This window comes from Pogoniulus pusillus, chromosome 25 (assembly GCF_015220805.1).
Source record: "Pogoniulus pusillus isolate bPogPus1 chromosome 25, bPogPus1.pri, whole genome shotgun sequence".
Taxonomy (NCBI): domain Eukaryota; kingdom Metazoa; phylum Chordata; class Aves; order Piciformes; family Lybiidae; genus Pogoniulus; species Pogoniulus pusillus.
In genome coordinates, this window is record NC_087288.1 from 5,989,830 (window position 1) to 6,050,777 (window position 60,948).

The 60,948-nt window shown below is 46.4% G+C and overlaps 1 long non-coding RNA gene across 1 annotated transcript; it reads right to left on the reverse strand.

Moving 5' to 3' along the window:
- Positions 1-27,172: 27,172 nt before the first annotated feature.
- Positions 27,173-52,354, reverse strand: LOC135186472 (uncharacterized). The gene is made up of 3 exons (XR_010306961.1): positions 52,187-52,354; positions 27,860-28,030; positions 27,173-27,760 (listed from the first exon to the last, which is right to left on the reverse strand). It is a non-coding gene; the product is annotated as an uncharacterized LOC135186472 (long non-coding RNA).
- Positions 52,355-60,948: the final 8,594 nt, after the last annotated feature.

Sequence of the window (60,948 nt, forward strand, 5' to 3'; positions counted from 1 at the left end):
TCTCACCAGAGCAGAGGGTCAAAATCCCCTCTCTGAGCTTGCTGGCCATGTTCCAGCCCTGAAAAACCTTTTTATCCCTGAGCTATTCAAGCCTTTTCCAAAAGCTATGCTTAAGATTTCTGAGGTTTTGAGTAGAAGCACTTGTGAGGGGGAAGAAGAAAGCCATGATTCATGCCTTATCAGGTTAGCTGTTCCTGCAAATAACAAATGGAGTGAGAAACCAGCTCCCACTGTCACCCAAACCCCACTGAATATGTGATGCATGACTCCATTATCTTCACCTCTTTCAGTCTCACAGTGGCATCCAGACATTCACCTTGATCACTGCCTGGCAGATTACACTCCTTAAATAATAAGGAAAAAAAAAAAAAAAAGGCAAGTTGATCTACAGAGCATTTTTAAAGCAGAAGCAGAGCCCAGAGTTTGGAAGCCTTTCAAGCAACACATTCTGTTGGTTTTTTTTATGATGGAGTTGTTGTTTTTTTTTTTCTTTGGATCACGTTTAATTTGCTTTACAAGTCAGGCATAACAGAGTGCTGGAGAGGAAACCAGATACATTTGTAATTTTCATTTTGGGAAACCCGAGGAAGAGATTAGGAAAAAAAAAAACCCAAACCAACAACAAAACAAACATCAGACTTAGCTCTGCCTCTGTAGAAATGTTACTAGAAGAAACAGCAGTAGTGCAGCTGGAGAAGAGAGAATGTGTTACTCCATCAGCCAGGAAAGGGTGTGGTAAAATACTGCTGTTCAAAAGAAAACAAAAGCAAACCAACAGCAAACTACCCCAAAGCCCCCAACTTCACTGAAACCCCCACAGCCAAAGGAGCAAAAGATGGAAGTTTGTATTTAACATGTTGCCATCAGGATTTTGGCCACTTGCTGTCTTCCATTTATCTTCTCCACGCTCAAATGCTGCTTTTGTTTTCACAGGCTATGTGAGGAGGCTTAGAGGAGAACTTCTGGCTCTCTACAACTCCCTGAAAAGAGGTTGGAGTGAGGAGGGGATCATGCAATAGTGTGACCAGCAGGACCAGGGAAGTAATTCTGCCCCTGTACTCAGCACTTGTTAGGCCATACCTTGAGTCTTGTGTCCAGTTGTGGACCCCTATATTTAAGAAGAATGTTGGGGTGCTTGAACATGTCCAGAGCAAGGCACCAAGGCTGGTGAGGGGGCTGAAGCACAGCCCTGTGAGGAGTGGCTGAGGGAGCTGGGGGTGTGCAGCTTGGAAAAGAGGAGGCTCAGGGGAGACCTGATTGCTATCTACAACTACCTAAAAGGAGGTAGTAACCGGTTGAAGTTGGTCTCTTCTCACAGGCACCCAGTGACAGAACAAGAGGACACAGCCTCAAGCTGTGCCAGGGCAGGTTTAGTCTGGGTTTTAGGAAGAAGTTTTTTATGGAAAGAGTGATTGGCATTGGAATGGGCTGCCCTAGGAGGTGGTGGAGTCACCATCCTTGGAGGTGTTTGAGAGGAGGCTGGATGAAGTACTTAGTACCATGGTTTAGTTAATTAGAAGGGTTGGGTGATAGGTTGGACTGGATGACCTGAGAGGTCTTTTCCAATTAGTTCTGTGATTCTGATTCTTTGATAGTATCATAGAATGGTTTGGCTTGAAAGGGACCTCCACAGCTCATCTAGTCCAACCCCCCTCTGTACTCAGCAGAGTACAGAGCCCTGCACCCCTGAGTTGCACAACATCCCTTTGAACTGCATCCTTGTGCACCCACAAAATCATTCTGCACAAAGCATAAGGCAAAGCCAGTGCAGCAATGCTCACTCTTCTTCCTCAGTGATGTGTTTTGCTATAGTGCCATAAAGAATTCCCAGAGGGGAAACCAAACTAAAATAATATCAGGACGATAATACTTTTCAACACAAAATTAAGGTCCATGTCAGCAGGCTTCAGAAGCTCCCAACCTTGAAAACTGTGGTGATATTTACACTGCTCCACTTAGATTTAGTTTGGATTGATAGGAGCTGTCTGATTCTTCCTCAGAAGCTAAAGAGTGTCTGTAAGCCCAAGTGAAAAGAAACATGAACTGGAAAAGAGCTGTTCTCTGGGTTCTCATCATTTCTGTTGCCATGGAAACAGCTTCCCCATCAATAGATGGCATGGGGTTGGACCAGCTGCTTCCTCCCAAGGCTAGCTCCCTGACATCACAAGGCTGCACTGAACAGATTAGGAGTAAAGCAGACTAAATGCACAACTCTCTCCAAAAGGCCAGCTGCAAGAATTCTCAGCAGCATTATGGATTTCCTAATTATGTCTTTGGAGCATGGCACCACAAGAACTGCCTCTTAGAGACGTCATAAATCCAAGATCCCGACAAAACAGGGTCATTAAGGATCCCACAACATCTTTTCCTGAGATTAAACACATTGTTAGTCTCACTGCCTTGGCTGTGCTCCAGGCTGAGTAATTGCTTTCTGCAGGAGACACCTAAATTCCCTGCCACTTCAACCTGACAAGGAAGTTTCCGTCGCTTCCTGGTGTAACACAGCAGGGCTGGTGCTGGTGCTGTTACAGTGGCTCTACACCACCAGCACGCCCAGGAGAAGGGATACACTCATTCCTAAAGTGACATAAACAAGCACATCTCTAATTCCACTCATAGTGTTAATGCAGGGTGCCATGCAATAGTCTCTGCCATACCTTCTGCTTACACACACCATGGCTTGCTCAAAGATGGAAATAACAAAGCTAGACACAGAATTGCAGATTGTTAGTGCTTGGAAGACACCTCTGGAGATCATCCAGTTCAACCCCCTTGCCAGAGCAGGTCACACAGGACACATCCAGGTGGGTTTTGAAGTCTCCAGAGTGCACAACCTCTCTGGGCAGCCTGCTCCAGGGCTCCAGCTCCCTCCGAGTGAAAATGTTTCTCCTCCTCTGCTCCAGCTTGCACCCATCCCTCCTTGTCCTGTCACTGGACTTCACTGAGCAGAGCCTGGCTCTGCTCTTCTGACACTGCCCTGCGCATCTTTATCAACACGAATGATGCCACCTCTCAGGCTCCTCTGCTCCAAGCTGGAGTCCCATCTCCCTCAGCCTTTCCTCAGAGGGACATGTTCCATTGCCTTCAGCATCTTTGTGGCTCTATGCTGGATTCTCTCAAGCAGTTTGCTACCTTCATCCCCCAAAGACCTCCTACCCTGCTGTCACTCATGCTGGGATAAGAAATGGCAGCAAAGTGGTCTAGGCTCAGACAGTTGCCAACAGGATCCCAATCTGTCCCTGGGTTTCTCTTCCTCTATTGTGGCACATTCTGTTCTCTAACTAGGCACATGATGAGATGTAATTTGAATTTACAGCCTGGAAAAGAATCCCTGAGCACATTACAAACTCATCTGCCAACTGCATGCCGTGATTGCTCCTCTCATCTCTGAAAGGCAGCCACTTCTGCTGCGAAGCACACTGACTTGTAATAGCATCACAACTGTTTAAGATGGAGAAGAAGACAGACACCGTACTCGGGGACAATATCCAAGAGGCTTTCAAGCTGATCCATGTTTCTTCAGTGCCTCTTGGAGCACTGCCCAAAGGCCTGTGGAAAGCATCCTGAATGTGTTGTGGTTTTAACCAGTATTCCCAGCTCATTTTGGCAACAGGGGATCACAGATTTTCTGTTTGACCACTCTGTGGAAAAGACACATCCAGCCAGAGGAGGGGAAAAGAAAAAACAAATGCAGGGGTTTTTTACTAGATGAGAAAGTATGAAAAGAGACAGGAAAATAGAATGTGTGAAGAATGATGATGAAAGGGCATCACAAGCTCTGGGATTATTGCTGTCTGCAAACTTTCTAGAGCACGTCTATTGAGCGTCCACAGAATCCTCTGGCATTTGTCCCCTCTTCAACAATTAACTGCAGGAAATATTTTTGAAGTCCCAGAGAAACCAATTAAAAGGTGTTACTGAACTGAGCCTTGAGTCACCATAAACTTTCCTAAGACTTTCTCATACACTCAACTGAGTTATTTTAAAGAGGAGAGTCACCAGAAACGACATTTTAGTCCTCTTTTGACAGCTGTGAATCACTCTGGCATATGAATGGACCCTGTGATCAGCAAGCACAGCAGACTGAAGAACCTGCTGGTGAGATTTGCAAGAATTTCCTCTGGTCAGAAAAGGCCTTTTGCAAACACCTCACAGTGCTTCCCTTGCTTTGGTGGCATGCTGAGAGAACTCAGCTGCAAAAAAGATAGGAGTTGGCAGGCAGACTTGCTGAGTCTGTCTAACAGAAATGCAAGGTATATAACTGTGCAGCATCTGATTTTTTCAGGGTACAGCAAACTGCAGAAGCAAAGCACCAAAAAAAGAAAAAGAGCTTCATGTCCTCCTTTCTCCAGAGAAGGATTTGAGTATGTGAAGATTAGCAATAAACTGAGGAAGAAGCAATGCAAGGAAGCTGCACATTGAAGAAAGAATCAGTCAGAAGAACAAATCCCCCTCTCAAAATCACAAACCCTACCACGTTTGGCAGGAAAGAGAAAATCAAGGACTACATAGAAGAAAATCTCTAACTGCCAGCACAGAGCAGCTAAAAAGCAGCATTTCCCCATCAGCAAGGACCAGAGGAAGCATCCCCGAGGAAAGCAGAGCCAGCAGCTTTCCATTACACTGAGTTATGGCATCACAGGGAAGCACTGAAGCAAAGCTAATCCCAGCTACTTGTAGGCCTGTGACTTAGCAATTGATGATTTTTGTGGCATGCCACTCCTCACCGAGCAGGAACAAAATCCCTCTAAGCTTGTGGCAAACCAGCTCAGCTTGTGGCCCCTGACAGCTGCTCCAGTTCCACCTCCGTCTGTGTTCACCTAAGAATGGGCACAAAAGGGCAAACAGGAACTGCTCCTCATAGCTGAATTCCTTGCCAAATCCAAGCCCCTGCTGCTGTTCTCAGATGTGCTTTTATCACTGCATCAGAAGTTTGACAATAGTGGCAGAAGGGTGACAAGATGGTAGGGTTCAGTCCTTTATTGCTGCTACCTCTGCCTTTGCTATTTAGGGGAGGTGGCTGCAGGTCTGGCTCTCAACCCATCAGTTTCTGTTTCATGAGCTCCTCATAAAAACAAAAGACAGACACAGATAGATTCTAGATTGTCCAAGGACTAAGAACAAAAGGTGCTATGAAGAAATTTACCCAGATGATCTCTAAGGGTTGGACTAGCTGGCCTTTGGAGGTGCCTTCCAACACACACCATTCTATGATTCTATGAGGACCAGTGCCTTTCCGGGGTGTATTAGAAGGCATGTGGCTAGTAGGTTGAGAGAGGTTCTCCTGTCCCTCTATCCTGCACTGGGGAGGCCACATCTGGAGTACTGAGTTCAGTTCTGGGCCCCCAAGTTCAAGAGGGACATAGAACTGCTCAAGAGAGTCCAGCACAGAGCAACAAAGATGATAGAAGGAGTGGAACATCTCAGTTAGGAGGAGAGCCTGAGGGAGCTGGGGCTCTGCTGCTTGGAGAGGAGGAGACTGAGAGGTGACCTCATCCATGTTTACAAATATTTAAAGGGTGACAGGATAATGGAACCAGGCTCTGCTCTGCGATGCCTGATGACAGGATAAGGGGCACTGGGTGGAAGCTGAGGCATAGGATGTTTTGTTTAAACATAAGGAAGAATTTTTTCCCTGTGAGGGTGATAGAGCACTGGAGCAGGCTGCCCAGGGGGGTTGTGGAGTCTCCCTCTCTGGAGATATTCAAACCCCTTCTGGTTATGTTGCTGTGTGATCTGGTCTAGGTGATCCTGCTCTGGCAGGGGGGTCAGACTGGATGAGCTTTCAAGGTCCCTTCCAGCCCCTACATTCTATGATTTGATGATTATATGTTCTCTAAAGTCCTTTCACATCAAGCCATTCTATAATTCTAAGATATCTGAAGCCTTTCCCTAGGCTGCCTATCGTGTAAAATAAATCACAGAATTCTCAAATCCTTGGACACAGGTTAGAAGAGACCTCAAGGATCATCTGGTCCAGCCCTTCTTGGGAAAATCACCACCATCATTTCACCCCAAATCTCTCTGTTCCCATTCACAGGGATGTTGTTTCCTACTGAAGGGGTTGGGAAAACTCAATGGAAGGATGAAACCAAAGGGCTGCCCACCTCCAATCCCCCATCCCAGCACTGCAGCAGGCCTTGGCTGCCTTTACCTCCTTCTTCCTGCTCACCTATGCAGCCAAAAAACACATGAGATGGGGACGTAGAAGATTGTCATGGAGAAGATAGTGCATGAGTAGGGAAAAACCAAACAAGCAATCCTGGAACTCAAAACCCTAAAGAAAGAAACAATTATAGCTCCAACTTCCACATCCTTGTGCACAAAGCAATAGTGGGTAATTTTCAACTTTAACCTCTCTATTGCAGCCCAGGACAGGCTGCCAAGAAGGGATCATGAGTATCCAGGCACTGGGGGTTAGCTGATGAAGTGTCATCCAGAGTCTTGCTCACACAGACACACCTTGAATGTTGTAACTACTGTTTTTTCTGTAGTCCCAGACTTCCAGTATGCAAAATAAAGTTGAAAAAAACCCACAAAAAGTTTGGCTTCAAACCCCCTCCCCTCAATCTCATCTTTCCTCCAAAGAGGAGAAAAGAGATGTCTGTCATTTTTAATCCAAATTGTGACATGAGTTGACATAGAACCTGCTTGTTAAAAATTACTGTGTCATCCACAGAAATGAAGTTTGCAGTCTTGGGCAAGCTTTCAGCCAGCCACAAAGAACATTTGAACAGCTTCAAGATCTCAGCCACTTCCTTTCTGCAATTTAGACAATTCTCATTCTTGCACTCCTAAGGTGAAGTATACTTCTCACTCTTACCCTCCTCAGTTGGGAAGGCAAATGATGAACAAAAAAACAATGACAATTTGTCACTTATTAATATATATATATTAAAAAAAAAAGATAGAATGCCTATTTCACTATTTATTTTCCTACAGCTAAGCACACTGCAACAAATATTAGTATAGTTTTCACTCATGCTCTGAATGGATCAACTGATAATCCTGTTGATATTACAGTTAAAACTTGCAGTACCCATGTAGTCATGACAGTAACACCATTAAATAAACAGTACTGATAGCACTGAAAAACAGCAATTGTGAAAGGCTACTGATAGGAAATGCCTTCATCTGTTCTTGGATCTTTACTACAAAAGCCAAGTAATGAATACCATGGAATCCTAGAATGGTTCAGGTTGAAAGGACCTCAGAGATCATCTGCACCAACCTCCCTGACATGGGAGAGACTTCTCTAAACTAGACTCAGCTACTCAAGGCCTCATGCAACCTGGCAGGAGGAAGCCACAGCCTCCAAGGATAACCTGTTTCAGTGTCTCACCACTCTCATACCAAAGAGCTGCTTCCTAAGGTCCAGTCTAACCCTGCTCTCCCTCACCTTTGAACCATTACCTTCTTTCTCCAGACGCCTTCATGAAAAGTCCCTCTGCAGCCTTCCTGTAGGATCCCTTCAGCTATTGGAAGGCAGCTCTAAGGTCCCACCAGAGTCTTCTCCAGGCTGCACACCCCCAGCTCCTTCAGCCTATCCTCACAGCAGAGGTGCTCCAGCCCTTGCATCATCTTTGTGGTCTCCTCTGGACTCACTCTAGCAGCTCTGTGTCCTTCTTATGCTGGGGACACCAGAACTGGATGCAGGCTTGGAGGGGTGGTCTCAGCAGAGCAGAGTCAAGGAGCAGAATCCCCTCTCTTGCTCTTCTGCCCACACTCCTCTGGCTGCAGTCCAGCACACAGCTGCCTCTGGGCTGCATGAGGGCACTGCTGGCTCCTGGGGAGCATTTCACCAACCAACACCTTCAAGTCTCTTTCTCCAGAGCTGTATTAATTTCTCTTCAAAGCCTAAAGCCTGGAGCAAAACAGTCAGGACTCTATTCTGACTTGCAGATGAATCCCCCTGGTACGAAGCCGCTGGAGCAAAACCCAGCCTTCCAACTTTCACTGTCTTACCTCTACTTTACTACCAGACACACATGAATCAGCTCTGACTTAATAAGAATGGTTCAAATATACCAAATTATCTGGAGATTAATCCCATACTGAATCCCTTCTGAGAGTCAAAATATTTTATTTCCACTTTATTTTCATTTTTCCCCTCATAGCTCTTCTCATTTTAGGCTTGCCCCCAAAGCTCTGTGTTGCTATAAATTACCCATTCTCAGAACACGTTCCACGCTAGAGAAAATTAAGAGGTCCCAGGAGAATTTCTGCTGAGAAATTTCCACATGAATTTTCTATAGCCTAGAGGTTTCATTAAGAGCTGAAACCACTCACTGCTAAATGGAAGAAGCTTCCATCTCCACATTGCAGATCTCAAAGAAAGGTCAACTATTGCTTGTCACCCAGGTGCTGCTTAGCAGTCTCCTTTGGCTCAGGAGCAGCAATTCCTCAGCACCAGGCAGCTGACTATGCAGCCTGGTGGTCAGTTTTCAACAGCAATAAACTCCAACTAAAGCTGAGGACAGAACCCAAAACAGGCTGCCCAGGGAGGTTGTGGAGCCTCCGTCTCTGGAGGCATTCCAAACCCATCTGGATGTGTTCCTGTGTGGTTAACTCTGTGCAATCCTTCTTTAGGAGAAGGGTTGGATCACTTAACGATCTTCAGAGGTCCCTTCCAACCCCTGCCACTCTATGAAATAGCTGCAGTTGAACAATAACATTAGTTGGTTGTTGCTCACCAACAGTCAGATTAGCAGGAGAAAGTTGAGAAATTAACCTGCACTAGCACAAACCACTAGAGTACATGGTCCTCATCATGGGGCAACACTGCATCCTTGTATCATCTCATCAGATTTGCTCCTTGGTTAATCCTTCACCTGTGCACCATGGCTAGTACTAGAGCTACCAAGCTAACTCTACACCTTCCCCTGTAAGCCTGATGGGAGTCTGCAATGAAGCCTTGATTCAATGCTCAGGCCTTTAAGGTCAGAGAGGTTTAGACAGGACTCCATCACAGTACAACACTCACCTAAGCCTGTACCAATGGCCTGGATACAGCTTGATTTCGTCTGCTGAAGCTTTATCTTCATTTCCTTCACTCACTGTTGGAGGTTTTCACCATGAAGGAGCAGTTGAAGCTGCCCACCTTTTCCCAGAGTCTCTATAGCACAGCTCAGTGCTGATGTACAGCACAGCAGTTAGTCCCCAGGGACTGTATCTCCATCTGCTTTCCTGTACCCTCACCTCATCTTCGTGCATCTTGCTACCATGGGGCTCATCCTTCATTTCTGCAAGCTTTATCAGCTCTTGCATGGATAGATGATAATTTTCCTCTTTAAAAATCATGATATTTTTTCCAATTTCTCCTTCTTTATCACTGAAATAGCACTTCTCAGAGGGCAAGAACCATATTAACCTCCTAAGGCACATTGTCTCTTAATTGTCAAGAGTTCTCCTTATGTTCCCTTACTTGAAAATCTGACTCAGTCGCCCAAGACCACACACCAGAGAGTTACTGTTAGGAATGAGGGCAATTCTGATCTCCCTCACTGTCATCCCCACACCCCAAACACACACACAGAACAGCCCATAATGTAGAAATACCAACCCTGGCTACAGGACAATGAAACAAAGCATGATCTGCAAGAACACCACCCCAGACTTTTCATGGTGTAAGTGAACACTCAGAGCTATGATATGAATTGATCCATTCCAGAACGAACATAGAAAAGACAGATGAAGAGAAAAAAAAAACCAAAGAACCCAACAAACTAAATAAGGGGCAGGATGTGACTCTGCTGCAAAGCAAACTTTCCTCCTAAACTTTATCAGACAGAGTCACCACAACTAAAGATTACGGAATAAGAAAACCATTGCTAGTTAAGATACATTTTTAGCTGTTTCAGAGAATTCTCATGCACCTGAAAAGGAGAGTCACCCACCTATCCTGCAGACAAAGACCTGCATCAGCATCCTGCCAGTTAAAACCCCCCTGCTTGTACTGTATCTCTAATGATTAATTTGCTTGATGTGACTAAGCCACCTTCAGGGAGTGGAGAGGAAGAAGCAGCAGCACCATCACTAGTGCAGTATTCCAGAGGCAGAGGAGCATTTTGATTTCCCCATCAGCTGCAGCAGAATCAAAAGCACCAATAATGAAGAGAAAGGGCACACTCCTGCAAGGCACTGAATGGTGTGGAGCATGAGGGGCACTGAGCAGTGCTGCTCAGTGCATGTGGCCATCTGCCTGCTTCTTTGTAAAGAGAGCACTGCACTCCTCATTCTGCACTGCAGGTGGACTGGCACTCATTTCCTTTCTCTTGCTTCCCTCAAAAATCTGTGAAATGGAGGGTGAGTTAAACTAGACAGTCAAAGGAGTGGTGTTGAAAGAGGAGGTGAGTCCACAGAATCACAGAACAGTAAGGGTTGAAGAGACCTCTAAAGATCACCCAGTCCAACCCCCCTGCTAGAGGAGGGTCACCCAGAGTAAATCACACACGAAAACGCCCAGGAGGGTTTGAATGCCTCAGAGATGGAGATTTCATCACCTCTCTGGGCAGCCTGCTCCAGCGCTCTGCCACTTTCAAAGGGAAGCTTTTTTTCCTTATCTTCAGATGGAAGCACCTCTGCTCCAGTTTGTGCTCATTGTCCCTTGTCCTGTCACTAGACACCACTGAGAAGAGTCTGACCCCATCCTCCCAACGGTCATCTTTTAGATATTGATCAATATGAATGAGATTCTCCCTCAGCCTCCTTTTCTCAGGCTCAAGATCCCCAGCTCACTCAGGCTCTCCCTGTAAGATAGATGTTCGTATCTCCTCAGCCTCTCGGGGGCTCTCTGATGGACTCTTTCAGCAGTTCCTTCTGGTGGTTCAGGGTACTGTGATTCCGAGCCCAAGTTGTGAGAAGCATCTTGCAGAGCAAGCACAACAATATAACCCTGTCCACACTGCAACACGTTGTCAGACCAGAGCTAGCTTTAAACTTGCTTTCTGGGTGCTGGAAACGATGTTGTCATGATGTTAAAGAGCTTTGGAACAGTACCTTAGCCATAACTCTCTAAACAGACAGAGCCCAAGACTTGCAAGGTAAGATCAAAAGGCTGCATCTCTGTTCAAATGTCAGCCAAGCAGGTCCCTTTTATCAGCAGGGAATCTATTAACATGCTTAAGACATGCAGCTGACAAATACATTGTTATTTGCTTTACAGTAGCATGTAGAGAGGCCTTCAGCTAAGGACTCCCAGCTGTGCTAAACACTGTGTAGACACAGGGAAATAGAGAGGCTCCATTCAGAGGAATTTACAGTGTACAATGCACAGTGCAACTGTTCAGCCACTTGTGCTTGTCAGCAGTGCAGCACCCTCAAGTCCTTTGTTTCACATCTGTGTCTTACAGCAATGACTGAAGCATTTCATGGCAAAACACTGGATTCCCAGCATGATGCTCCACCATACCTGCCAGACCTCTAGTAGCTGAATTTGAGGGTTTGTTAAACACAAGGCAACACTAGAACAAATAGGTTAAGTGCAAGGTCTAGGTCAGGGCAACCCTTGATATCAATCCAGGCTGGGGGATGGCCACAGGCAGGGAAGGTGCCTCACAAGGCAGCAGTGCAGGGGACATGCCACATGCTATCACACTGTTCTCAGCATCTCCTGCAGCTATCCCATCACAACCTATTTTCTGCCTGCCTTTTCCATCATTGTTTTATTCTGTCTCAGTCCATTGCCCCATCAACTCCGTCAGTACCTTTTTTCCTTCTACAAATTCCCTTGAATTTGGTTGGTATCTTCAAGCCCAAGGAAAAAAAATGTCCTACTACAAAGAGGCCACAGTTGCCCAGTGCTGCCTTCTAACAGCTTGTCTAGTCCATGAAAAAGATGTCAGTAACATACAGTCCCTGTGCTATTTCAGCATTCATAAAGGCAGCTTTAGAGGCTCCATTGGGCTCTCCTCTACTTTCAGTTATGTGGCAATTATTCTTGGCTTTATTGAGAGTCCCTGTAAGGTGTAACACAAGACTCTGCAAATAATTAGACAAAACCATAAAAGCAGAGCTTGGGGAATTCCAGATCTGGTTTATTCTGATTATTTCTCACAGCTGATCAAGCACAGGCTCATTTCTGCATCCTCCAGACACATAGAGGGGGCTCTTCACACATAGAATCACACAAAATGGTAGGGGTTGAAGTGACCTCTGAAGATCTAGTCCAACCCCCCTGCTAGAGCAAGATCACCCAGGAACACATCCAGGAGCGTTTGTAATGCCTCCAAAGAAGGAAACTTCACCTACTCTCTGGGCAGCCTGCCCCAGGGCTCTGGCACCCTCAAAGGGAGAAGTTTTTCCTTATGTTTTTATGGAACCTCCTGAGTTCCAGTTTGTGTCCGTTGCTTGTTGGAAGAATTGCAATGGGTATCACACTGAGGTCAGCAGTGCCCAAGCATGCCAACAGAGCATAGCTGTGAAGGGGACTGGAAACAGTGAGCACTGCCCAAAGCATGGGTTATAGACACAAGTGGTTGAAGATCTTCTCTGAAGACCTTCAAAACCTGCCTGGATGTGTTCCTGTGCAACCTACTCTAGGCCAACCTGCTTTAGCAGGGTGCTGGACTAGATGATCTCCAGATGTCCCTTCCAGCATCTACTATTGTATGATTCTATGCATCTTCTCATCACATCTCCACCGTGTATGAAGTCTAAGACTGCAAGAGTTAAAGGAGACTAATCATTGTTGTGAGAGTTAAGTGCTTCACTAAGGAATCAGATTTCAGATGTGCTTCTGCCAAAGCCTTTGTTACCAAGATCAAGCAAACCACTAAAAAGAAATCTTTTGCAAGAAGCCACTGGGATACACAAAATACTTAAAAGACCTCAGCCTGCAGTAGAGACGAGATATGGGAAGAATTTGAGGAACCTACATTTAACTCAGTGTGTCTGTTTTCTGAGTGGCCACCTGAAAATCATTGGATGCGGTCAGCAGAAATGCTGAGCACACACAGACCCAATGGTGGACCCATCAAAAACAGTATTTCACTTTAATAAACAGGTGATGTTGCAGACTGGTTGGATGAGTTGCCAACAACTGCTGGGCACTTATGGCCTTAAATGCTCAGCAGAGTTATTCTCAGCCTCTAAAACAGAACCTTTGCTATGTCTTTACCCCCAGATTCACCTGAAGATAAAATGAACCTCTACAAGGCATTCAGACGCTGCACTGAAGAGCATCATACAGAAACCCATGAGATTGTTAATAGTTTTTCCATCACAGTCCACGTGCTCATTAATAAATAACCTAGTAGTGCTCAAATTTTCTACCAGAAGAGAAAGACATCCCAGGAGAGGCTGAGTCCTCAGGCATACACATGAAGTCATGTTACAGTAGCCAGGGCAGTTTCTCCTCACAGTAAGTTGTAAAATGTGGATAAAATTACATAGAGACAAAATTAACTTTCAAAAAACCTCCCCATCTTCTACTCTGCAGCTCTTATTTCACTCTAATATGGGCCACCATGGTTGAAACTGGTACATCTAGATGCCCTCAGGGAACCTGCTGATGGCTTAGCTTGTTCTGAAGACATAAAAAACATGCATGCAGAATAGTAAAGCTCCTGCTCTGCAATTAAAAGCCTGCGCTAACTACTCCTTTTGGGTTTAGAGTTCTTTCAAAGGTGCTGCTCCATCAATGCTGCTGCAAGACAGAAAACAGACGTTCCACGAATTACCATGTCTGTTAAAATCTGCAAAAGTATTTGTTCTGCCTGTTGGCAGAGGACAAAGATAGCACACAGCCAAATGCCTCAAACAAAATCATTCACTGCTTATGAATGAAGGAACTTCTTTCAAACTTCTGCAGTTGCAACAGGTTTTGGGGGTGTGAAGGTATTTGTTTACCTTCTACAAATCTAATAATGTGGCAAAAGAAAAGGAGAAATTAAAAAAATCAATAAAAAATAAAATAAAATAAAATAAAAGTAAAATAAGATAAAATATAATAATGATAATAATAGAGCAACTCACAGCACAGAATCAGAGAATGGCTCAGGTTGGAAGGGACCTCAGAGATCATCTACGCCAACCTCCCTGCCATGGGCAGGGACACCTCTCAACTAGACTCAGCTACTCAAGGCCTCATTCAACCTGGCCCTGAATACAAACAGTCATCCACAACCTCCCTGGGTAACCCGTTCCAGAATCTCACCACCCTCATACTAAATAACTTCTTCCTAAGGTCCAGTCTAACCCTGCTCTCCCTCAGCCTCAAACCATTCCCCCTTCTCCTGTCTCTAGACACCCTGAAGAAAAGTCCCTCTGCAGCCTTCCTGTAGCATCCCTTATAGAATCATAGAATCAGCCAGGTTGGAAGAGGCCTCCAAGATCATCCAGTCCAACCTAGCACCCAGCCCTGGCCAGTCAACCAGACCATGGCACCAAGTGCCTCAGCCAGGAAGGCAGCTCTAAGGTCCCCCCAGCACCTTCTCTTCCCCAGGCTGAACACCCTCAGCTCTCTCAGCAGTATATATCCTGCCATAGTCTCATGATGAGAGGCCACACAGCCGTGAATATAATTCACAGGAGGTTGTGGCCTAGATTTGTTAAATACTCACCCACAAAGCACTCCTAGAATAAATCCAAGTGTTGGATGTTGAGAAGCAAAGGCTGGGTGATGTTTTTCCCCGAAGCACAGCTTTAGGAGGCCAGCACAAGTCAACCCCTGGGTGCAGAAAGCCAGCTGTGGTGGTTTGAGTGGGCGCCAGGGGCCAGACCTGCTCACCCCGGGATGTCCAACACTGTTACTCTGTTTCCCAGTGTCACAGCTCATGAGGCAGTGCCTGGCTGATTTCTCTTCCCCTCCCTGCTGCCCTGGGTGCGGGAGATGGCTCCTGGCCGGCAGCCGCCGGGAGCTGCCTCACGCGGCCTGCCGAGGCCTTGCAGGCCTGAGCTGGGGAGGGCAGTTCTGGCCTGCTCTCAGGCCTGCCGAGGGTGCAGGGCACGGAGGAGTCCAGAAGGTTTTAGTGCCATAGGCCTGGCCTGTGCATGCACTCATTCTGCCTGCCTGCCCTTTGCATAGATGCACCTGTCAAGAGAATCTCCCTTGGAACTCCCAACCAGTCTGCAGGACCTTCCTTCTTACCCTGCAGAGGAGTCAGAGTCACTTCTGCCCTGCAGTCCTGGGCAGCCTGCAGCCTCAAACAGGGACACCAGCCACCCCCTGGGCAGCTCCTGGCCTCAAGCTGGGACACCAGCCACCCCCTGGGCAGCTCCTGGCCTCAAGCTGGGACACCAGCCACCCCCTGGGCAGCCTGCAGCCTCAAGCTGGGACACCAACCACCCCCTGGGCAGCTCCTGGCCTCAAGCTGGGACACCAACCACCCCCTGGGCAGCTCCTGGCCTCAAGCTGGGACACCAACCACCCCCTGGGCAGCCTGCGGCCTCAAGCTGGGACACCAGCCACCCCCTGGGCAGCTCCTGGCCTCAAGCTGGGACACCAACCACCCCCTGGGCAGCCTGCAGCCTCAAGCTGGGACACCAACCACCCCCTGGGCAGCCTGCAGCCTCAAGCTGGGACACCAACCACCCCCTGGGCAGCCTGCAGCCTCAAGCTGGGACACCAACCACCCCCTGGGCAGCTCCTGGCCTCAAACAGGGACACCAACCACCCCCTGGGCAGCTCCTGGCCTCAAACTGGGACACCAACCACCCCCTGGGCAGCTCCTGGCCTCAAGCTGGGACACCAACCACCCCCTGGGCAGCTCCTGGCCTCAAGCTGGGACACCAGCCACCCCCTGGGCAGCTCCTGGCCTCAAGCTGGGACACCAGCCACCCCCTGGGCAGCTCCTGGCCTCAAGCTGGGACACCAACCACCCCCTGGGCAGCCTGTTCAGTGCTGAGAGCCCTCTCAGTAAAGAATTTTCCCCCAGTATCCAGCCTAAAGCTGCCTTGGTGCAACTTGAGGCCATTTCCTCTCATCCCATCACTAGCTACAGAGGAGAGACAGCTCCCACCTCACTCCAGCCTCCTCTCAGGGAGCTGCAGAGAGCAAGGAGCTCTCCCCTCAGCCTCCTCTGCTCCACACTTAACACCCCCAGTTCCCTCAGCTGCTCCTCACCAGCCCTGTTCTCCAGCTTCACTGCCCCTCTCTGGACATGCTCCAGTCTCTCAATGTCCTTCTCGTAGTGAGTAGCCCAGAAGTGGACCCAGTACTCATGGCGTGGCCTCACTGGCGCCCACTGCAGGGGAACAACCACTTCCCTTGGTCATGGAATCACAGAATCAGCCAGCTTGGAAGAGACCTCCAAGCTCATCCAGGCCAACCTAGCACCCAGCCCTAGACAATCAACCAGACCATGGCACCAAGTGCCTCATCCAGGCTTTGCTTCAACACCTCCAGGGACAGTGACTCCACCACCTCCCTGGGCAGCCCATTCCAATGCCAATCACTCTCTCTGACAACAACTTCCTCCTAACATCCAGCCCATACTTTCCCCAGCACAACTTGAGACTGTGTCCCCTTGTTCTGTTGCTGGTTGCCTGACAGAAGAGACCAACCCCACCTGGCTACAATGTCCCTTCAGGTAGTCCTGCCAGTCATGCCATTGCCGACCCAGGCCAGGAAGCTGGTGGCCTTCTTGGCCACCTGGGCACACACCAGCTTGTGCTCAGCACTTGCTTCTCTCCATTTATCAGTACCTGTAAAATAACCTTTCCTTAGCTCACACAGATAGAACACTCTCCAGTGCAATTTTTACAACGTGCTAGATCCTTGCCTAAAAGGCACTTAGAGAAGCACAAGTCTTAGAAGATGCATTCACTGACACAAAGTTAGCTTGACCTTCTTAATGTTTGGCATCATCCTGGGAATAACTTAATGCATTTACAAGGCACGCTTGCCCTCAGACATGAAGAGAAGCCAGCCAAGAAGACATGCACTCAGCTGAACTGCAGATGCTCACAAGCCAAGCAAATATAATTCAACGCCAGCAACGTTCCTCACATCTTTCTTTCTGCCTAACAGGAACGTTTTGCAGCAGTCCTGCTTAATCCTTCCAGATATTCTGCGAGATGGATGGAGACCATGCAGTTTTAAACATGTTTTCCAGTGCTCAGCAGGAGTTTACATTTGTCTTCGAGGCTCAGCCATCCAGACTCAGAGGGTACAGAAATATGGTTCCCAAGACTGAAGCCTTTGGGAAAGGGAAGGTTGATTTGGCCTTGCTTCTGCTCTCACCTTAGGCTGCCATCTCAAAGGCCAGTCCTTAGGCCTGTCTGCACTTCAAAGAGCAATACTGAGCAAGAAGTGAGATTTTTGTCTTTCCTTTCCTTTCCTTTCCTTTCCTTTCCTTTCCTTTCCTTTCCTTTCCTTTCCTTTCCTTTCCTTTCCTTTCCTTTCCTTTCCTTTCCTTTCCTTTCCTTTCCTTTCCTTTCCTTTCCTTTCCTTTCCTTTCCTTTCCTTTCCTTTCCTTTCCTTTCCTTTCCTTTCCTTTCCTTTCCTTTCCTTTCCTTTCCTTTCCTTTCCTTTCCTTTCCTTTCCTTTCCTTTCCTTTCCTTTCCTTTTTCTGGATTCCTTCAGCTTCTTATGGCATCAGATGGTCAGGAATTTTTTTTTTTTTTTCATGTTTTACCTCTTGTTTTGAATGTCTTGGGTTTGTCACAAGCTCTTTCCACATATTTTTGACTGAGCTGGGGTTGTTCAGCCAGGAGAAGAGGTGGCCTTAAAACCACCTTCCAGTATTTGAAGGGGGCCTACAAGAAAGGCCTGCAGTGATAGGATGAAGGGCAATGGCTTCAAACTAAATAAGAACAACTTTATATTGGATGTTAGGTTCCTAAGTTCTGCATCATGAAGGTGGAGGAATATTGGAATAGGTTGCCCAGGCAGATGATCTCCCCATCCCTGGAGATACTCAAGGTGAGGCTCAACAGGGCTCTGGGCAACCTGATCTAGTTGAGGATATCCCTGCTCACTGCAGAGGGGGTTGGACTGGATGACCTTTGCAGGTCATAGAATCAAACAGGTTGGAAGAGACCTCCAAGATCATCCAGTCCAACCTAGCACCCAGCCCTATCCAATCAACTAGACCATGGCACTAAGTGCCTCATCCAGTCTTTTCTTGAACACCTCCAGGGATGGCAATTCCACCAGCTCCCTGGGCTGGTTCTAGTATTTCACCACTCTCATTGTGTAGAACTTCCTCCTGATGTCCAACCTAAATTTCGCCTGCTCCAGTTTCAAACCATTGTCCCTCATCCTATCCCCACGAGCCCTTCTAAACAGTCCCTCCTCTCCAGTCTTCCTGTAGGTCCCCTTCAGATATTGAAATGCAGGTCTAAGGCCTCCCTGGAACCTTCTCTTGTGCAGTCTGAACAGCCCCAATTCTTTCAGCCTGTCCTCATAGCAGAGGTGCTCCCATCTTTTCTGGACCCACTCCAGCAGGTCCATGTTCCTCTTGAGTTGAGAGTCCCACAGCTGGACACAGCACTGCAGGTGAGGTCTCCCCAGAGCAGAACAGAGTGGCAAAATCCCCTCTCTCCATCTGCTGGACACACTGCTTTCCATGCAGCCCAAGCTGCTATTGGCCTCTGGGCTGCAAGTGCCCATTGCTGACTCTTGTCAAGCTTCTCACTCCAGCACCTCCAAGCCCTTTTCTGCAGGGCTGCTCTCCATATCCCCCAGTCTGGACTGCCACCAAGCAGTGATAATTACACGATGTTTTTACCTTGACATGCTCCTTTTGAATTGCTGATTCTCCATCCCACTAACCACCCTTGATGGCTTATCCCTCCTCTTACAACTCATAGTTTGGTATTTGAAGATCCCTGCACTGAGTCGTCCTTGGTTATGAAGGAGAGTGTGGCTATGATGACAGGACATGCAGGACATTTAGTATCCTCACCCCTAAAACAGAGACAAGTTCATCTCAGGGTGCTCTGTGGTTGGTTGTTTGGGTTACTAAGGCATCAAGGAGAGGATGCAGGTTAATGCTTCCAGGGATGCATGCTTGAGTTTCACACTTTTATGTGTCTGCATAAATTACTTGCATCATACAATACAGATTTGCAGAGCAACTGTTCTTTGCACAGGATGAGGTGCCTGGGCAGAATCAGCATTATTCACTGTTTGCCTCCTGCTGAAAAGCTGGGGCAGCCAGTGAAAGCAGAACCAATCACATGCATCTTCCCAGTAAAACATCCAGAGCAAGAAGTCAAGAAGAGTTCACAGGGTATGTGAATACAATGTTCTTAAGAGGGGAAAACACTTCTTGGTTTTGAGCAGAAGAGAAACTTCTCTTCCTTGGAACAGAGCTTCACAGTGTATAATTCAACTCCTGTTTCAGCATCAGAAGGCAAAACAAACAAAATTCTTCACTGTTCAAGCTACGCTCATAGAACCCACAGCAAATAAGTCTGCTTATCAAAGAACTAAACTGGGACAAAATCCACCACTTTCCAATAGCAAGAGTCTGAAGGTGGCACTTTGTGCCCCACCTTTCAAACTTGGTAAAGAGGGAAAAAAAAGGCTTGAACATTGCCTCCTGCATGGCCTAGCCCTCTCCACCTAGCTGCATTACCATGACAAAAACAGTCCTTAGGATTCCTCCTACACAAAAGCACAGGAATTAAAACCTGTAAATTGGCAGTGACATCATCTGCTCGAAACTGATTCACACTTCTCGGAACAGCAGGGAAAATTAAATTTACTCCCAAGCACCCCAAAGCTCTTCCCCTGAACCGGTGTGTGGCAGCAAAGAGAGTAGATGTAAATCCTCCCTCTGTTTCAGAAAGACAAAGACTCTGTAATGAGATAGAGTGCACAGAGCAAAATTACCATAGACTGTCACTGGAATCTATTTCCCCTGGGATTTGCCAGAAAAGGTATGAAACTGGGATAGAAAATAAACCAGGTGATGCTAGAGGCAGGGAGTGGATTAATAGGCAGCGGCAGCACTATGTGACCAGCTTACCCAACGGTGGGGTGCTTGACTGGCAGCTGGTTAATACTCGGTGTGGAGCTGCCCTGGCCCCAGCGCGCAGCCACACCTCCATACGTTGCAGTTTGCACAGCTCCTGCTTTGCTGACAGCGTGCTGAAGAGATGGAGGAAGCGTTCGCACCTGAAGGATAAAGGTTCCCCGCATCTCTTTGAACCCTGCTGGACCCTGACAGAAAGAGAAATGAAATCCTTGTCTCGTTTCTCCACAGAACTCCTCAGCTGTAACTGGTGCTTCTATTTTTATGACAGCAGTGCCCATGGTGAGCAGACGCTCGCAGACGAACGGGAAGGAGTTTGCCTGGCCACAGACTGTGGCTGATTGAATTAGATGACTTTCAGGCTGGTCCTATTCTCTGGCCATGGGTCAAAGCATTGCAATCTCAAAATAAATTAGGCATGAGCACCACACAACAGGAAAGAACTTCTCTAAAAAGTCATTTAGGAAGATAAAGCAAGTTGCCTTCGCTCATGTAAATCTACCTCCAGAAAGAGCTACCACATGCTGGAAGGAGTGATATTTGTCTAGCTCTGAAGAGACGACAAGCTTGAGGGTCCAATTTTGTGTGGAAAAGAGGAGAAAGCCTTAAATAGCTGCAATAAAGTTACCTACAACCTCCCTCTTAGCTCCCAGTGCTGTGCTTTAATAGGATATAAGGACCTCAAACCAAGCAAACTATGTGAGAGTAGTTTGGGTTGAACCTCAGTAGAATCACTGAGTGGTTTAGTTGGAATGGACATTAAAGATCATCTACTTCTAATCCCCTGCCGTGGGCAAAGGCATTTGCCACTATACTAGGTTGCCCAAGGCCTCAACCAGCCTGCCTCAGGGGAGACCTTATTACTCTCCACAACTACCTGAAAGGAGCTTGTAGCCGGGTCGGGGTTGGTCTTTTCTCCCAGGCAACCACAGAGAGAACAGGAGGACAGAGTTTCAAACCGCACCCAGGAAGGTTTAGGCTGGATGTTAGGAAGAAGTTCCTCTCAAAATGAGTGGTTGGCCGTTGGAATGGGCTGCCCAGGGAGGTGATGGAGTCATCATTACTGGAAATGTTTTCAAAAAGACTGGATGTGGCACTTGGTGCCATGGTTTAGTTGATCAGATGATGTTGGGTAATAGGTTGGACTTGATGATCTCAAAGGTCTTTTTCCACCCTGGTTAATTCTGTGATCTCCAGGGAGGGGACATCCACAACCTCCGTGGGCAACCTTTTCCAGTGTCTCCCTACCCTCACTCTCTCACTGTCAAGAATTTCTTCCTAATCCCCAGCCTAAATCTGCCCTCCTCAAACTTAAATCCATTTCCTCTCATAATTTTCTCCTTCCTTTAGGCACAGTGAGGGCTGCTGAGAGCTCAAAGACTCATTCATCTTTTCCACATGTAGGAACACAAGTGTCTAAAGGACAACATTAAGTGATACTACTGTGAGGCTGTATGAAGGAGATCCAGATGGGACCTCCACAGCACAAGGAGGCTTGAGTCCAGATTAAGCAGCCTTTCACTTACTTTCATGAACAACACAAACCAAACAAACATCTGACCCATACAAAGGCAATCAGGCTCCATGACTGCACCAAACTATCAGCCTGGGCCTTAGATTAAAAGATGCCAGAACGTCCTGACCAAACCCAGGCACTGATTCAAGCAAGAGAGAAGCTGACTACAATTTTACCTCAAAACCACAGGAAATGTGTTGTTTCATGCAATTTTGTTGGGGAAATGCAGCTGTGCTGACAGCTCTTGTCATGATTCAATGTCCTCTCTGGGTTCTTTTAGAGCACCTCATTGACAAGCTGGCAACTAGCCACAGGAACAGCCAGAAAATAAATGAAATGTACCTTCCTGTTTCTATCTCATTCTGGAGAAGGCAAATTGCACTGCAGGCAGTGCTAAGTCAAGCCATGCCTTCTACGCTTGTCTTTAATCAGCTACCAATTGTGCTAATGCAATGTTTCTATCAATAACGGATTCAGGGTAGCTTTGTATGCAATTGGAAAGTCCTAAGAGGAAAATGAAATCAAGACATTACTTAAAATACACATTTCCATAAAAGACATCCAAGAAACGCAGAAATTAATCTAATATTCACAGAATTTTAAGTCAAGCTGTGTTTTTCCTCATGCTGGAAGCAGAAGAGGAGTCATGCAAGCCTAGCACTTTGCCCAGGCTGCTCAGCCCTTGCAGGAGAGTTCTCCATTCATCCAGTTCTTTCATACATCCATTGAATGGTTTGGGCTGGAAGGGACATTAAACATCACCTTGCTCCAACCCCCCTGCCATGAGCAAAGCACACCTCCCACTAGACCAGATTGCACAAGGGCCTCATCTAACCTGGCCTTGAATATCTTCAGGGAGTGGACATCCACAGCCTCCCTGGGCAACCTGTTCCAGAGTCTCACCACCCTCACTGGAAATAATTTCTTCTTAATATCCAGTGTAAATCTGCTCTCTTCCAGCTCAAAGCCATTGCCTCTCTTCCTATCAACACTAGCTCTTGCCAAAAGCCCTTCCCCAGCTCTCTTCCAGGTACTGACAGGCTGCTCTGTGTCTCCTGGAAGCCTTCTCTTCTGCAGGCTGAACAGCCCCGACTCTCCCAGCCTGTCCCCATAGGAGAGGTCCTCCAGCTCTTTGATCATCTCCATGTCCTCCTCCAGATCCACTCCAGCAGTTCCACGTCTTTCCTGGGATAGAAGCTTGCAAGACCTGTCTGTGACATGCCCTAGAGACCCTGCTTTGGCAGGTGGGTGGACTCAATCTCTGAAGCTCCTTTCCAATGATTCTGTGAAGTGTTCAGCTTACAACCTGTGGCACTGCATCCTGCACTACCCAGCAGCTGCCTGCTGCACTGTACCTTATTGCATTGCTACTGAAGCAAAAGTCTCTTTGTTTCAATTGCAGCTTTGAGTAGAAGCTCACACCAGTCACACGCCGCAAGAAGTCACAGTGGTGGATATTCTCTGCCAGTTCATAACGTATTTTTTCACTACCACTGGAAACTCAGCCCAATCAATAATTATGAAACATTCCCATAATACTCATTTTACTGTTGTTGAGCTGTAGAAGTGGAGCCTCCCTGATCAATAATAGAGAAAAGGAGAGGCAAAGCAATTACTGTCTCTAGTTCTAAAGGATAACTCCCCCTTCCATATACCTCTCCCTCCACTGAAAGCAAAGCAGAAATACCATGTGTGTTTGGTGGCCCAGCAGAGGAAGAATCACTGGCGACCTTGTTGGGGCTCTTTCGTGCTGATGGTGTCAGGCTACAATAAAACACCAACCCTGGTGTTTGTAGCATCAGGGCTTGGCTTTTTTTTTACCTTTTTCTTTTCCCATCTTTTCCATCCCAGTATCAAAACCAACAGAAACCAGATCCTTCTTTAGAGGAGGTAGCACTGCTTAAATGCTCAGCAAGACTGTTTAAATGAAGTAACACTTTGACAGAACTTGGAAAATACAAGGAAGGTGAAACTTTGCTTAGTTAACCTCCATGCTAATATGGTAGCTGGCAACAGGAGTCTCGGGGCTGTGCAGTAGAACTATTGAAGCCTGAGAAGGGCAGATTTAGAATGGAGATTAGGAAGAAATTCTTGAGACAGGGTGGTGAAGTGCTGGAACAGGTTGCCCAGGGAGGCTGTGAATGTCCCTTTCCCTGAAGATGTTCAAAGCCAGGCTGGATGAGGGCCTTGAGCAACCTGGGCTAGCAGGAGGTGACCTGCTCATGGCAGGGGGCTGGAACTGGATGATCTTCAAGGTCCTTTCCAACCCAAATAATTTTACGAATCTGTAACTAACAGTCAAACAAAGAGGAAAAAAGCAGGAGATCAATCATTGAATTGTAGAATCAAACAGGTTGGAAGAGACCTCCAAGATCAGCCAGTCCAACCTAGCACCCAGCCCTGTCCAGTCAACTAGACCATGGCATTAAGTGCCTCATCCAGTCTCCTCTTGAACACCTCCAGGGATGGCCATTCCACTACCTCCCTGGGCAGCCCATTCCAATGCCAGTCACTCTCTCTGGGGAGAACTTTCTCCTAACATCCAGCCTAGAGCTCCCCCAGCACAACTTGAAACTGTATCCCCTTGTTCTGTTGCTGGTTGCCTGGGAGAAGAGGCAACCCCCACTTGGCTACAATCTCCCTTCAGGTTGTTGTAGACAGCAACACATTTGCACACATCCTTCTGCATCCTACATGAAACAAGATAAAACCCAGCATTGCTGTTTCTTCACATGAAAATGAGCCTTGCTTTTCATAGCACCTGTGGAACAGCTCCACGAGTCTAATGTCCTTCCTTGCTTTGTGTCCAATTCTTCCTCTCTCAAGAGCAATCAAAGAAGTCATGGTCTCATCACTCCCCTTCTTAAATGTCTTTCTTGACTTCAGCGTCCCCAGACTGAATCCAGTACTCAAGGTGTGGCCTTACCAGTGTGCAGTACAGGGCATAATCACTGCCCTGGTCCTGCTGGTCACACTATTGCTGATCCAGGCCAGGATGCTGGTGGCCTTCTTGGCCACCTGGGCAGACACTGCCTCATCTTCAGAAAGCTGTCAACCAGCACCCCCAATATTTACCAGTAATAAGTCACTGTAAATCTTATCTGTAACTTCAAGGTTACCTTCATTGGAAATGACAAGCCCTACAAGGAAATAGCAGAGCTGGAGGGAGAACAAGCAAAGGTTAAGTTTCTCTGGAGATTCGAGAGGACAGCAAGTCACCTTTTCAATACAGGGTTTATTTCAGTCTTCTGGCTCAGCTCAGATTCTCACCAACATGGATTTTATATTCAAAAGAAGCAGGCTGATCCTTCCCAATGTACTTCAATAAACAAGGTACTCCACAACTACCAGGACTCAATCTAGACAAGGCAGCAGCTGTGAGTTTCCTGCATTTTTGAAACCCTACTTCTTGCCACTTACCTAACTATGTCGTGCCTTGGAGCCCCAAAGTGTTATCTTCTGTTTGAAATGATGGTCAGAAATCAGCTCCTAGCTGGCAGCAAATCCCCGAGTTAAACTAAACAAATCAGGCAACAGTTTATCTTAGGACAAGATGAAATCAAGGTCTGGAAACTCCATCCAGAAAGTGCTAAACCAGCCCAAACTCATATATGGTATCACCTTGGGTTTGGCTTACAAATGTATTTGGTGGGGATGTGTTAAGAAAAGTGTGGCCAGCAGGTCCAGGGAGCTCCTTCTCAGCTTCTACACTGCCCTGGTTAGTCCACAGCTGGAATATTGTGTTCAGTTCTGGACTCCTCAGTGTGATAGGGATAAGGAACTAGTGGAGGGTCCACCAGATATCCACTAAGATGCTGAAGAGTTTGAAACATCTACCTTAGAAGGAGAGGTTGAAAGAGCTGGGGCTGTGTAGCCTGGAGAAGATTGAGGAGGACTAAGCAGACTGGATCCAAGGTGGAGGAGAGTAGATTTAGATCAGATGTTAGGAAGAAGTTCTTCACCATAAAGGTGGTGAGGTACTGGAACAGGTTGCCCAGGGAGGTGGTGGAAGCCCCATCCCTGGATGTTTTTAAGGCCAGGCTGGATGTGGCTCTGGGCAACCTGATCTAGTGTGAGGTGTCCCTGCCCACAGCAGGGGTGTTTATACTAGGTGATTCTTGAGGTCCCTTCCAAGCCTGACAATTCTGGGTGATTCTGTGACAATCCCCTTCTTTCAAAAGCTGACCCAGTTTTCAAGTAAGTAAAGCAGAGCCTGTTCCAAAGAGGGTTTGTTTAGAGAGGCTTGGAAACTGCAACATGCCTAGAAACAGTATTTTGTCTTTCTAATTTTTTTTAAAGATGAAAATAGTTTCCATATTCTCATCTTCTCTCTTCAACTTCTTACCAGCACACAAACTGAGTGGGCAGATTCAGTAGGCTCTTTGCCGGTCCATTCCCTTCCCAATCTGGACTCAGTTGCTTGTCCATCTTGAAGATGGATGGCTCAGACAGGAAAATCAAACCCAAACCAAAACATGCTATGGATTTGCAAATGTCTCCTTGCACTTTCAGAGCTTCTTAAGGCCTATTAACCATTTCCCTTTACCAGAAGCAAAACCAGCCATCATCTGTCAAAGATGCACTTCCGCTACCAGTGCCATCCTTCTGTTCTCAGGGCATGGCCTTCCCTGGCCTGGCCTGGCAGGTATTGTGCTTCTCAAAAGGGGCATGGCACTTGGCAGAAGAAGAGATGGCTTCTTGTACCTGGGAAAGAACAACCCCATGGACCAGGATAGGATGGGGGCTGATCTGTTAAGAAGCAGCTCTTGGGAAAGGAACCTGAGAGTCCTGACACACAGAAGAACAACTATGAGGCAGCACTATGCCCTTGGAGTCAGCAAGGCCATTGAAATCCTGGGTGCATTATAACAGCTGTGGTGAGTAGGCCAAAAAGGCTTCTCCCATCCCTTCATTCTACCCTGGTGAAGCCATGTCTGGAATGTTGTGTCCAGTTCTAGACCCCTCAGTTCAAGAAGGACCCCAAGGAACTGCTAGCGAGAGTCCAGCACAGAGCCACAAAGATGCTGAAGGCAGTGGAACATCTCCCTGTGAGGAAAGGCTGAGGGGGCTGGGGCTCTTGAGCTTGGAGCAAAGGAACCTGAGGGGTGCCTCATTCACATTGATCAAGATGTGCAGGGCAGTGTCAGGAGGACAGAGCCAGGTTCTGCTCAGGGATGTCCAATGACAGGACAAGGGGCAATGGGGGCAAGATAGAGCAGAGGAGGCTCCAAGGGAACAGAAAGAAAAACTTTTTCGCTGTGAGGATGTTGGAGCCCTGAAGCAGGCTGCCCAGAGAGATTGAGGAGTTTCCTTCTCTGAAGACATTCAAAACTCACCTGAGTGTGCTCCTGTGCGACCTGACCTAGGTGATTCTGCTCTGTCAGGGGCTGGACACGATGACCTCTGGAGGTCTGTTCCAATCCCTAATATTCTGTGATTCTGTTACCTATGGCTCCAACCTCTGTTGTTCAAATCCTGCACACTCCTCTGACCTTTCTAAGCTACCTACTCATCTTTAGGAGGATCAGCAGCAGTGGTTTCTTGCTCACTCTTTCTGGTTTTCATTTCAAACTGAGAACTGTCATCGAATGTATTTACTCATTCTCTCTTATTTCAAAAGGCTCTTCCAAAGCTCACCAGACAGCAGAATCAGTAATAGGAGTGCTCTACCAAATAGATGCCTTTCTATGCACAAAAGGCTAGTTAGTCTGAAAATACACATTAATAAGCAATGTTTAAAACCATAAAGCAGGCTTATGGGTTTTATAGGAACCAGTACACATGGCTACACAACGCTGGTGGCTTCCTTTACAAAGCTTCTATGGACATCCAAAAAACATCACCCCAAAACCTCAGCTCAAAGCACCCCCTCTGCACACACACACTTCTATTTGTTCATTGCCTTATAAATATCTTCTACCTTCTTCCTCTCTCTCTGATTCTAAAAAGCAGCCAATAAAATATATATTCTTCACTCATTTGCAAAACCTATTTTTCCCAGCTGGGTTCTTAAGTTGCATTCTGCACCCTGTAAAAAATATTTAGCCTGCTTTACAAAATCTATTTCTCTCCTTGGGCCTTTTGGCTGCTGCTGCAGAGGTGATAAAGGTGTTCTCATTCAGACTTTTATTGTTGCTGGGCCCCTTGCCACCTGTGTTTATTTTCTCCCTCTTTTGCAAGGGCGTCACACTCACCCATCAGAGCTGATTCTGAGGAACAGGAGATGTGCTTTCAGATGATATTTAATCCATAACCAAGGGAGATAGGAGATAGCAATCCAATTGATAAGCCTTGGCAGGAAGCAAATTTGATCAGAAAGTAACTGTGGAAAAATCGACAAACATCAGTTTATCTTTTTTATTGTATCCACTGGAAGTCAAACCCAGATCTTCTGGTGTTTAATTTAGTGTCTCATACTCACAAGCACACCGCTTCCCCTCTGTCATTGCTCCTCATGTCAATCAAGGTGCTCAAATTGCAGCTGAGCTCACTTTGAACCTCACATGGCTTTCCTTTTTTCAGAAGTCTTCTCCTGTTTCATTGCAGCACCTCAGCTCAGAAGCAAATTTCCTCTGCATTCAAATGTCTAATGCTGTTGTGAGCAACAATTACAAAGTTAGCACTCATTTGGTAAACTGCACTTGAGATCCCTAGAGAACAACTCACAGTGCTAAAGGAGCCAGGAAAGAGGCCAGCTATGATTGCAGCAGCTATCAAAACCTTAGGAAAAAAACCCCAATGACCTGAAATCCTCAGCTAAGCTCATTTCTGCTCAAAAGCATAAATTGTTGTAAGTGTAAATTAAAATGCTGCCCTAGAAATTAAATTTCAAGTTCAATAAAATTTACATGGATTTAAATATAATCCAATTTAGCTTTATGTACTCACAACTATTTTCTCCTCTCAAGCCATAACTGCTCTCTGCTGGTCTGGGTTTTGAACCATCCCATTTGTCACTTGTCCTGTTGCATGTCCTCTGCTCTGGCCTGGTGAGCAGGGGAACCAGGCTGCAACTCAAGTAGAGGATATCTACTTATAAGGTCAGCTGCTATCTTACCACTAAGAGGATTCCAGGTGTTTGGCTTCAAAGTGAACATCAAAAAAAGATGCTTAAGAGATGTTTATTTCTTAGTATTATAAGCTGGGTCTGCAGCCCTCTCTTGCTATGTCAGAATTGAAATCACAGAATTGTTTTGGTTGAAAAAGGCCTTAAGATCATCAAGTCCAACTAACTACCTAGGCTGGTGTTAAACTACGGCACTCAGCATCACACCTCTGCCTTTTGCAAACACCTCCAGGGATGGGGATTCAACCACCTTCCTGCCTGTTCTAGTCTTTTAGAACACTTTCAGTCAAGAAATGTCTTCTAACGTCTGACCTAAACTTCTCCTGTTGTAACTTGAGACCATTTCTACTTGTCCTATTACTTGTTACTGGGAAGAAGAGACCAACTTCCACCTGGCTCCAACCTTCTCTAACAGAGTCAAAGAGAGCCAGAAGGTCTCTCCTTCAGGCTAAACAACCCCAGTTCCCTCAGCTGCTTCTCATAAAACCTCAAAATGCTTCATCACTATAAAAACCAAAGTCACAGACCCATAGAATACACCTGGTTGGAAGAGACCTTCAAGATCATCCAGTCCAACCTTTGACCCAGCATTGAAGAGTCTGTACTAAACTATATCCCTAATAAGACATCAAAGTTCTTCATCATTACAAAACCCAAAGTCACAGGCCCATAGAATACACCTGGTTGGAAGAGATCTCCAAGATCATCCAGTTCAACCCTTGACCCAGCACTGAAGGGTCAGCACTAAACTCTATCTCTAAGCACCAGGTCCACACACTGCTTGCACACCTCCAAGGGCTTGAGCACCTCCAGGGAAGGTGACTCCACTACTGCCCTGGGCAGACCACTCCAACGTCAATGTCAAATATGAGCACTTCAGAAGACCTGACAGTTGCAGAAAGGGTTAACTGCACTGCAGGGTAACTGAGAGCCTGAAAAACCCAGAGGAGGAGGTAACAAAACACCCTCAAATGCCCCAACATTTTCAGAAGAAGCCTTCTATTACAAAGCAGAAGACTGCCTGTAAACACAACACTCTACAGGAAGCTTCTTTGCCTTTAGCTTTTCCAGAGGGAAAAAACCCACCACCCTATTGGATATATCTTGCAGTTCTGGGTGTGGTTTGGTCCATAAAATTCATCTCTATCAGTGCAGGGCACAGAAGCAGAGACTAAAATGCCAATAAAATCAAAAAGCTAACATAGATAAATTAGTTGTGCTCAGTGAGCTTCAACTAGAAGTTTACTCAACAGTACGCTCTTTTTGTACCTGCTGGATCTACCTGCACAGTACCCTCAGATGAGAGGTATCACTTAGTCTGAGGATCTTCTTACTTAATATCTGTCCTCATTAATACCTTCTGCTTCAAAGGAATGGAGCAGTTCACGCAGAGTTCAAATGAATGCGGTTTGATTTTGCACAAAGTATCTTTTCTTTGAGTGTTGCCACTTTACTGCATCGCTTTGGCGTGAATTAAACATGAATTCATGATAAAATCATCAAAATGCAAAACCAAAGAGGTGGTAGAAGGATCAAAGGCACCTTCTAGTTGCCAAAGAAACCAAAACAGCAAATGAATCTGAAGTACACAGCGCTGCACAATCTCCTAGGACAAGTGTGTGTGAAGTGCATGAAGGAACTCTTCATCTGTGCGTTCCAGCAGCAGAACTGAAATGAGCAGAGAACCAATCCATTAAAGATCTTCTCAGAGGGGTGAGCAGCACTTGGCTTAGTGGGTGGTACTTCTGGAAGGCGCTGCAGCAGGTCGCTGAGAAGCCCACACTGCCATCGTGCAAGTTGAGTGAGTACAAGAAACTCAGATCCAAGTCACTGAGAGTGTTATTAATCAGGAGGGCATCATTTGCATCAGCTCTGAGAGATGAGAAGAAGCTGTATTAAAGAATGGCACAGACCTAGGCTGAGTGTAGAGTAAGCAGGGAGCAGCCCTGAAGAAAGAGACTTGGGGGAGTTGGTTGGTGAGAAGCTCCCCAGCAGCCAGCAGTGCCCTCATGCAGCCCAGAAGGCAGCTGTGTGCTGGGTTGCAGCCAGAGGAGCACAGGCAGCAGGGCAAGAGAGGGGATTCTGTCCCTTGGCTCTGCTCTGCTGAGACCGCATCTCCAGTCCTGCATCCAGTTCTGATGTCCCCAGCATGAGAAGGACACAGAGCTATTGGAGCAAGCCCAGTGGAGGCCACAAAGATGATCCAAGGGCTGGAGTGCCTCTGCTTTGAGGATAGGCTGAGGGAGCTGAAGTTGTTCAGGCTGGAGAAGCTTCAGAGGAGTCCTCAGAGCTGCCTTCCAATAGCTGAAGGGATCCTACAGGGAGGCTGTAGAGGAACATTTCATGAGGGTGTCTAGAGACAGGAGAAGGGGGAGTGGTTTGAAGCTGAGGGAGAGTAGAGTTAGACTGGATCTTAGGAAGAAGTTCTTCAGTAGGAGGGTGGTGAGACTCTGGAATAGGCTGTCCAGGGAAGTTGTGGCTGCCTTCTGCCTGCGGGTGTTCAAGGCCAGGTTGGATGATGTCTTGAGCATCTGAGTCTAGTTAAGAGAGGTCCCAGCCCATGGTGGGGAATTTGGAGGAGAGGTCTCTTCCAACCTGAGCCATTCTAGGGTTCTATGATCCTGGCACTATGCAGTGTAGCTATGTTCAAAACATTGCTGCACAAAAAAGCCTGCAGCGTAGGCCTGTTTTTTTCTCAGGAGTTCTCACTTCCCCCATGCTCCTCTCTTCTATCTTCAGCAAGCCCTCAGAGGCTGCTTGCAATGTTATTTTATGGAACCTGTTCAGTCCACTGATAATGACTTTCACTAACACCTGTGCTTCCTGGGATTCCAGAAAGGAAAGGCTCTGTATCACAGAATGACAGAATTATTTGGATTGCAAAAGACCTCTAAGATCAAGTCCAACCATCAGCCCAACACCACCACAGCCCTTACAGTATCCATCACTTCCTCCCTGAAAATCACATCCTCCAGGGAATAAGAATTGTCTTCTCAGCTATTCTGAGTCTCTGCTAAACAATGGCAACTTAAATCTAAATACAAGTGAGAAATGCAGACAAGTGATATAAGCTCAGCAGAACTCAGAATGAGGCAACTGGCAGGGCAAGACTGCTCTGGTGGGGGGACCCAAAACCTCCCAGTGATGCAAAGAGGCACTCTGTAGAATTTATTAGGCTAGCTGCTGTGGTACACACCTACAGAGAGGTCTCTGGTGGGACTGAGAGAGGGGCTCCCTCTCTGTGGGGAACCCTGGATATCAGCATGGGGTTTGGCTTCCCTCTCAGGTGCATTCCCTATGTTCCAGGAAAGCCTCTTCCTCAGCACTGTCCCCTTGGGCTGCCCCAGGAATGGGAGGTCTCTGCCCCTACAGCATCCCACCTGTTCCCATCAGGGCTGCTCAGTGGAGCAGAACTTGGAGAGGTAGAAAATAGCTGCAAGGAAGGAAGTTTTCTAGAGTACAGGAGGTTTCACTTCAACCTAAGGAGAAACTTCTTACCTGTGAGAGTGCTGGAGCCCTGGAGTAGGCTGCCCAGTGAGGCTGTAGAGTCCCCTCTAAAGACTTTCAAAACCCACCTGGACACAACAGTGTACAAGCTTATCATAGAGTCATAGAATCAGTCAGGGTTGGAAGGGACCACAAGGATCATCTAGTTCCAACCCCCCTGCCATGGCTGGCCAGAGCCTCATCCAGCCTGGCCTTTAACACCTCCAGGGATGAGGCCTCAATCACCTCTCTGGGCAACCTATTCCAGGATCTCACCACTCTCATGATGAAGAACTTCCTCCTCATGTCCAGTCTGAACCTACCCATCTCCAGCCCTGCTCCACTCCCCCTTGTCCTGTCTCTCCCTGATGGCCTAAAAAGTCCCTCCCCAGCTCTTTTGTAGGCCCCCTCCAGATACTCATGGGTGAATCTGCATTAGCAGGGACATTGGACTAGATCTGCAGAACTCCCTTCCAAGCTAGGAGGGCAATTACTATAAGGGCAATGAGGATGCATGTAGGAAAGGCTTTGCCCTGTTCCCCCTTAATAGCTGCTGTGGGTCCAAACATGATACTATAAGTGGTTGAATCACGACTGTTTATCTTGAAGCACACAGCCAGGATGAACCTAATGCTCTTTAAATGTTAAAGAGCTAATGTTCTTCAGGTGTTTCAAGGAAGAGAAGAACCTAAGGCAAAGACTTGTGGAGCTCACCTTAATGTGGGCTGTGCAGTAGTCTTGAAGGGCTAAGCAATGATGGCCCTGGCACATTCATCATTCTGCTCTTCTTGCAGCACTTGTCTGGATGTTTTTTTCAGGAGGCAGGGATGAAAACGAAGCAGAACTAATTGCAGGTGTATTTAATAAAAGCATCATCACCAAAATGAGTACACAACTGCTGTGCTAACACTACTGAACAAGTCCATATTGTTTCACTAATGGGATTCGCCCATTACCAAATAATTAATTCCAGCCTAATTTTGCACTGCCATGTGGAAATGTGAAGCCCACTCATAAATTAATTACTGCTCAAGTCAATAAAAGAGACAAGTGTCTGGGACTTACCACTGCTGCTTCTGAAATCCATCCAGGTACTATCACTTACTTTGAGCCATACATGACTGGCTTTGGTTCCTCTGGCCTTTGATTACTACATTGTACTACATACAATCAGGTGTAACACAAAGCTGGCAGGCACGGGAAAACACTCAGCAGCCAAAGCTGCTCAGAACCTTTTACACCTCTTCAATTACACTGATGTCCCTTTTCATAGCTTCGAAACCCTTTGACTTGCATTCTCACTCTTTCCCCCACCCTGTAACAGGCTGTTGGTGTAGATATCCTGCCCCCCTGATCAGGGTGTTGAATTTGAAGATAGTGTTGCAGCTCCTTACTTCCAATATTCCAGCTCGGCTGCACAGGCTACCAGCACATATGTTGTGGTCACTGTTTATAGAGCCAGAAAGGCAGCTAGCCCAGCAGACGAATCCCTAACATTCAGCTCTTCTGAATGTTATAACAAAATACATTGTTATAACTATAACAAAAGTCAAAACCAAGTGGGGCAATGAATCAGCTACAGCTACAAGTCATTAGATGTATCCACATTCCTGGAAATATCTTGGCAAGCAGCCTCCAGCTGCAGCCACTCTGACTCTAATGGAAGTTGGTGTAAATTCAGGTTGTCTCTGGGTTCACCTGTGTAGTTAGGGCTCTAATTATAAACTAAGTGTGGTTTTAGAGTTCCTTCTCCATCTTTTTTAATCTACATGCTTCACAGCTGCTCAAACAGGCAGAGCTTCATCCACTGAATAACAACTCTTGGGTCCCATCTGTGATCGTGGAGGGTTAAGGCTGGGCCAGCCACTACATGAGTGACAGATGCTCTCTTTGAGCCCAACTCCCTTCCCAAAGGGTAAAGAAAAGGAATTAGGGAGAGAACCTGATGGGCTGGGAAAGAAAACTGAAACTACTATAATGAAAACCAGAACAGAATTAAATATATGCAAATATACAGAATCATAGAATCAGCCAGGTTGGAGGAGACCTCCAAGCTCATCCAGTCCAACCTAGCACCCAGCCCTGTCCAACCAACCAGACCATGGCACTAATTGCCCCATCCAGTCTTTTCTCGAACACCTTCTAGGATGGCCATTCCACCACCTCCCTGGGAGGTGCAAGATCAAGTATCACCCCCAAGCCCCCAGATGGCAATTGGTCATCATCATTATGACAGTATCACAGTATCATCAGGGTTGGAAGAGACCTCACAGATCATCAAGTCCAACTCTTTACCACAGAGCTCAAGGCTAGACCATGGCACCAAGTGCCACGTCCAATCTTGCCTTGAACAGCCCCAGGGACGGCGACTCCACCACCTCCCCGGGCAGCCCATTCCAGTGTCTAATGACTCTCTCAGTGAAGAGAGACAGATTAGCAGGGTTTGGAAGAGACTTCTGCATATCATCCAGTCCAACACCCTTACTGGACCAGGATCACTCAGACCAGGTTGCACAGAAGCACTTCCAGGTGAGTTTTGGAGGTCTTCAGAGAAGGAGACTCCACAAGCTCTCTGGGCAGCCTGCTGCAGGGCTCCAGCACCCTCAAATTGAAGAAGTTTTTCCTTAAGCTTGAGTGCAACCTCCTGTGGTGCAGTTTGTGCCTGCTGTCCCTTGTCCTCTCACTGGGCATCACTGAAAAGAGCCCAGCCCCAAGTTCTTGACCTGCACCCTTTAGAGATTCACATGCACTGAAAACACACACCACAGACGCTGTGGCAGAAATCCCAGACTGCACTCAGCAGCAGACAGCACTAAATTCAGCAACTGGATTCTGGAACTCATGGATCAGGATTGAAGGCAAAACAAATTACTCCACGAGGAAGAGAGCTTGAGCCTGGTGATCACTCAGCTCTATATTAATATGATATGGAAGCCCTAGCTGGTAGGTTAGGGTCACCTGTCCTGTCTGCTCTTCCCTGCAGCCCTTCAGGCTGAACAAACTCCATCTCCTCAGCCTATATTCATAGCAGAGATGCTCCACCCCTTGAGACCATTTTTGTGGCCTTCCACTGGTCTCTCTCCAACAGCTCTGTGTCCTTCTTATGCTGGGACTATCAGAACTGGATGCAGGCTTGGAAGTGTGGTCTCAGCAGAGCAGAGTCAAGGGGCAAAATCCCCACACTCCTCTGGCTGCAGCCCAGCACACAGCTGCCTTTTGGGCTGCATGGGGACACTGCTGGCTCCTGGGGAGCTTCTCAGGAACCAGCTGTCCCAAGTCTCTTTCTTCAGGGCTGCTCTCAAGCTAAATGTAGAAAAACTACCAAGCTTTCCAGTTGTCTGTCTGCTTCTGGTAGCTTGACACCTTTTCCATTTCTAACGTCATATCAATCCTAAATCAAAATCTGACAGGCAGACTAATAGGTGGCAAAAAAGCATCTACAAGGTGAGATACCTCCAAAGGAGTGGAGCTGCCCATGGAAAAGAGCCGCTAAATTGGCAAAAGAAGTGAAAATGGAAATAACTCCAACGTGGCCCAGAGTGCAGCCAGCCAGCCAGGGCACATTCAGCCTCTCTCACTGCCCTGGTCTGTACTGACACCACATCACAGGAGGAGCAAACCACAAATAATTTCCCGGGTTTTCTTTTAAACAAGAACTCATTTTCTCATTTCATATTGGCCATAGAGGCTTTGAAACACTGGCTCTGAAAGATCCCCTAAACAGGAGAGGGAAATGAAAAGACTACTGCAGCTTGCTTGGTGAGAGAAGTTGCAACCATCCTGAATTTTACAAGCATTCTTTCAAAGACAAATGTGCCCTGAAACAGTCTTGGTCCTAGTAACAGGTGACAGGATGGGTAGAAATGCCCTTAAGTTGCAACAGGGAAAGTTTAGGCTGGAGACTAGGAGAAACTCCTACACTGAATGGGTTCTCAAGGCCTGGAACAAGCTGCTCAGGGAGGTAGTTGTATCCCCACACCTGGAGGTGTTTCAAAGAGGCAGAGATTCACAGCTTCACAAATTGCATTAGGTTGGAAGAGATTCTCAAAGGTCACCTTGTGTCCCCCCCTCCCCTGCAGTCAGCAGGGACACCTGCAACTAGATCAGGTTGCCCAGGGCCACATCAAGCCTGATCTTGAATGTCTCCAGGGACAGGACCTAGAGCACATCCCTGGGCAACCTGTTTCAGTATTTCCAGTATTTTACCACCCTCACTGAGAATAGTGCTGTGGGACATGGTTTAGCTCCAGCCTTGGTAGAGCTAGAAAATGGTTGAACCTGATGTCTTTAAGGTCTTTTCCAAGTAAAATACTTGGATGATTCTATGTTTTCCAAGCCAGACAGTCCCTGAAAAGCAAAGATCAGCAGACCCACCTGAATGCTGCAGACTTGAGGGAATTCAGTACTTGATCTGGAGTCTCTGTGGCAGAGCAAAAGTGAACTGAGATTGCTGTCTTCATTAATCACAAAGCCATCCTTCCTCAAAAAATTGTTCTTAATCCCATTAATTTGCCTTTTCTTTGCCTGTGTTGTCCCCTCTGTAATATTAATTGCAGCAAATAAATAGTGGAAGATAAGGCTATTGATTTATACTTCAATTAATTAACCATTTAACCTGCAAAGAAGTTGTTCTACAAGGCAAATAACAATTGCCCAACAAAACTGAGCAGAGTTACTCTATAACACAAGTTTTCTTGCCTCATCCTCTATACTCCTTAAACTGATGTATTTTTTCCTCCCAGTCCATAAGATTTACAGCAGGGGTTTAGAATGGCTAATGAACATAACACATGGAGCTAGATTCTGTTCTGAGGGAGGGGGGTGAAACATCTTGCACACAGGTCAGGGGCATGTGAAAGGGATTCAAGACTCCTTATCACTATATCCATAACTCAGTTCAGTCCCTGCAGAGTCTCATTCAAAGCCTGTGGAAATCAACGGACGCCTTTCAACTGACCTCAATTTTTATATCAGGCTAAGGTCTATGGGAATGAAAAATGGCAAACTAATTCACAACTAAAATCTGCTCTCAGAGTCCCTGATTGCTTAAGGAAAGTAAATAGCCCATGCTTGAGCAATGCAATTATTCATCGTGCACAGGGTGCTGAAATCCAGCACTGCTGACATCTTGGCACAGAAGGGAATCAGCCCAAACTCTCCAATGGGATGCTCACCATCTTCAGCTGCAGGGAGGTTATGAACAGCCCTTCCTCCGGTCTGAGAACTACTTGGTACACACCAGTAAACACCTAGGCTGCTAGCAAAGGAAGAGTAGCCAGCAGGTCAAGAGAGGTGATTCTGCCCCTTTGCTCTGCCCTACAGAGACCACACCTGCAGTGCTGCATCCAGCTATGGGGCCCTCAGCACAAGACAGACATGGATCTGAAGGAGTGGGTCCAAAGAGGTCACCAAGATGATCAGAAGGCTGGAACACCTGTGCTACAAAGTCAGACATCATCCAACCTGGCCTTGAACACCCCCAAGCAGAAGGCAGCCACAACCTCCCCGGGCAGCCTGTTCCAGAGTCTCACCATCCTCCTACTGAAGTACTTCTTCCTAAGATCCAGTCCAACCCTGCTCTCCCTCAGATCCAAACCATTCCTCCTTGTCCTGTCTTCAGACACCCTCATGGAAAGTCCCTCTGCAGCCTTCTTGTAGGATCCCTTCAGGTGTTGAAATGGAGTCTAAGGTCTCCCTGGAGCCCTCTCTTCTGCAGGCTGGACAACCCCAATTCTTTCAGCCTGTCTTCATAAGAGAGAGGCTTCAGCCCTTCTGATCATCTTTGTAGTTCTCCTCTGGGCCTTCTCCAGCAGGTCCACGTCTCTCTTGTGTTGAGGGTCCCATAGCTGGACACAGCACTGCAGGTGATGTCTCCCAGAGCAGAAGGGCAGAATTGCCTCTCTCCATCTGCTGGACACATTGCTTTTCATGCAGCCCAGGCTGCCCATCGGCCTTCTGGGCTGCAAGTGCCTATGGCTGGCTCCTGTCCAGCTTCTCATCCACCAGCATCTCCAAGTTCTTTTCAGCAGTCCTGCTCTCATTTTCATCATCCACTAGCATGAACTGATATTGAGGATTGCACCAACCTATGTACAGGACCTTACACTTTACCATAATGAACCTCATGAGCCTCTCCTCAGACCAGTTCTCTAGCCTGTCAAGGTCGCTGTGGATGACATCCTGTCCTTCAGTCTCATTAACCACACCACTCAGCTTGGTGTCATCTGTGAACATCTTTTGGAGGAACATACTCTGTTATGCAAACTGTTTTGTCATCCCTTTTGGTTGATCAACATCTAGCACCTCAGACTACCAAGAATAATAGTAAGAAGCTGAAGATGCTTTGCCCAGAGCATTTCAACTTCTGAGTTTCATTTGCTTGAGTAGAAACAGGCATCTTCAGCTCTTTAACTGAAAGAGAAATACTCATGCTCCCCATGAGTCTCCACCCTACCCACAGTGATTCTTCCCTCCTACCCATCCTTGCCGGATGCTGCTAAACTGGAGACACAGCAAGGACTGGACAGTGAGTGTCAAACTGGGGTTGTTTTTTTCCCTTTAGAGTCACCTGTTACTTTTATTTATTTTGAATAAATAAAGGTTGCAGGAAGCAGCCTGAGACAGTGAGGTCATCACCCTTTCTGATCAGCCTGCTGAAGGGAGCCAGCTCACAGAGGCTTCTGCTTCATTCCAGCATGCTGAGTGTCAGACACTGCAGCAGCCTTCCAAAAGGACAAGGCCCTTTCATCCCCAAAAGGTGGGAGACAGCCGCACTCTGCACACACACGTGCCTCTAGCCAGCACCTCAGCAGCTCCTCAGATGCCTCAAACATTGTGCTTTCTCCTGCCACTGACTGCACAACCTTGATAAAGAAAGAGCAGGTACCTAGTGTTCAAGCCTACAAGTCTGTCACCTTGGCTGACCTTCACATCAGTGATACTCTTTTTTCTAGCCTTGAAGATGAGGGGGGAAAAAATCAAAGACCTGCTTGTGACTTTAGAGACACTTCTGGGCAAACAGCAGCAACTGTGGCCCCAGCATCTGTGTGTGTCCCACCCCCAGAAGCATATCCAAGACAAGAAATAAAAGTGGAGCCCTGAATCATTGCTGCCCTGAGAGAGGAATTTTTTTCTCCTTACAGCCTGGCATCTCTGGAGTTGAGCAGAAGAGAGGGCAAAGCACTCTCTCATTATCACTTCCTCCAGCCAAGCCACTGGAAGGAGCAAGCTATTTGCTTCCCCCTTTGCCACGGCTTAGTGGAGAGTCACAGGGGAGGAGGAGAAGAGCATAGGTAAACAACTCATTCTCCTTCCTCCCTTATGTAAGGGAAAGGCTTGGTCCAGATCATCACCAAACAATAATGGAGAAGGAAAAGAAATCACCCCAAACATTGGCTTTTCAGTTAAACACATTTCAGGTGGAACTGCTGCTTGCTGTGTCAAAAGGAAGCATCAGGCTGCTCTTGAGCCACTGTGGTTTCCCAAGGCACAGGCAGGACTGGAGCCTTCCTCAGACCAACACTTGCAGCTGCCTTTAACCCAATGAGGCATCAGTTGTTTTCAAATGTACAAATGAGTTTAATAAGGGTCCCAGCAAGACTCTGAAATCATGCTTGACTTGTCACACCTCCAGCCCCCCAGGATACGTTTTGCTATTGATCTGTTTATTGCTCCTGGTGAGCGAACACTGTCAATCCACCTATGCCAGAAAGCAGCCTGCAGCAGATGCTGTTATTCCTATTTACGTGACAAATGAGACATGCATTTCGTTCTGCATGTTCCTGAAGCACAAAACAGGCACTGGGTTTAAGGCACTGACACCTAGGAAAGCCAGCAAGGCCCTTCCGTTTTGTTTCTTGCTGCAAGTAGTCATCAGCTTTACTGAGCTCCAGGTGGGAATGCCTGGATGAAACAAGATGTGGCTATTAAACTTTTGGGGGGTTGAACTTCTCTGGAATAAATACTACAGGAAAGAGGAGGAGGGAGGAGAGTGGGAAAAGAGGAGGAGTGGGTGAGGATAAAAATAGGAGGAGAGGAAGAGGAAAAGAGAGGAGGAGAGGGAGAGGAAAAAAGAGGAGGAGTGGGTGAGGATAAAAATAGGAGGAGAGGAAGAGGAAAAGAGAGGAGGAGAGGGAGAGGAAAAAAGAGGAGGAGAGGGAGAGGAAAAAAGAGGAGGAGAGGGAGAGGAAAAAAAGGAGGAGAAGGAGAGGAAAAAAAGGAGGACAGGAAGGGGAAAAAAGAGGAGGAGAGGAAAAAAGAGAAGAGTGAAGAAAAAAAGAGAGGGAGAGGAAAAAGAGAAGGAGAGGGAAGAAAAAAGAGGGGGAGAGGGAGAGGAAAAAGAAGGAGAGGGAAGAAAAAAGAGGGGGAGAGGAAAAACAGGAGAAGAGAGAAAAAAAAGAGGAGAAGAGGGAAGAAAAAAGAGGAGAGGGAGAGGAAAAAGAGAAGGAGAGGGAAGAAAAAAGAGGGGGAGAGGGAGAGGAAAAACAGGAGGAGAGAGAAAGAAAAAAGAGAAGAGGGAGAGAAAAAAGAAAAAAAGAGGAGAGGGATAGCTTAAAAAAGAGCAAATGAAAGTTAAGGGCCAAATTCAAGACTGTCTGAAGTCCATGATGTTCTTATGGTGAACTTCAATAACCATTTTTTATACTAGCTTGGCAAATAAAAAGATTCAGTTCAGTCTTGGAGCTCACAGAGATATTCCAAACCCACCTGGATGTGTTTCTGTGTGATTTACTCTGGGTGATCCTGCTCTCTCAGGGGTGTTGGACTTGATCTCCAGAGATCCCTTCCAACCCTTAGCAGTCTGTGTGTTGCTCCCCAGTTCCTTCCATCCCATCTGGGAGGACTGCAGCCTACACCTCTCTCCCCTGGTAGCAAGGGCTTTTATTTTATTACTGTTTCTCCAGTGGCCCAGCAGATCCTGCATGCTGAGTACCGGTTTGGGATTTTCTTAAAGGCACTTGTCTGCTCTCCTGAAGCAGATGATGGCTAAGATGTAAGAGGAGACAAATCCTGCTTACATCTGAGGAAGGTTCTGTCTCACAATTTCGGTCAGAGCATATTCACATTCAACTCATTCTTTGTTTGCTGCTTTAAATCATTCTGAAACACATGGGGGGTATCTAGAGCAACAGATCTCAACAGCTTTTGCACTTTCCAAAGGGGATCAAGATGAAAGAAAACATGATGTTTCTCCTGCTCAGCACATCCTCCCTTCCTCACTAAGCAACAGTCAGCCCAATGGGAAAAAAATAAGTCCTTTCCCAAGCTGACACTGGCAAAATCCTTTTCTCTCTTGCATCAGCTCCATGTTTTTGGCTGATCTCTCTATCAGCCACAGAAATCAAGGCTGGTTTCACTGCTGTAGTGCACCTGGGCAGCCATGGGCTTCACTGAGAAAAGGACTAAGCCCTTTTGAGGCTAAGGAGCAAGGGAGGTGCTCTGAGTCTTGTTGGCCAAGCACAAGGTATCTTCTGGATATGAAGATTTTAAGGAAACATCATATGAGATCTAGAGGCATGGACAACTTCCCAAGCATGTGGATTTGTTAGGAAAGCAAATCCATTGCTGTCCAAAAGAGCAAAACTCAATGGCAGGAGCACCTCTGCTATGAGGACAGGCTGAGGGAGCTGGGGTTGTTCAGCCTGGGGAAGAGAAGACTCCAGGGGGACCTTAGAGCTGCCTTCCAATAGCTGAAGGGATCCTACAGGAGGGCTGCAGAGAGACGTTTCCTGTGGGTGTCTAGAGACAGGACAAGAGGGAATGGTTTGAAGCTGAGGGAGAGCAGGGTTAGACTGGATCTTGGGACGAAGTTCTTCAGTACAAGAGTGGTGAGACTCTGGAACAGGCTGCCCAGGGAGGTTGTGGCTGCCTTCTGCTTGGAGGTGTTCAAGACCAGGTTAGATGAAGCCTTGAGCAGCTGAGACTAGTTGAGAGGTGTCCATGCCCATGGCAGGAGGGCTGGAGTAGATGATCTCTGAGCTGCTCTAAGGTTCTGTGGAAGGATGACATGTTTTAACCTCCTAAACATCATGTCCTACACTGAATGGAATAATGAAAGCAAAAAGCCAGTTACTTCCCCTCAGTGTGAGAGATGCTGACCCTGGTCTACTAGAAGTGATGAAAACCCTTGGTACCTGTTAGTGGTGAATCTGAAAACATCACAGATGCTACAAAGTCTTTGGTTTGCTGTGGTCCTTCATAACACAGGAGGTGATAGCCTGAGGTTTCAAAAATTACATGGAGCTGAGTCACTTCCTCCTTATATAAAGATACATCCAACAAATGTGAGAGGTGACCTCAAGTTCTTACCCAAATGGCTAAGAGCACAATATCATAAACACTGAAATCTAGAGAAAGCAAAAATCATTTATCTTTTATTTCCCACCGTAGCCTGAGCTGTGAGTCACTTAGGGAACATTTCCCAGTGCTGATGAATAAGCAGATCACCACAGGTTTCCATATGGTAATGCCAAAACTTTACCTGAAGGATCTGCTTGCCAAAGGGTTGAATGATTCTTTCCTTCCCCTCTTTCTTTAGCTGCTTTTCCCTTCACTTAACAAAGACTGAACACAAAGCTAGCAAACTTTAAACATGTAGGTTTACTTTTTGCTGAGGCAGTCCCTTCTCTTTAATGTGCCTTCCAGTATCTGATTCAGGACTGACAAAAACCATCAGTTTTTCCCTCACTGAGGACTCATTCAAGCAAGATGACATGAAAGCCCTTGTGTCAACCAGGGCTACATGACACACAGCAAGAGACTGTGTTCCTGCCCAGCATCAGGCTTAGCATGCCAGAGGGAAGGAGCTAAAGCTGGGGTGTGGAGTGGGAGGACTTCTCCACGTGAGGAATGGAAGTTGTGACCTGATCTTTGTGCCATGCTGCTCTCAAGAGCCACCTTCATGTGTTAGGAACAGATAATCTATTGCTGGCTATCAGCTGGGATGAGAAGGCTTAAATATGCTCAGTCTCAGGATCTGGAAGCTATTCTGCTTGCAGCTCTGGAAAATTTACTTCCTGTCATCTCCTTGGCTCCTAAACCATGACAGAGCAGCACGTCCCTCACCTTTTCTGCTGAAGCTCTGTGACACACTCAGTTTCCTCATCTCCTAAGCGTCTCTCCTGTTACTCTCACCTAACCTGGAGCTGGGCTGGAAAGTGCGGAGAGGACTCAGCTGCTGAGATCAGAACAAAAATCAATCTAAACCCAACCTGCACTTGCCAGTGCCTCTTCCACTAAAACTTGATTTGCTTCAAGTATTGGCAAGGCTCTCACACAATACAAGCTGCCTCAGCAGCTAACCCTAGAGCTGGCGAAGAATCACTGTTCAATATTACTCAGGTTCAATATGCCCCAACTTCATCTTCTCTCAGAGAAAATCACACCTAACACAGCGCTATTAAAACCTTTTGATCCCTCTCCTTGAGCAGTCCCATCCCAGTTTTCAAAACACAAGGTAAAAAAGTCTTCTGTTCCAAGAAGATAGAGGAGGAGGGTTACATTGTGACAATCCCAAAAGGCTTTCTGCAGGAAAACAAGAAGAAAAAAAGCAAACAACATCTACAGCCCTAAAAGCTGCCACTAAGAGGCAGAGGTGTGGTGCTGAGGGACACAGTTTAGCACCAGACTTGGTAGAGTTAGAGAATGGTTGGACTCCCTCTCAAAGGTCTTTTGCAACCAAAACTATCTTATGGTTCTCTATGACCTTGCGTCTGCTGGTCCTGGATCTGGAACAGGATCCATGACCTAATCCATTGCATTCAGGTAGGATCCAAGCAAGCTAACAACTGCAGATATTGTTTTACAAAACAAAAAAGCAAAAACTGAATTGCAGGGTCAAAAGAAGTCTATCCATGGTCTTCTCCTTCCAAAGACTTCCACTTTTCCTAACTCAGAGAATCATAGAATGATTTAGGTTGGGAGAGACTTCAAGGGTCATCCAGTATCAATCCCCTGCAATAGAGAGGGACACCTACCACTAGAACAGGCCACTCGAAGTCTCATCCAGCCTGGCCTTGAACCCCTCCAGGGAGGGAGCATCCACAACCTCCCCAGGTAACCTGTTCCAGTGTCTCACCACTCTCACTAGAAAGAACCTTTCCTAACATCTAGTTTGCATCTCCCCTCTGCCAGTTTAAACCCATTACCCCCTGTCCTGTCATTACAAGACCTTTCAGACCCTCCCCAGCCTTCCTGTATGTCCCCTTCAGATACTGGAAGGCTACTATAAGGTATCCTCGAAGCCTTCTCTTCTCCAGGCTGAAGGGCCCCAGCTCTTGTAGCCCGTCCTCATAGCAGAGCTGCTGCAGCCCTCTGAGCATCCTGTGGCCTCCTCTAGAGTGGCTCTAACAGTTCCATGTCCTTCTTGTGTTGGGGGCTCCAGAACTGCACACAGTATCACAGTATTATTAGGATTGGAAGAGACCTCACAGATCATCAAGTCCAACCCTTTACCACAGAGCTCAAGGCTAGACCATGGTACCAAGTGCCAGTACTGCAGGTGGGGTCTTATGAGAGCAGACTAAAGGGTTTGTGGTTAGAGAAAGTGGCAGTTTTACCTGTATGCTAACAAGGCCTCACCTGATGTTGTGAAAAGGAAACAGGAACCCTGAGCCAGCATTGTGCCCTTGTGGGCAAAAGGTCAACTGTATGATGGAGCACACTAAGAGTGTAACCAAAAGGTCAATGGAGGCTCTCTTTCCTTTCTACTTTGACCTGCTAGAGCCACATCTGGAGTACTGTGTCTAGTTCTGGGCTCCTCAGTTCAAGAGGTAGAGGGAACTACTGCAGAGAGTCCAATGAAAGGCCACAAAGATGCTGAAAGGACTGGACAACCTCTGAGAAACCTGGGGCAGTGTAACCCGAAGAACAACAGTTCCAGAAGGGATCTCAGCAATATCTAAAGGGTAGAGGTCAAGAGGATGTACCTGGGCTCTTTTTGGTGGTTCCTAGTGATAGGACAAGGGGCTACGAGCACAAACTAGAACACAGGAGGTTTCACACAAACATAGGAATAATCTTCTTTCACATGAGGGTGCTGGAGCCCTTACAGCAGGCTTCCCAGAGAGGCTGTGGAGTCTCCTCTGCAGACTTTCAAGACCCACCTGGACGTGTTCCTGCACGACCTGCCCTGTGTAATTCTGCTCTGGCAGAGGGGATGTGACTCAATCTCTGGAGGTCCCTTGCAACATCTAACATTCTGTGATTCGGTATCCAAGCAGCCACCAGGCCTGCCACCTGCTCATTTCCATTAACAACAACTAGAACCCAAAATTCAAATGTCCTCTTCCAGGCATGGGGACCCTCCACTGGTCCTCCACTGCCAGCCTTTGCCTGGTAGCTTCCACACTTTTGCTCAAACACATTTCTACTCGACTTGTTCCTCTTGATTTACTCTTGCTCTGAACCTCTCTGCAGGGTGTGATCCTGCGAGGTGTTTTATGAGCATATAAGGATGAAAGAGAAGTTGGTCTTCCCTGCTTTACAGCCAGGGCCAGGACAGCAAGAAATCTTCCCCTCTGCAGCACAGGGTCTGTGAAAGGCACAGGAAGATTTACAGCAGGCTCCCTGCTCCCCGGTGTTTTCTGTCCCTGCTGCTGTGAAAGCATGGCTGGGTGAGCAGCCAGCTCTGAAGTAGCAGATGGGCTCTGCAGCAGACTGAGACTTCTCTCGTCTGCTTGGTCGATTGCCTCTGGAGGAACTAGAGGATCCTGGTGCTGCTGATGTCTCCCAAGAGATGAATATTGGTGAGGAAACAGCATAGGTCTTCAATAAATTTATCACTCAGTTCATCTGCTTCTAGACTTCATCTGACTATGGGAATAGCCTGAATTCCTGCCACCTCATCCCTGGGAGCAGCTCCTCCCTCCTTCACCCTAGCACCAGTGCTATCTCCATGGCATTCTGACCATTTAGACAATCACAGAAAACACAGCTACAGGTTTTGTTCAAATGCCACCAAATCATGTGGCATTTACATAACAACAGGCACCACAGAGAAACTAGAAGTACTGGATGTGAATCCGTGGAAGTTTAAAGAGACATCAAATTGTCCCTAAGCACTTATGATAGTGCATCACCTCAACCATGGCTGATTTTAGCTTTGGGCAAGACTGATAGGTAAATGCAAACTGCAATGAGGGTCACATCTGGCAAAAGAGAATAAGGCAAGGAGCAGGAGACAGCGGTTTGTGGCTGCCATCCTGCTGGGCACTAACAAGCAGCACAGTTTGAAGAGGATGGCTCAGCCAGCTGGGCTCCGCATATCTCAAATCACCATCTCGATCCTTGGCAAGCTACTGTTAGCAACGAAATGGACAAACGCTCTGTGTCACCACCTGAACGGTGGCAGCACTTACTGGGAAGCTGAGAAAAGAAATTAATTTCCAATGAGCTGGAATTCCTGCTGCTTAACCAGTTCTAACGGTAAGCAGAGGGCTGTATCAATTGCTTTCGACCCAGCGACTGTCACTTCTCCTGGAAATTTGCATCTTTTAAATGCATCTTTTCAATCACCACTTCAGACTTCAGAGCTGTCACTACCTTCACATGCCACTGCAATCACAAGTCACTGTTCATCAGACTGATTGCCAGCAGGGCACTTCTGCCAAAACTGTCAAGGCAGGTGGCTACAAGCTTTAATAAAATGGTTTGAAGGGGCTGTGTGTGCATGTGATGGGGGCAGACAAAGGGGGAAAAGGACCAAGTTGCTTTTTTCAGTGCTTAGGCAGTAGAGGATCGTGCAATGAGGACAAACCAGAATGAACTTACAGAATCATAGAAGGATTTGGGCTGCAAGGGAACTCCGAAGCTCATCCAGTTCAATTCCACTGCAGCCAGCAGGGACATCCTCCACTAGATCGGGTTGCTCAGAGCCTTGTCAAGCCTGACCTTGAATATCTCCAGGGATGGGGCCTCAACTATTTCCCTAAGCAACCTGTTCCAGTGTTCCACGACTGTCATAGTGCAGAACTTGCTCCTACCATCCAATCTAAATGTGCTCTTCTCCAGTCTCGAACTGCTGCCCCTCTCCTATCACTGCAGGGTTTTGCAAACAGTCTCTCTCCAGCCTTCTTGTAGGACCTTTCAGATACTGGCAGGTTGCTCTTAGGTCTCTCCAGAGCCTTCTCTTTTCCAGGATGAACAACCCCAGCTCCCTCAGCCTGTCCTCGTAGCAGAGGTGCTGAAACCCTCTGATCATTTTCATGGCCCTCCTCGGGACCCACCTCATCAGGTCCATGTCCTTCTTGTGTTGAGGGCAACAACAGCAACCAACAAAAAATGACAACGACAACAACAAAATCCCACACAATAAGAACAAAACAAACACGAACCAAACCAAAACACAACCCCTTTTCTCTGACATAAACATCAGGTTTGGAGATGTGCAGCTCTAACACACTTCATAGAATCACAGGATCACAGACCTAACCAGGTTGGAAAAGACCTTCAAGGTCATCAAGTTCAACTTATTACCCAACACCTTCTAATTAACTAAACCATGGCACCAAGTGCCACACTCAGTCTCTTGGGAGGGTGACTCCATCACCTCAGCCCATTCCAATGCCAATCACTCTTCCTGTGAAGATTATTTTCCTAACATCCAGCCTAAATCTCCCCTGGTGCAACACCTCCAGGGATGAGGATTCAACCACCTCTATGCTGCTTTAAGGCTCATTGGAGTATTCCAATGAGAGAAATTAGACCATTTCTGTTAAAAGAATAATAACAATAAAGTCCATATCATTAATTGGTTTGCTACAAGGGGCAAATAGCCAAAGTATAAACAATTTGTCCCTCTTTGCTTCTCTAATCTCTTCCACTAACCTTGGCTGATCAGATAACACATAAGCCTTGCTGGTTGTTTTCTGTCTGGGAGGAAGAGAGAAGGTGGTGTTGGCCTCTTTTGGGCTTCCTTGTTTTTTGTCCAGGAGAGAATGTCTCAGTTGTGAAACTGTGTAAATATGTTGTGTATAGCTGCTTGTACATTTACCTTGGCTGTAAACAGAGCTTTATCTTAGTTCCAAGCCATCTGAGATGGTCTGGTAGACTTCAATTTGGAGGGTGGGTGGGGAGTACCCAACCCATTACAATTTCCATGGGCAGCCTGTTCCAGACTTTGAGAACTCTTTCAGTGAAGAAGTTTCTTCTCATGTCCAACCTGAAGTTCCCCTGCTGCAACTAGAGGCCATTTCTTTTCATCCTATCACTTGTCAACAAGGAGAAGAGACTAACCCCCATCTGGCTCCAAGCTCCTTTCAGGGAGTTGTAGAATAGGGATGGCTGCATCCTAAGCTCTTTGTGACAGGCTGCAATTCCCACTAAGTGTCTCTTTGCTTAATATCTTCCTACACCAAGTCTATATTTTACTCAGGAGCCCAGAATCAGCAAGGGATCATCTTTAAATCTGCTCAGTAGCCGATGAAATGCTCTCCTACTGCTCTCCTCTTGCTGCTTGGAAGTGTGGTAGGTTCCAGCAGGGAAGTCCTGTGGCTGATGGAAGAGGAGCAGAAGAAATCTGGTTGCTGGCAGCATGTCCAAGCTGCTGACAGAAGTAGGCTGCTGCAGGCAGTTTTAAGTGGTGCCCTGGGACTCACCAGGTGTTCAAATCTCAGAGCACTCAGAAGATAAAATACCTGCATCAGCTGTCTAAAGCTCTATCAGCAGAAAGTTTGCACAGTGGGAACACACAGAAGACCTCTGAATTACTCTGTAATCAGAACAAGAACTCAAATCTCTTTTCCTGCTCATAAGAACTGAATTAACTCTGTCTTCACCAAGATTATATCTTTTTTTTTTTTTTGAGAAGAACCATTTCTGGTGTCCTCAGAACAAGAAGGACACAGAGTTCTTGGAGCAAGTCCAGAGGAAGGCTTCAAAGAAGATCCAAGGTGTGGAGCACCTCTTCTATGAGGACAGGCTGAGGGATCTGGAGATGTTCAGCCAGGAGAAAAGAAGATTCCAGGGGGATCTTAAAGCTGCCTTCCAATACCTGAAGGGATCCTACAGGAAAGCTGCAGAGGGACTTCAGTGAGATGAAACACTGGAACAGGCTGCCCAGGGGGGTGGTGGAGTTTCTCTCTCTGGAGATATGCAAGACCTGTCTGGATGCATTCCTGTGTGATCTGGTCTAGGTGATCCAGCTCTGGCAGGGGTTTGGACTGGATGAGCTTTCAAGGCCCCTTTCAAACCCTGATATTCTGTGACTTTTCATCAGGGTGTCTAGAGACAGGACAAAGGGGAATGGTTTGAAGCTGAGGGAGAGCAGAGTTAGACTGGATCTTAGGAAGGAATTCTTCAGAACACAGGTGGCGAGACTCTGAAACAGGCTTCCCAGGGAGGCTACAGATGCCTCTTGCAGGGGGCTGTTCAAGGCCAAGTTGACACCCTGAGTTCTAGTTGAAAGGTGTTCCTGCCCATGGTGGGGAGGTTGGAGTAGATGATCTTTGAGGTCTCTTCCAACCTAGGCCATTCTGTGATCCTGTCATTCTATGATTGGAGTGGCTAAACTGACCAGGAGGAGAAAGGCCAAGATCAGAGAGGAAGAGAGGTGTCAACACAAACAGCCACACAATAAATTCTAGCCAGCTGCAGGATTGCCTCAGCTTGTAAGAATTTATTTACTTCTGAATGGAATTGACTTTAACCTGTGTGCCCTGCTGAACCACCTCCCTCAGCACAACATCTCTGCCTCTTTCAGACACCTCCAGGGGCTGGGATTCAGCCACCTCCCTGAGGAGCCTGCACCAGTGTTTTAGAACCCTTTCAGCAGAGAAGTTTCTTCTAATATCGAACCTAAATCTCCCCTGGTGCAACTTGAGGCCATTTCCTCTCATCAAAACCAAACTTTCTGGATTGTTGGCTTATAAAATATCTATGTGCTGCTTCTGTTGCTGATGGCACTACAACCTTACATGCAAAAGCCATTACATGAAGCCCCTAAAAATAGCAGCTTAAAAAAAAAATCCTTCTAATTACTTGTTCTGATCTGCTCCTTGCTTACTTTCAATCTTCTCCTCTGAAGCCACAGAAGACCATTCTGCTTTGTGAAAGCCACGCTTGCTTCTAATGGTTTCAGCAGCTGGCACGCTGCTAAAACCTGCAAAGCCAAAAGATTAATGATAAAATGATGCATTTTAAACAAGTGGTTTTTTTTTTCTTTTTTGGCTGAGTAGAAATAGGGACAGAGCAGTTCCTCTACATAGAGCACAACTGCAAGCCCCTGAGACTGTGCTGCAGCATCTGTCTTCAAAACCCGGATTCCCTGAATCCATCTGATTCTGACCCTCTCCTCTGCTTTGGTGAGACCTCGCCTGCAATACTGCATCCAGCTCTGGGGCCCTCAACACAAGATAGATATGGACCTTCTGGAAGGAGTCCAGAGGAGGCCACAAAGATGATCAGAGGGCTGGAGAACCTCTCCTATGAAAACAGGCTTAGAGAATTGGGGCTGTTCAGCCTGGAGAGCAGAAAGCTCCAGGGAGACCTTAAAGATGCATTTGAATATCTGAAGGGGACCTACAGGAAGACTGGGGAGGGACTGTTCAAGGGCCTGTGGCAACAGGATGAGGGACAATGGTTTGAAAGTGGAGCAGGGGAGATTTAGGTTGGACTTCAGGAGAAAGTTCTGCACGATGAGAGTGGTGAAATACTGGAGCAGGCTGCCCAGGGACATGGTTGAGGTTCCATCCATGGAGACTTTCGAGATCAGCTTTGCCGTGTCCCTGGGCAGCCTGCTCCAGTTGGAGGTGTCCCTGCTGAGTGCAGAGGGATTGAAGAAGATAAGAAGAGTACTTCTGAGGACCTTCCAACCCAATTTTATCTGTGAAGCTCTGACTCTGGAAAACAATTGTAGCCTTGTCCAGAATAATACCAAATTCTGACTTTTAATACTTTGAACACCCTACAAGGCACTCCTCTTTCCTCTGAAATCAATACAGTGGTTTCTCTTCCTTATTTCATTCTGGTCTTCAGGGCTGTATCTATATAACCTTAATGTTCTGAATAAGTGTGTACTTAAATTGTGTGGCTAAGGAAGAGTTATGCTGCCTCAGGTGCCTTCCAGCAGGCCTACTAGCACGTTGATGTGTGTGTGAGAGAGAGAGGAGAAGAGACAATACAGAGAAAGTATAGAGGTCCTTCAGTAAAACCTGGGCATCATGGAGAGCTGGGCAAAGGGGAACCTCATGAGGTCCAACATGAATAAATGTAGAGCCCTGTACATGCAGAGGAACAAGCCCTTGCAGCAGCACAGGTTAGGGCTTGATCCGCTGGAAACGTGGAGAAGGACCTTGGTGTCCTGATTGATAATAAATTATTGATGGGACAGAAACGTGCCCTGGTGGCCTAGAAGGCCAATAATACCCTGGGGTGCATTAAGAAGAGTTTGGAGGCAGATTTAGGAAGGTTCTCCTTTGCCTTTACTCTGCCCTGCTTAGACCACACCTGCAATACAGTGTCCAGTTTTGGGCTCCCCAGTTCAAGACAGACAGGGACCTGCTGGAATGAATCATAACAGAGGCCATAAGGATAACTGAGGGACTGGAACTTCTCTGCTATGAAGAGGGTCCTCACTCTGTCATCACAAGACCTTGTAAATAGTCCCTCCCCAGCCTTTCTGTGGGCATCCTTCATATACTTCTTGGGATACTTTGAAAGTCCAGTTTCAACGTTTTTTAACTACAGAATATTCCACTTTTTTTCTTCCTCATGCTAAAGTTGTTGATACAAACCAAGTTATTCTTATTTTCCAATGCCATCTGACAGCACTGTGCCCACAAAAGTTCATGTTGCCTTCATTTTTCTACTGCCTCTCACTTATTTTTATTCATATGGCCTGAAATTGTTCCAGGGGAAGGCTAGGAAAAAGTTTTTTTGCTGTGAGAGTGGTCAGGCATTGGAACAGGCTGGGAGTGGTGGATTCCCCACCCCTGGAGGTGTGCAAGAAATGTGTGGACACTGTACTTTGGGACATTGTTTAATGGCCATGGTGGTGTTGGGTTGACTGTCGGACTTTATGACTTAGAGATCTTGTCCAACCAAAACAGTTCTATGATGCTATGACTCTATAATTCTCCGATTCTGTGTTTCTATGATCAGTCCAGCATGGCCCAGACAACTTCCAGTTTGCTCTGTGAATGCCAGATTTTGTGCTGAACACAGGACCCAGGTGCCACTGAGCTCTGAAGTCTCTCTTACCTGTGTAACAGATTCTGTTATCTGGAGTGTGTGCTGTGAAGCCTCCTCTGGTAATCAGGTGGATGGATGAAGCTCTCCCACACTGCTCCCTTCTGTGTGGAGGAAATGGAAGCCATCAGGAGATGTTTTCCTCAGCTCAGTCAGCCCATTGCAATCCTTCTGCAGCATGGAGACACCTGCTAAGAGAAACGTGTCACCACTGAAATTCAAGGGAGCTTTGGCCTTTACATCAGTGGATGTGCTGCTGGCTTCATCGAGGTTAGCCCCAAAAGTTAATTGGGCTCCCTAATCATGGAGCTGATTCATTCATGTGGCCAATGCCACTAAGATCCCGAATCACCCCAGAGTGTCCCTCACAAACACCCTCACTGCTCCACACAGGGATGCCAGCCCGAGCTGCACAGGTAGCCACCACCCTTTTCACAGAATCACAGGATGTTAGGGGCTGGATAGGACCTCAAAAGATCATCCAGTCCAACCTCTCTGCCAGAGCAGGATCACCTGTACCAGATCACACAGGAACACATCCAAGCAGGCTTTAAGTATCACCAGACAGGGAGACTCCAGAACCCCCTGGGCAGCCTGTTCCAGTGTCCTGTCACCCTCACAATAAGAAAACTCCTCCTCATGTTTCCATGGAACTTTCTGGGTCTCACCTTCCTTGCATTGCCCCTTGTCCTGCCATCGGGCATTACTGAGAAGAGCCTGACCCTTCCTCTTATGATATGTGTGTAGAAATGAGGCCAAAATGTAGCCCTAAGCTATCTTTGCTGACCGTGTTACTGCCTCCCCAATGCCACCTTACCCTGATGCCCTAATTTTTGAGCATGCCTTCAGACAGTCTCTACCCACTGACACACAACCTCCTTAACCTTCCTCCAGCTCAGCTCTCAAGACCATCATCTCCCACCTCTGTGGAGATAATTCACTCCAACCTCCCAGTGGCCTTTGAGCAATCAGGTAGACATTTGGTACCTCTACTGCTTAGCAAACCATTACTGCACTTCCTTCTCAATCTTACAGTTTTAAAGACCACTACCTCAAATCCAAACTGTAAATAAAAATGTTGAGGGTACATCCCCAAAAAAGGCTGACTGGAACATAAGAGGTAAATTTATTTCATTTCATTGGTTTGTTATTTTTCTATATACTCTTTTCCTCTCTCATTTATCTCATTTCATTGGGTTGTTGTTTTTCTATATGAATCCTCTTCTATCTCATTTATCTCATTGCATTGGATTGTTCTTTTCCTATCTAATTTATCTCATTTCATTGGGTTGTTCTTTTCCTGTCTAATTTATCTCATTTCATTGGGTTGTTCTTTTCCTATATCATCTTTTCCATAAGATTTATCTCACTTCCTTGGTTTGTTATTGCTTTGTTCTGGTGAGTTAGCTGGATGATTGCCTAGTTGTGTATGTATATATGTATTTATATATGTTTATTACCTTTTTTTGATGTAACCTACTTTGTAAATAATCATTTCATCTTACTTCCAAATTCTGAGCAGTGTGGTATTTTTACCTTTCAGGGATAAATACCAAATTCTAAGTGGTGTAAAAGCACCACACTCAGTCTCCGTGGGACACCTCTCAGGGGAGAGTTCAACTCATTTATTTATTTGGTGAGTGGAAGGCTTGCTTAAAGGCACTGAAATGGGAGAAGTAGGAACATGAGACTTCTGGAACTATGCTTGGAAAGCACCAGACACATTCCAGTCCATATTGCAAATATATTTCAGTTTTAAACTGAGCCTATCAGAATTATTAAGGGTGGAAAAGGTCTCTAAGCTCTTCTCCCAGGCACCCAGCAACAGAACAAGGGGACACAGTCTCAAGTTGTACCAGGGGAGGTCTAGGCTGGATGTTAGGAGGAAGTTCTTCACAGAGAGAGTTATTTGCCAATAGAATGGGCTGCCCAGGGAGGTGGTGGAGTCACCATCCCTGGAGGTGTCCAAGCAAAGCCTGGATGAGGCACTTAGTGCCATGGTCTCATTGATTGGCTAGGGCTGGGTGCTGGGTTGGACTGGATGAGCTTGGAGGTCTTTTCCAACCTGGTTGATCCTGTGATTCTATGTTATGATTCTGTCAACCCAACACCACCATGGCCATTAAACCATGCTCCCAAGTCCCACATCTATGCATTTTTAGCACCTCGAGGGATAGTGACTCCAGCACCTCCCTGGGCAGCCTGTTCCAATCCCTAACCACTCTTTCAGGAATTTATTTTTTTACCTAATATGCAGCCTAAACTTCCCCTGGTTCACATTGAGGCCATTCCCCCATCATCCTATCACTAGTTACTTCAGAGAAGACGCTGAACCCCACCTTGCTGCAACCTCCTTTTCAAGCAGTTGTAAAGAGCTGGCTGAGAGCTTTGTTTCATGCAAGTATAAAATACAATCTAATAAAACTAAAAGGAGGTGTAGCCACCACAAACTGATGTCCAAAACCAGAAGAGAATTAATGAGGGGGTTAATTCTGTGCTTTATTTCATTACTTTTACTGCAAATATCATAGATTCACAGAATGACCTAGTTTGAAACGGACCTCAGAGATCATCTACTCCAATCTTCCCACCATGTGCAAGGACATCTCTCAAATAGACTTGGTTTCTAAAGGCCTCATCTAACCCAAGGCTAGTCCATGCCCATGGTCTTTGCTCCAGTAAATGGAGAATGAGAATCTTGATCATTCATGCTTGTTTTCCTTAACTCCTCCATCTGTTTACATGAGCATTCTTGGATTTAGGGGAACAAAGCCTTCAGGACAAGGGCATGAAGTGACAGAAACAAGGGGAATGGATTGAAGCATGAAGAGGGCAGATTTGGACTGGAGATGAGAAGAGATTCTTTCCAGTGAGGGTGGTGAGATACTGGGTCAGGCTGCCCAAGGAGGTTGTGGATGCTGCCTCCCTGGGGATGTTCAAGAGCAGGCTGGATGATGCCTTGAGCAACCTGGGCTAGTGGAAGGTGTCCCTGCCCATGGCAGAGAGTTTGGAACTGGATGATCTTTAAGGTCCTTTCCAACTCAACCCATTTTATGATTAAAAACAACAACTCTCCTTTCCATTTCCTGCACCAAAGAGTTCTCCTGCTTCTCATGGGTGCTTTCCATTCCTCCTCTATGGTGATTATGCTCAGTGCACCCTGCTGATCTCTGTCAGGTAACATGTAGACTCTGTGCCATTGACCACAACTCTCTGACTTCTTTCCTACAACCAGTTCTCAGCCCAGCTCACCACCTGACTGTGCAGACAACACTTGCTCAGTTCAGCTTTGTGCCTGTTTGTGAATAGCAGCCACAGAAACCCTCGTGATGTAAACCTGATGGGGCTAAATACAGAGGGACACTGCTGCTGCTGTGAGAGTGTTTTTCTATCAGATAATAAAGGAAGCCCAGTTCTGCTACCATTGCTTTCCATCCCACTGTCTATATTAGGCACCACTTTTCTCAGAGGAGAAACAGCAGCAATTGGGCAAGTGGTGAGTTTTTTAATGATATTCTGAGTGCAGCTCTCCAGACACTCCTCAGTCTGGCTTGACACTTGTTTGGTACTGCATGGCTGTATTTATCTTCTGAGTTGAAAGCAGCAGAAGCAAAATGAAACAATCAAAGTTTAAATGGAACTGAGTACTTGAAAGACACTATTCATGAAGAAAGAACATATTTGCACTGTGTTAATCTTCTCATGTAGGACAGAGGCATCTAAGAAAAGCCTAAACTCCCCTGGTTTAGGCAGTTCTTCGACTGTAATGGACTTTCTCTGCTTTGAAGTGCTGGAAGGGGGCAGGCTGGCATGCTTCTCAAGCAGCCCTGGTGAGACAGAAGGCAAAGTCCTTCTACTTCCCTTCAAGAATGAGCTGTTCTGATGCCTTTTTAAACAAGAACATTGGTTATAGGAAACATAATGCTAGCCAAATTTCTTTGACAGTGCTAAATCAACAGTCCCCGTGCCAGTAGCCTGTTAGCAATACAGATGGACTTTTGTCTGTTGCTGATAAGCACCCTGGAATCTGTCAGGATACATTCTGGTAGCCCTTCTAATTAAAGATAGCAACCCAGCATTTTGTGGTGCTGAAGCTGAGCTCGATTAGCTATCTTGAGAAGCTGAGCAATTGCTGCACTGAGGACTAGGACATGTTGTTTGTCAGACTGAGAAGAACTGAAATGGGAACAAAATTCCAGGGCATTGTTTGAACAATTTCTCCTTTCCCTGTAAGTCTCAGGGCAAAGTAAATACCTGAGATTGCTGATTAATATTTTTGTCCCTCACAATTTTATTCACACTTGAAAAGTCTTCTGTTAGATTGCTCCTTGCAGAAGGAATGTCTGAAGCTGTAAGAAACTCCAGAGTAAATGGCTTCCCACAACAAAACCCCCTTCATGGATCAAAGTGATTTGGGTTTCACACTCTTGTTTCCAAAATTCCTCAGAAGAAAACTACTGGCTGACCTGCATTTGGGTTGGGTCAGCTGCAGGCACAAATCCAGGCTGGATGCAGAGTGGGTTGAGAGCAGCCCTGGAGACATAGACTTGAGGGTGTTGGTTGGTGAGAAGCTTCCCGTGAGCCAGCAGTGCCTTCATGCAGCCCAGAAGGCAGCTGTGTGCTGTGCTGCAGCCAGAGGAGCATGGCCCAGCAAGGTAGGAGAGAGGATTCTGCTCCTTGTCTCTGCTCTGCTGAGTCCTCACCTCCATTCCTGAATCCAGTTTCTGGTGTTCCCAGCATAAAAAGGATACAGAGCTTTTAGAGTGAGTCCAGAGTAGGGCCACAAGGCTGGAGCACCTCTGCTATGAGGACAGGCTGAGGGAGCTAGGGTTATTCAGCCTGGAGAAGAGAAGACTCTGGAGGCACCTTAGAGCTGCCTTCCAATAGCTGAAAAGATCCTACAAGAAAGCTGCAGAGGTACTTTTCCTAAGGGTGTCTAGAGACAGGACAGGGGGAATGGTTTGAAGCTGAGGGAGAGCAGGATTAGACTGGATCTCAGGAAGAAGTTCTTCAGTAGGAAGATGGTGATACTCTGGAACAGGCTGCCCAAGGAGGTTCTACTGCACCCATTGCAGAAGCTTCTGCTGGGCTGCACAGCAGTGCTCAGCTGCAGAAGTCATATCAGGGTGAGCAGAACAATGGCTTTTTCCATGGCACATACATGCTAGAGCTGTGTGCATCTTACCTATCAGGACAGATACTGTCAAAGCATGACAGCCAGGGTTCTGCTCTTGACCTTAGTTATGTAAATGTGACTAAATCAGTCACCTGAACACAGGTTTCAATTTATTCCAGTGTTACCAAAACCAGAATTTTCCCTGAAGGCTTTTTTAAAAACATCTGGAACCTAGGGAATAATTATCTTAATTAAGACACATGAAAACTCATTGTCTACTTGGTATCTGGATATTTAGTAGTTTTTTAAAGGCCAGTTTGTTAGCAGGTGCCTGCCTCCATTACCTGGCTTGCCCTTGGTTTTGTTTTTAGCTTAACTTCCAGTATGCAGTGAAAGCAGAAAACTCCACATCTGGCTGCTCCCAGAGATGACTTTCCCAAAGATTGTTTATGCTGAGTCCAAGAATTACATTTTCTGATGTTGATGAGGTAAAAGCTCATAGAGGACTTGCTAACTTGTAGATTTCAGGATACATGATGACATCGTTTTCATGACGCCCTTCATAAGAAGGACCCAGAGATGCTGGAGCAGGTCCAGAGGAGGGCCACAAGGATGATTCAAGGGTTGGAGCAGGTCTGCTGTGAGGACAGGCTGAGGGAGCTGAGAGTGTTCAGCCTGCAGAAGACTCCAGGGTGACTTTGGAGCTCTCTTGCAATACCTGAAGGGATCCTGCAGGAAGGATGTAGAAGGACTTTTCCTAAGGGTGTCTGGAGACAGGCCGAGGTGGAATAGTTTGAAGCTGAGGGATGGCCACATCTCCTTTTAGTTTTATTAGATTGTATTTTATACCTGCATGAAACAAAGCTCTCAGACAGCTCTTTACAACTACCTGAAAAGGAGGTTGCAGTGAGGTGGGGATCAGCATCTTCTCTCACATAACTAGCGATAGGATGAGGGGAAATGGCCTCAATATGAACCAGGGGAAGTTTAGGCTGGATATTAGGGGGAAAACGTGCTGAAAGAGTTGTTAGGGATTGGAACAGGCTGCTAGGGAAGTGGTGCATTCACCATCCCTGGAGCTGTTCAAGAGCTGTGTGGACATGGCACTTGGGAGAATGGTCATGGTGGTGCTGGGTTGATGACTAGACTTGATGGTCTTGGAGGGCTTTTCCAACCTTAATCATAGAATCATCTAGGTTGGAAGAGACCTCCAAAATCATCCAGTCCAACCTATCACCCAGCCCTGTCCATCAACTAGACCATGGCACTGAAGTATAAGCTGTGTTACCCTGGCCAGAGAAAACAGCCATCTTTTACTTCATCAAGCTTTCTTAAAACAAGCACTGACCATGTTCACCTTTTTGTTTAGCCTTGAGCCTTCTTTTCTTTTTGTTGTCTTTTCCAGCAGTCTGTGAAGCAAAGCATTCACATAGTTTCCTTCATAATTGCTAATTAAGTTTACCACTAATTAACTTTTATTTTACAGATGGTTTTGAAGAAGAACTTCAGGTCAAAATATATTTCCAAGTCTTATTTTTCACTGGCAAGTCTTTAACTAACTCTTTCTTCCATCTGCAGCTCAGAGAAGCATGTTTGTTTTGTCTGATGAGGAACACTGACTTCTAATCTCAGGTGTGTCTCAATAAACCTTATATGACTGCAAGCACTGAGCACGGCATCATCCCTGTAGCATTTTCTACACTTGTTATGAGGAAATCAGAATCATAGCATTAACCAGGTTGGAAGAGACCTCCAAGATCATCCAGTCCAACCTATCACTCTGTTCAGTCAACTAGACCATGGCACTAAGTGCTTAGAATTCCTTGCTGCTGAAGGAAAGCCAGGACCCAGAGGCACTGAATGCCCAGGATTTCCACACTGAGGACTTCTGTTGGGTTTAGGTATGTCTAGGGCTAAACAGATTGCTGCAGACAGAAGGAATCAGAGAATCATGGATTTATAGAATCACAGAATGGCTCAGGTTGGAAGGGACCTCAGAGATCATCTTCTTAAACCCTCCTGCTGTGAGCTATTTTTCTGTTCTTGCCTTTTTTGTTTTGTTTTGTTTTCCTTCTCCCCTTATTTTTGGCTATTCTTCTGGTCTTGCCTTTTTTTGTTTCCTTTCCCCCTTATTTTTGGCAATCCTTCTGTTCTTGCCTATCTCCCTATTATTGCTTCCCCCCCCCCCCTATTTTTGGCCACATTTCTGTTATTTGCTATCTATTAATGGCTTTTATTTACATTTTTTCCCTGGGTTTGGCTATTTTTCTTTTATTGGGTTATTTTCCTGTTACTGGCCACTTTTCTGTTATTAGCTATTTTCATTATTTCTTTTTCCCAGTTTTTAGCCATCTTTCTGTTATTGGCCCTTTAAAATTACCATTATTCTTTTTCCCCTGGTTTTGGCCATCTTTCTGTTATTGGCTATCTCTCTATTACTGGCTTTCCCCCCCTATTTTTGGCTACTTTTTTGTTATTGGCTACTTTTCTCTTATTTGCCATCATTCTGTTATTGGCTACCTCTATGTTATGGACACTTTTTTTCCACTTTTCCTTGGCTTTGGCTATTTTTGGCCATCTTTCTGTTATTTGCCATCTCTCTGTTATTACCTTCTTTATTTTCTTTCCCTATTTTTGGCTACTTTTCTATTACTGGCAACCCTTCTGTTATTTGCTATGTTTTTGTTACTGTGGTTCCCCCCCCAACTTTTTCCTTATTTTTTTGCTGTTTTTCTGTTATTGGCTATTTTTCTATTATTTGCCATCTTTCTATTATTGGCCATCTCTCTGTTATTGGTATTTCCCCCCTTTTTGGGGGGGCTGATTTTCTGTTATTGGCTATTTTTCCATCATTGGCCACCTCTCTGTTATTGGCTACTTTTCTGTTATTGGCTATCTTTCTGTTATCAGTATTTTTCCTTCCTATTTTTGGCTATTTTTCTGTTGTTGGCCACCTCTCTGTTATTGGCTATCTTTCTGTTATTTTTGAACAGAGGTGTTTGGGCTCCTGATGCCAAAGAAAGGCTATCTAATTACCAGAACCCTTCAGCCAAGACAAGCTGGTTGAAAAGGCATTCTGGAGATGGCAGAATCTTCCCTGAAACATGGGCAGCCCCCTATGGTCCTCATGCAGTCAAATTGTAGAGGGAATGCTCCTCCACCTACCTCCTTGGGAATTATGCAGAGAGAGCTCCACCAGCACTGGGATTTTGAAGGTGTTTCTTAGTCTGCTGTAGAGAAAGGGTTCCTCATCCTTGAGAAGTATTTCCCTGGGGCTGAAGGTTCTGTGAGTGAAATAAAGCAGAGCAGAACTGTTCAGATTGAGATGATTTTTACTCTTTCCCTCTCGCTGATAACAACACCATCTGTCTGAGGATTTTCTGCTAGCAGCCTCAATTCATTGAATAAGTTGTTCAGCCTAGACTGTTTGCTTCGCTCTAAATAGCAGCCTACAAGCCTTGATTAATTCAAGTGCACAGTTCCCCAGTGAGAAAGGCATCTACTGTTGTTCCAGATGGGGAAACTAAGGCACAGAGAGTGTACCTGACCTGTGAGAATCAACAGGAGAATTCAACTTTAAGCAATAGATCACCAGAGCAACCTTTCCTCACCATTACATAGAAGCCTGAAATGTTCTGCTTTCCTTTCACTATTTTCT